Source organism: Canis aureus, chromosome 22 (genome assembly GCF_053574225.1).
Source record: "Canis aureus isolate CA01 chromosome 22, VMU_Caureus_v.1.0, whole genome shotgun sequence".
Classification (NCBI taxonomy): domain Eukaryota; kingdom Metazoa; phylum Chordata; class Mammalia; order Carnivora; family Canidae; genus Canis; species Canis aureus.
The window spans coordinates 27842483-27903430 of record NC_135632.1 but is presented as its reverse complement, the minus strand read 5'-3'; the positions used below and the strand labels follow the sequence as shown (position 1 = coordinate 27903430).

The following is a 60948-nucleotide window of genomic DNA, read 5'->3' as shown; positions in this document are numbered from 1 at the left end:
GTTTTCATTTTTCAAAGAACTGGGAACATTACAGGCAGGGAAATGTTGACTGTGGAAATAGACAAGCTATATAAAAAGATTTCAGTATTTCTCCCTTCAAAAAGTTCCACCCAAAAGAGAAGATTGAATCATCTTACAGCAAGACCTCATGAAGACAATCTGTGGGGTGCTTGAGGAGGAGAGGCACATAAAGAAGCTGTGCTTGTTTTGTTTTTAGAAATCTATATAGTATAGGTGCCTCCACTCCAAAGCACTTAAAAAAACAGATTTTACTTACTTATTTTTAAAGAGAGATAGAGAAGGCGAGTGGGGTGGTGGTGGTGGTGGTAGTGGTGGTGGTGGTGGTGGTTGTGTGCAGAGAGAGAGTGAGAGAATCCCAAGCAGACTCTGCACAGAGCATGGAGACCCATGGGAGGATGGATCCCAGGACTCTGACATCATAACCTGAGCTGAAAGAGTCCAACGGTCAACCAACTAAGCCACCCAGGTACCCCTACTCCAAAGCACTTTGAATTATTAACTGTATTTAATTATTCTCCCCAACAGCTTTGTAAGGCAACGCCATTTTTCAGACAAGGAAATGAAGGTAAGGTAGACTTAAGAAATAATAATCATAATACCTCTATCATTTACCAAGTATTAACAACACCTGAGACATTGAATTACTGAATTGGAAAACATTGTCTCACTAAATACAAGCAACAGTCACAGGGATAGGCCCCAATGTTACAAATTAGACATGGAAGTAGAGAAGCATAATAATTTCACCCAAGAGCAAGTTGCAAGGAAATAACTGAGTCGGCATTTGAACCCAAGCCTGTTGGATTCCAAAGTCTCATTCTCTTTTACAAAATTCTCTCATCTCTAAGTCTCTCCCCAAGCACTATATTGCTCAGATATTTAGGAAACGCCAAGAGTAACAACAAGGGCGCAATAGTCAATAACAGTCCTATTTGCTCCACATCAACAGTGGAGTTATTATTATTCAGGTGCCCTCTCCTGAGGCTGGAGGACTACAGTGCTCCTGGAAAATGGGAGCTCTGTAATGAGCTACCATCACTGTCAATGGCCTGATGTTACAGTAAACCCAGGCAGCCCCAGTAGATTCTAGCTCTGTGGCTCCTACCACAGGTGCTGGAATCCATAGTGTGGCCCATTGTAATGAGCTTCAGCCTCCTGCTTCAGTTGTTACAACTGCCCTTGGAGTAAATTGCTACTCAAGCCTCTATCTTGTTTTCGAGATGTCAGGGAAGACAATGCTCAGCTGTTGTAATATTTGCCAGGGACTCTGGTGCTTGTTGTCATCAGTCATGTTGCTCTTTCCTCAAGCCTGCCCATTCATCTTGAATCACTGAACTCAGCCCTGGCTCTTTGTACCCTTCTTGTGATTTATCTCAGAGATGTTGCCTAACTCTGAGCTGTGAGGATATTTGTTTCTCTAACCAACAATTTTCTGAAAATTCAGTATCTTATGGCAGTGACATTTTTTTTTTCCTGCTATAGACTCATCATGGAAGAAATGAAGCATCTCCCTCTTTCAGACGAGAGATGCCAGCACCATGTTTCTAAAGGATTAACATCTTGCTGAGGTGGGTGGTGATGCAAGGAGTTGATAACAGTGTTTTATATTTCAGAGCAAGTAGAGAATTTGAATCCTGGCTCCACTGCCCTTTGACATTGGGCAAGTTACTGAATCTCCCTGTGCTTCAGGATTCATTCGTTTTTTCATTTGTCAGATGGAGATAATAATAGTATTTACTTCATAGGGTTGTTGTGAGGATTAAATGAGTTAAAACATGGAGAGTGCTAAGAACAGATTTGACTATAATAAGTGCTATGTACTATTTGCTCAATAACCTAAAGAGAAGCCCTATGAAGTATGTCCACCATAAGGAAGGGTGGGATGAGGCTGTGTACTTCAGGGACTAATAAGGTTAGCTTGACTGCATATGATTCTGAAGAATAGAAAGGGGAGAGAGAAAATTATGAGTACTACAGGGGACAGAGACCAGATTGCCATGTGTGATATAATAAGATATGTTTGCTCTTTGTCCCAAGTTCCTGGCATAAAACTCTTAAAACCCTTGGGATATCTGGTGTGATAAGAGTCTTTTAAATGCTAACGAGATGATTGCTAGTTGAAAATGAAGTTGGTCACCAGGAAAATCAAGCATGATTAGGAGATTAGAGCTTTAAACTCCAGCCCTGAGCACCAAGGAGGGGAGAGGGTCTGGAGTTGAGTTAATTACCAGTGGCCAAAGGATTTAAATCTATCATTCCTGCAGAGTGAAGCCTCCATAAAACTCCCTAAATGACAGGAGTTAGAAAGCTTCTGGGTTGGTGAACACATTGAGGTCCTGGAAGGGCGGTTCACCCAGAGAGAGAATGTAAGCTGCCCAACACACCCCTATCTCATGCCTTGCCCTATGCATCTCTTCCATTTGGCTATTCCTGAGTTGTGTCCTTTAAAATAAACCAATAAGGATAAATACAGTGTTTTCCTGGGTTCTATGAACTGTTCTAGCAAATTGTAGAACCCGAAGATGAGGTCACAGGAACTTTCCATTTATAGCCTATTCTTTAGAAGTACAACCTGGGACTTGCAACTGAAAGTTGCAGTCTTGTGGGACTAAGCCCTTAACTCATACAGGCTTGCTGTTATTTCAGGTAATTAGTGTCAGAATTGAACTGATTTGTGTTGAAAACAGTGCAGACTATGTGAATTCCCACAGGAAGCTGGGCTGTATGGTGCTGGTATAGACCAGACTCTCAGGCATCGTGGCCTGAAAGGCTCCAGAGGTTGAGCTTGGTTTGGAGAGAGTGCAATGACACCAGAGCTGGAATTTCAAACAATCCATGGAGACTTGAGCAAAAAAACTACTACACAAGGGCCCGAGAATCTAAGTTCTCCTTCTTTACTCTGGATGATGTAAATCCCTAAGATTTTATGTCATTGAAGGTAGGAGAAAAGAGCCTTTGAAGTTGAAAATTGAGCAATGTTGGATTTTTCATCAATTTTGTTGAGTAGGGGGCAGATCTGGATTTAATTTGATTTATTTAAAACAAACCGAAGGGATATGACCTTTTTTGTTCTCAAATCTTTCAGTTATATTGACCGTTCCTTTTCTTTAATCCCACTACTTTGTAAGTACTAGGGACACCTGTAATGCTTGGACAATTTTGCCAAGCACTGTGGAATTTTGTCATGAGTTGTGGGAAACAGGAAGCAGCCAAGCAGCACCAGAGTATGCCACTGGAAGAGAGCTACTACTTTACACCAAAATTTGCCTTTCTAGTGATATAAAACTTGTGGCAGTGGGATATCTATTGCCTTCCTATCCCCTTTTGATGCAATGAGAGAGAATTCTCATAAAGGGTAAGGACCCTTTAGGAGGAGGGTTTTCCCTTTTGAGAGGGTATTTCTACCATTTGAAAGCATTGAACTTGGCTTCTGGCACACACATCCAATATGGTGGCTTCTGGGTGTTAAAACCCAGCAACTGCAACAACTCATTAGGAGACCACGCTGAGAGTCTATTCAAAGACTGCTCTACCCTGAGGAATTTACTGAAGGTCTTGGAAGAGGTGGGGAATCTCCATTTTCAGAATTGATGGACTTAGATCTAACTGCTTATTAGCTAAAATCATAGATGTTTGTTTCTCTTCAGAATAGCATAATGGTTAAAAGGACAGGATCCGGTACTGAACTACTGGGTTTAAATCCAGGTTTAGTCATTTACTGTCTGTGAGACCTTGAGCAAGTTTTTTTACTTCTTTTATTAAAACATTTAATTGTGGTGAGGATTAAACATACCATGCACTTGTAATTCATAAATACAATGCATTTGTACTAATTCTGGCATATGCTAAGGACTCCAATGTTGGCTATCGTTCTTTTCCTAGTACTATTATCCTCTACCCTGGAGAATTCTTTGTGGTCATGCAGCGATGCATATCTGTAGCCTGGGCCATTGGATTTTGTGGTGTCTACATTGGATATCCACTGGAACATCCCAGCTGGCATTTAAGTTCTGTTCACTGCTAGGGATCAGAAAAGACTAGACATTCTGAGTGACATGTGGTATGGACTCTAGGGTCTATTTTATTAGAAGGTAGACAAGATTTCTGGAAGATTGGTGAAGAACCACCTGAGACACAAGCTCACTATGGGGAAGAGTCATCACATACAGAGCATGGCTGATCAACAGTAGCCAAGTTGTTGGAAATGAGGGGAAGGGTGATTCCAAATACATTGGGGAACCTATTCTGTTCTTCCCATTCCTCTCTTTTTAAATCCCACAAAAATTTAGGGTCTTTGAGGAAAAGCACTGTTTTCATGGACATCTCTGCTAGATTGTTTGGAATTCTCGAGAAACTCCCCATTGTAATGATTCTCCTTTCTCCCAGGAATAGAGGGTGCTAATGAACTGTGACCAATTTTGCTAAGCAAAGGAGACCTGGGGAATACAGTTGTCCTTAGAGGAATCTGAATGTTTTCACTGTGGGCAGGAAACCTCCATTCCTTTTTTTTTTTTTTTTTTTTTTTGTAATGAGGAGGGCAATCTGGCAGGTTGTGAGGACTGAAGAAAATACAATGGATTGTGCTCATCCTGGGTGGGCTAATTCAATTAAACAAGTCCCTTGCTCCAAAGCTTGCAGGCCTAATGACTTTTCAGGGAGACTGGCCTGGCTGACCTACATTCATATTTCATGATTCTAGTCAAAACTACCAACTTTCAGTTATGCAAGAGAAATAAGTTCTGCAGATCTATGGTACAGCATAGCGCCCACAGCTAATAATACAATAATATATATGTAAAATCTGCTAAGAGGGTAGATCTTATGTTAAGTGTTCTTACCACATGTACAAAAAAATTTACAGAAATAATCATCATCAAAATGGAGGTGGAAGTTTGGGAGGGAATGAGTGTGTTTAATGGTGGTAATGGTTCCACAGGTGTATACATATCTCCAAACTCTTCAGCTTGTAGATATTAAACATATACAGCTTTCTACATGTCAAACAATCTTAACAATGTGGTTTTAAAAATAAAGTAAAACAAAAAAATCTTTGGTGGAATGTTTTCCTCTGTTCTGGTCTGTTTTTTCTTTTTGTTGTTGTTGCTGTTGTTTTGGTGTTTTGTTTTGTTTTTAATGTGGGCATCTTTGCCTCTGGCCCAAGTCCATAATGATACCAGAATCCTCTGAAGACAGCTCTGCATGCCATTTGTTTCTGGCCTGTGTTTCAAATAGAGTTTTACCTCCAGGGATGCAGTGATATGCCCTCCTCCTCCTCCACTCAAACTTCTATTCTGCTCCACCCTGTCCTTTTTCACTCTTTCTTCAAACGAGGTGAGGTTTTGTTCGCCAAGTCTTAAGATAGAGACATTTATCTTAAGGCTAATACACTCCACCCTTCCAAAAAGAATGAGGCCAAGGAACAGTTACTCTTAGAAGAAGAATAGGAAGCTGATGGTATGCACCATATCTGCTCCAGGCGTGGGATCTGCCTTCCATTGAACTCTGGCCTGTTTTCACATTGTGACTGGCCACGGGAACCAGAAACCAAAAGCTGAGTGCAGCATAGATCATTTACAGAAGATTAGCTCACAATACCCCTGGAAATAAAGAGCTCTAATAGGGCTTGGGGTCAGAAAGCATTCACCTTGGTTACCCTCTAGGACTTTGGGTTTTGTCCCAGGCATATTCCTTGATTGTTAATTTTCTAAAATCCAGTAAAATCTCTTGTTCTGGTGACTGATGAATTTCTCTACAGGCCTCCTCCCTAGGAGCTTTTGAGAACTTCCACATATCAAAGCTGTTGAATTATACATTCCTTAAATAAGAATGTTTCAATTTATTGTTGAGTGCCTTGACAGTTGCCCTATTTATCTGATATTGCTAATCTGACTTAATCTAGCTGAACCAAAAGAGGAAAAAAGGCTGCTTGGCGCCACAAAATACAAGGGAACACTCTTCTCTTTCTAACTACAAAGCTTGCTGCTTAATTGTACAAATATTTGTGGGTTTGGCGAAGGTGAGTGCTAATTTGTTGTTTTAGTATAAAACTGGAAAGGTTAGCGGAGTGCTAAGAAAATAGGACCTAAGTGCACATGATGTGCTAAATTCTTAGGAGAAGCTGGGCCCTTGCAGTTAGGCAAGTAGAAGCTTGCAGAAAATCTGAAAGGAAACATTTCTGGTGGTTATCAGGTATACAGCACAGGCAACAAGAAAAACATGCAAGAACCTGTTCTGAGGGTAAAAAGGCATTTTTTTTTTTCTGTATATAGATATGCCTTCATCTGCTTGTTCACTGCATTTATTTTTACTTTAGAGACTGGTTAAGGGGTTATAAGGGAGGGAATGATTTAAGGAGTCATAATGTCTCAACCTGGAAATTAGAATACTCAACAATGAGAAATAATCAAATAATTAAAAATTGCAAATATGCCTTTCTTTATGCATCTCTAAAATAGGTCTAGTGTCCCATTAGGAAGATGAATTAGTTAATGACCAGGAAGCACTTAGAGACCTCAGGTGGAAGCTTTATTGCTCTCTTGGATTTATTTGTCTAAATGTTCTGTGTGCTAAGGCAGTGCTTCTCAAACTTTAATGTGCATGCAGATCCCAGGGGGTTCTCATTAAAATGGGGGTTCTGATTCAGCAGGTTTGGGGTGTGGTTTAAGAGTCTGCATTTCTGACAAGTTCCCAATGAGTTCAATGCTGCTGGACCACACTTTGAAGAGCAAGGGTCTAAAGTCTCTGTTTTTCAAAATTGGCTGCACATTAGAATGAGCTGGAGAGTTTTTTAAAAACTTGCCAAAGGTAGGGCACCAAGTTGGCTTGGTCAGTGGAGTATGCAGCTCTTGATCTCAGAGTTGTGAGTTCGAGCCCCATGTTGGGTGTAGATTACTTTAAAAAAGTTTTTTTTTTTTTTTTTTCTTTAAAGCAACACTCCCTGAAGGTTCTGATTTAATTAGCCTGGGGCCTCATCCAGATATTGGGATCTTTTAAGCATGTGCCCTGGCCCACCTTTTTCTCCTCACTGAGTCTAATATGTGGCTGTTTTGAGAACCACACTGGTCCCAGGGGCTAGTATGTTGGCCCATTCCAGAAGGCTATTGTAGGGGTTAAATGAGATAATGCAGCAAAGTACATAGCCTAGCCCTGCCATGTGGTGGTCATTCAATAAACCTTGACTGTTATAGGCAGATTTCTTTAGCTTTCTTTAGACTTCACTGAGGCACAGACAGCATCAGTGCACAGAGTATCAATTGTGGCAGATGTCAAGGTAAGCAGCAGGACACGGGAAACTTTGGCCACTCTTAGAGGCAAGTCAAGGCTGCTAGGCAGGTAAAATAAGACAGGAAGAAATGGGGCAGCTGGAAGGTCATGTGTTACAGCCTCTGAGGATTCTTGGAACTCAAGAGGGAACCGTAAAAGGGTGGTTCACACTGTGGAAAACAGTATGGCAGTGCCTCAAAAAAAATTAAAAATAATGAAATTACCCTATGATCCAGCAATTATACTTTGGGATATATACTCAAAGGAATTGGAAGCAGGATCTGGAAGAGATATTTGTACACCTGTGTTCACAGCACCATTATACATAGTAGCTAAAAAGTGGAAGACACTCAAGTGTCTGTCAGCTGATGAATGAATAAATAAAATATAGATAAATAAAATACACGCAATGGAATATTATTCAGCCATAAAAAGGAAAGAAGTTCAGACACATGCTACAAGATAGATGAACCCTGAAGACATTATGCTGGATGAAAGCCAGATACAAAAATTCAAATACTGTATGTTCCACTTAGATGAGGTACTTAGAATGGTTAAATTCATAGGAATAGAAAATAGAAGAGCAATTGTCAGGGGTTAGGGGGAGCGAGAATGGGGAAAGATTGATTAAGTAGAAAGTTCTGTTTTGCAAAATGAAAAGACTTCTGGAGAATGGTTGCACAACAATGTGAATGTACTTAATACCACTGAGCTAAACACTTAAAAAAAGTTAAGATGCTAAAGTTTATGTTATGTGTATTTTACTAAGATTTGAAAAAAATAGTGATCGGAAAAGAACAGGGCTTCAGAATGAGTGGAAGAGGAATCAGGGAAATGCTGGCAGCTGTTGTGAATGGTCCTTTTCTCTAGACTTCTGGGATCTAAGAAGTCCTAGGTCCATGAGGAGGATGTATGTGAAAGCACCTACCACAGGCAAACCTTGAGATACTGTGGGTTCAGTTCCAGACTATTACATAAAGTAAATCTTTCACTAAGGTGAGTCTAATGAATTTTTTGGTTTCTCAGTGCCTGTAAAAGTTATGTTTATATTATACTGTAGTTCATAGAGTTGCAATGGCATATGTCTAAAACAACAATGTAGATACCTTAATTAAAAAATACTTTAATGCTATAAGATTCTAACCATTGTCTGAGTTTTCAATGAGTCCTAATCACAGATCACAGACCACCATTAGAAATCTAAGGATAGTGACAAAGTTTGAGATATTATGAGAATTTTTTAAAAAGATTTTTTTAATTTATTTGACAGAGAGAGAGCACGCACAAGTAGGCAGAGCAGCAAGCAGAGGTAGAGGGAGAAGCAGACTCCCCCTGCTTAGTAGAGAGACCTACGCTGGGCTCCATTCCAGAACCCTGGGACCATGACCTGAGCCGAAGGCAGACACTTAACAGGTGCCCCAAAATATTATAAGAATTACCAAAATGCAACACAAAAACATGAAGTGCTCAAATGCTCTTGGAAAAATGGCACCAAGAGATTTATTACACATGGTGGAGTACAGTGTCTGTGAAGTTTAATAAGGGAAGTGTAATGAAACAAAGTATAATATTTGACTAGTGAAATGATAATTTTATAAGTAGAGTAATAACTGAGAGCTTCCTACGTGCCAAACATTGTACAAATCCTCTCTATTCATTATTTCCATTTATCCTCATTTCAACTGTATGGATTAGGTTGTAGTTCTGGTCCATTTTCCTGATGAGGAAGCTGAGGCTGAGGAAGGGTCAAGCCTTCTGAGAGGGTAAGAACTGGGATTTAAGCCAAAACTAAAACTATGCTCTTTGTTACCAACCACTCTCCAAAGATATTTACTCTTAGTAAATATTCATTTGTTTTTTAATCCCAAAGGCTCACGTTATATATTAGAAAATGAAACCTATTTAGAATCTGCCACAGAGATACTCATAATGAAGTTATCCAGGTATTTGAAAACATTGAATACTTTCCCTGAAAAGAAAAGAAAAAAAAAAGTATTTAGATTGAAATAAGAATGCATTTAGAAGCACTCTGATCTCATAAAAAATCTGGTATGTTGATATATTATATTACTAGAGATATCCTGGATTGAAAAAACAAAACAAAACAAAACAAAAGCCAGGCAATAGCAAGCACTTCTTGGGTGGACAAAATGACTTCTTGAATTTTGCTTTCATATGTAGATTTATGTAAATTTACAACTGAAAGTGAACTTGAGGTTATTTCTTTTTTGGGGGGAGGGACTGGGAGAAGGAGGGAGAATCTCAAGCAGGCTCCACACCCACTGGGAGCCCAAAGCAGGGCTTGCTCTCACAACCCTGAGATCATGACCTGAGCTGAAATCAAGAGCCCACCACTTAACCAATTGAGCCACCCAGGCGCCCCAGTTATTTTTTTTTAAATGCTTCATTTTAGAAAAAGAAAAGCTACTTGGAAAACCTTATAGGATGATATAAGGATAAATAAATATATATAAACACACATAAATAGGAGAAGCATTGTAATTCTGAAAATAAAAAGAAAAATAAGACAAAGTATATTTGAAAACAGTCTGAGGATATGCCACATGAATTCATGGAATTATTCAAGAGCAAGGTTTCATAAGGGACTATATTACTTCTGTATTCACCTTGTACTATACTTATCGTTGCTAAGCATTTTGCGTATCTTATCACACCTGACCCTCACAGCCACTCCATAAGATAAATATTGTAGTCCCTAATATACAGATGAGAAAACCAAGGCCCAGGGAGGTTGCATGACTTGCCCAAGGTCACACAGCTACTCAGTAGCAGAGTGAGACTTTGGATCCAGGTCTTTTTGACTCTTAAACTCTGTTCCCCAGGAACACTATGCCAGGAAAGAGATGGGACACATATCACCATGGGGAAAGGCAGTGTTTTGACAAGCAGAGCAAATGGAGTGACATCAAGGACATTGGGATGATGTTCCTGTGCTCTTGTCTCACCTTCTCCCATGTTCCCTTCTACTTGCATGACATGCTTGCTGTATTTCTAGTGATTGTTCGGCTACTGGATCATGTCACAGACTATCCCTTTTGAAAATGAGATATTTATGACAGGGTTCAAAAGTGTATCAATATTTATTCTATTATATGAACTGTTTATCAGGCCATTTAAGCTCCAAAAAGCTTCTGAAGTCTGAACATCAAGGAAATGGAACTGTAGATGGACAGGTCAAGAGAGGAAATAACTTTGCAACCTATTTAGGGTTCCTTTTGCTGAGCAAGCCTCAGCAAGAAACTCAGAATTATGAGGTACTGGGTGTCTAAGAAAATGACCAGATCAAGGAGCATATGAGGCCCAAGAGCCACCCTTCTGCTTCACCATTTACAAAGTGAGTCTTGAGATGATTCTTGATGGAAATAGGAATAAAAAGAAAGCCTTCCTGACATAAGCCATAATGGACAAGACTGGGTGGACAGGAAGGGGCTGGTTTGATTGAAGAAGGGGATCCACATTGGGAGCAGTGAGATTGGGACCTGTAGGATGAGATGAGACTCCTGGCCTAGCTAATGAATCAACAGATAGGAAGACTGGAGGTGGTAATGAGCCACTGCATATTTTAGACCAGAAAAGTGATGGAATCAGGACAGCCATGTGAATGGCTTAAAGGGGAGAAGCAAAACAAAAGGCTTCTGGCACAAGCTCAGGAGCTGATGATCTTCATTGGAGTAGTGATCACTGAAATGGAGCAAAGGAGAGAAACCAGGGGAATATGCCAAAAGACAAATAAGCAAAATTTGGGGATGAATTTAAGCTTGGAGGACTTAAGTCCTTAAACCAATGGACAAGTTAAAAGTTTGGGAGACGAGGTGAGTTCAAATCAAGATTATTGTAAATATGGCTTCCTATTGATAATAATTCAAAGTAGACTCCCTGATTTTAAGTTAAACCATCATCTAAAAAATTCTTTTAAACACTAATCAAATTATTGAATTAAAATAACACTGGCCGGTATGCATAGAGCACTTTATAAATTCCTGAGCGCTGTTATGTATTACTTCATTGAGCTGTAGAAGTTGGGACTTGAATCTATGACTTCTAATTCCATCTCAATTCCATACCGACCTCTTCAATGTGCTTGTTGGGCCTCAATAAAAGTGATTGGAGGATATAAAATGGCCACATTAATCTAAAAGAAGAGTTTCAGCCATGGGTGAGAAGGGGGTATTTGTCTACAAAAATGCCAGCAGCTCTTATCGAGAACTCTTTAAGTAACTATAGGTTGGCAGCTGTTTTTCCTGCAAGTTGAATTTTCTCGGAATTGTAACCACTGTGTGATAGAGTAGGCAGCTTTGTTATCTGCTCTGCCCTTTACGATTTTGGTACTCTTTCTTTAAAATGATACAGAGTACTGGTCAATCCCTAATGTGAGTAATGAATTTCTCTGGGGACAAAAGGTCCTGGTTAATGTGGCTGGCAAATAACTAAGCTAGTATTGGAGTGATAGATCAAATGACCCTGTCCAGGTCAGGCACATGGGGATATGCTATTAAGTTGTCTTCTTTTTAAATAGCTTTATTGAAGTGTAATTTACATACCATAAAACCCACCAGTTGTAAGAATACAACTCATTGATTTTTCATAAATTTATAGTTTCACAACCATCACCATATGCTAGGTATTTTTTTGTTCTTAATTTTTTTTAAGTAATTCTATCCCAACATGAGGCTCAAGCTCATGGCCCCAAGATCAAGAGTCACATGCTCTACGTACTGAGCCAGCCAGGTGTCCCCATATTCTAAGTTGTTAATACTTCTATCGTTCCAAAACATTTTCTCATGACTAGTTCCAATTAGTACCTGGGCCCACCCCCAGCCCTAGGCAACCATTGGTCTGCTTTCTATCTGTATCAATTGGCCTCTTCTAGATATTTCATATACATGGTATTATACAGTGTGTAGTCTTTTAACATTTGACTTCTTCCACCTAGCATGGTTTTTGAGGCCCTTCCATGTTGCAGCAAGAATCAATACTTCATTTCTTTTTATTGCTAAGTAACATTCCAATGTATGTATGTATACCATATTTGGCTATCCATCCATCAGTTGTTGGACATGTAGGTTATTTCCAGTTTTTGGTGATTATGAATAATGCTGCAATGAGCATCTGCACACATATCTTTGTGTGGACATATGTTTTCATTTCTCTTGCGTAGATTCCTAGAAGTAGAATTCCTATGAGGTATGGAAAGATTGTTTTTAAGAAACTGCCAAGCTGCTTCTAGAATAGCTGTAACCATTTTAGGTTTCCACTAGCAATGCAGGAAGTTTCCAGTTGCTCCACACACATCCTTCTCAACAGTTGACCCTTTTTAATAATGAGGTCTTTCTAAGGGGTATATAGTGCTATCTCATTATGTTTTTAATTTGTGTTTCTCTAATGAGTAATGATTATAAGCATATACTTATATGCCTATTTGCCATTCAAATTCTTCTTTGGTGGAATGTCTATCAAACCTTTTACCTGTTTTATAATTGAGTTGTATCTCTTATTATTAAATTATCATAATTCTTAAAATGTTCTGAATAAAGTTCTTTAGTAGATATATGGTTTACAAATATTTTCTCCCAGCCGATAGCTTGTCTTTTCATCATCTTAATGATATCTTCTTTAAAAAAAATTTTTTTTAATATTTTCTGAAGCACAAAAGTTTTCATGTTTGATAATGTCCAACTTATCAGTTTTTCCTTTTAAGGATCATGCTTTTCTTACAGTAGATAAGAATTCTTTGGTCAACCCAAGGTCACAGAGATTTTCTATATTTTACTCTAGAATTTCTATTGTTTCACTTTCATACTTAAGCCTACAATCCACTTTTGTAGGAGAACGTTTTAAATTCACCTTTTTGCATGTGTATATTTAAAAAAAAAATTTATGACAGTTGCCTAAGGGATAAAGAAGCAAACCTGTGTGTATTGGAGTTCAGCAGAATCTGACATCTTGTCAATGTAGTCTGGTGGTCAGGGATAAAAGAATCCCTAAAATTTGAGTCCTAGAAGGTGAGCATGTCTTTGGTGGGGGAAGTGGTTTCTTTACGTGACTTGGGTATAAGTGCAGAGGAGAAGAGGATGGGACTGGAATACACTGCAAGTGTATCATTTTTCAGACCAACCACTCAGAATGTGCTAGATGCAGTGACAAGTAGAACTGGCCATCTGGTTTCAGCCTAAAAATGAAGAGTAACTATTTAAATTTACCATCTATACTCACTAGGCATCACCTAGTATATCTACTTGGTCAATAAATAATAACCACTATAAATGCCATTTCTTCTCACAAGGCTGTGTTCATTTGATTACAGGGGTGGTGGGGTGGGGAGGAATGAGAGGACCAGGAGATAAACTGGGTTAAAGTATATGTAAGAGACAAAGTCATTTTGATTAATTTGGAAAATCGAGGATTTTGTGTGAGTTAGTGGAAGAGAGATAATTCCGAGAGGACAGAGACGTTCCAAAATACTTCCCCTTCCTCAGGTATCAGCCACTTTAAGCCATGCAGCAGCCACTAGATTCCCAGCCTCTCTCAAACTAGAGTTTTCATATCTTTCCCAATTACAACAGGAACATTCATAAACAACCACCACAGGGCTAATAAATAACACTTTAACGGAAGATAAACAAATAGTGATGATGATGGGAACAGAGGAAAGGTAATATGCTAGAAGGCTGGCTGCATGCAGATGAAGCAGGAGTAGAAGGATCTGCCCCCCCCAGGTACATGGGGCGAGGTCTCTGTGCTTCTCAGAGGGCAGAGCCAAATCAGTGCAGAACTAAGAAATGATACTGCAATTAATGTTTTAAAATTAATTTCAGGGGGATCCCTGGGTGGCTCAGCGGTTTAGCACCTGCCTTTGGCCCAGGGCATGATCCTGGAGTCCCGGGATCGAGTCCCACGTCCGACTCCCGGCATGGAGCCTGCTTCTCCCTCCTCCTGTGTCTCTGCCTCTCTCTCTCTCTCTCTCTCTCTCTCTCTCTCCCTCTCTCTGTCTATAATAGATGAATAAATAAATCTTTAAAAAAATTAATTTCAGGGGGACCTGGTGATTCAGTTGGCTAAGCCTCTGCTTTTGGTTCAGGTCATGATCCCAGGGTCCTGGGATCCAGCCCTACATCTGGCTCTTTGCTCAGCAGGGAGCCTGCTTCTCCCTGTGCTTCTGCCCCTCCCCCTTGCTTGTGCGCTCCCTCTTTTCTCTTTCTCTCTCTCTCTCTCTTGCTTTTGCTCTCTTTCAAATAAATAAATAAAATCTTTTTAAAAAATAAATTAATTTCAGTTACAAAATAATTCTGTAATATATAAACCTTCAAAAAGACATTATTGCCAATAAAAGTAAAAATGTCCTTTATACCACCTCCATAACTTCCAGAGCCACCCCTTCCCTCTTCAGAAATAACCGATTATTATGGTACCTTTCAGAATTTTTCAATACATTTACACGCATACATGAGTTCCCATGTGGTGTATAAGCGCATTTGGAGCTTTTTAAACATAGGCCATATGACTCACTCTGCACCTTGCTTTTCATTCATTAATATTTATATTATTTATGTATTTGCATTTATATTATATAATATTTTTTTCTTAGAGATCTTTCCACATTAGGACATAGAGAACACCCCATTCTCCTGCTCTAGGCATGGCACCTTGAAATGGTTAAGAATGCGTCCCCTGAGGCCAGACTACGTGGACCCAAATTTCACCTCTGCCCCTGCTCAATCACCTTGTAAGAGTTATTCGGTCCTTCTATGCTTCAGCTTCTGCATCACTAAAATGGGGCTGAGATAGGTCCTATGTCATATTCAAAAGTTAATACATGAAAGCACTTAGAACAGTCTGGTACCTTGTACATTAGCCAAGAAATGTTATTTGTTGTCTTCATTTTATTGGCTACATGCTATATCTATACTACAGTTGTTTCCTTACTGATGTACATTAAGATTGTCAACAAGTTTTGCTATTATCAATAATGAATAAATACTTCATGACTGTCCCTCAATATACTTCCTTATGTATCCATGTGTTTCTGTAGGGTAGATACAAAAAGCACAGTTCCACAGATGGAATTACACATGTAAGATGTAGCAGTAATGCCAAATTGACTTCCAATTTATACTTCTGTCCATGAAGTACCCATTTCTCTACACTCCTGCTGTCAATTAGTGTTTTAAATATTCATCCCCTTAAAGAACAAAAAATAATTTTGCTTTAATGTTTTTATTTAATTTTATTAAGTTTTTGGGGTGCCTACATGGCTCAGTCAGTTGTGCATCTGCCTTCAGCTCAGGTCATGATCCCAGGCTCCTGGGATCAAGCCTTGCATTGGGCTCTCGATTTGGAGGGGAGCCTGCTTCTCCCTTTCAGCCCCTCCTCCCTGCTCGTGTTCTCTCTCTCTCTCTCTCTCAAATAAATAAATAAATAAATAAATAATCTTTTTTAAAAAATTAAAAAAAATTTTAAGTTTTAATTTTAATTCCAGTATGTTTTCATTTGAATTTCTGAAATTATTAGTGGAGATAAAAGATTTTCACATATTTATTGGTCAGTGAGAAATCCTCCTAGGTGAATTCCCTCCATCGTAATCTTTGGCCATTTTATAATGAGTCGTTTGATTTGTAGAGCTTCTATATAAGTTCTGCATGCTAATACTTGGTTTGTATGGCAAATATGCTTCCCCCAGTTGGAGTATTAATTTATTAAAGTACTCCAAGGAAACCTTAACCCATCATCAGCTACTCCTAATGGGATCCCAGGAGAATTAAACCACACAGAAGCCTCGCTGGTCATGTTCAGACCACAGCTCTATGAAAGATGACATGGATGAACCAGGTGCTGTGGACACGGTTCAGAAAAGAATTTGTAGAGCAGACAACGTTCATCCTCCACTGGTTCAGACCTAAGTGGTGCTAAGAGTCTCTGAATTTTGTTAATCAGATTACTTGTATGCCCTGAACTATCATGGGGTTCCAGGTGAGGAGGTGGTGACCTGCAAGCCCTTGGGATGAAGCATGATGAGCTCTGGCATAATGATGTGAGAGATGGCAAATGAGAATAAACTGCCATAAAACTCTTCTGGGACCTTGTTACTCCAAGTAGCATCATCATCATCATCACCAGGAGCTGCTAGAAAAGCAGAATCTTGGCCCCTGCCTCAGATCTATGGAATCAGAGTCTACATTTTAGTAAGATTCCCAGGTGATTTGTGATATTATGGTTGAAGAAACACTGCTCTAAGCCTGCTCAAAGGGCCAAAATTGTCAATTGGGTGGATGGAGTTTCATATACCATCTGTAATGAGTTGAATGGTGGCCCCTCAGAATTCGTATGTTGAAGTCTTAACCTCCACTACACAGGAATGTGGCCTTATATGGAAATAGGATTGTTTCAGATAGAATTTGTTAAGATGGAGTCATACTGGAGTAAGACAGGCCCCTTAGCCAATGTGACTGGAGCCCTTTTAAAAGGGGGCATTTGGACACAGACTCTTACACAGGAGGACACCATGTGAAGGTGAAGGCAGAAATCAGGGTGATGCAGCAGAAGCCAAGGGACACCGAAGATTGCCAGCAACACACCAGAATCTAGGAGAGGGGCCCGGAACAGATCCTCCCTCATGGACCCATCAACAGTTCCATCTCAGACTTCTAGCCTCCAGAACCACCAAACAATAAAATCCTGTTGGTTAAGCCACCTGGTCTGCACTTGTTAGAGGAGCCCTAGCAAACAAAGATACTATCCCTGAGGATGGAGGGCCTGGGCATGTGGTGCCCTAGAAAAGACACCCTCACATCTGTCTTCTGGATAACACAAAAACTTAGGGGGAATAGATAGGCCACAAGATGCCACCTCCCTCTCAGGCCCTCATAGTCCCTCCATCAGCACCTCCTGCAGGCTCTTCACTTTTCTTTGCAGGGTCAGGTGATGCCTCCAAGGCTTTTAGCTGTCCAGCACTTGCTCGCACTAAAGAGTGCATTTAGATTTCCATGCCTTTAAATAGAAGTGGGAAGAGGTTGGGTACAGAGAAAGGCTGGCTGATGAACAAACCCCATTATCTTTGCTTAGGTGTTTTTACTCAAGTCTTTTAATGAGTGGGCTATGTAGAGGCAGTTTGCCCTGGTGAAATTAAAAAGAAAAAAATACCTTTGAAAAGTATCCATTTGGAAGCAGTGAGGTCCACAACTCACAGCCCGTTTAAGCAGAGTCTGTGGTCTTTGTTGAGATCACAGGGTAGAAAGATCATCGTCTTTGGATGAGTTAGTTATTTCTGGAAATGGACAGTACCTGGGAAACAAGATACTTTTGACACTGACTGCCTTTCCCTGAGGTTTGTCTCTATGCATCTGAATATAAACTTTCATTTGCCCTATATATTCTTTTAGGGTAATGCCTGATTCTTTTCAGATGCAATTTTTTTCTAATAATAACAGCTAATGTTTATTGAGTAGTTAAAGATGGTAAGCTCAGAGCTCATACTTGACACATGCATGGTTACACTTAATCTTCATTACACCCATTTGAAATAGGTGATGTGGTGATCTCCATTGCCCAGCTCAAGACATGGGGGCACAGAGAAGTTAACTCAGTTACCCACACAGAGCTGATAAGGTGTGAGGTGTAATCTTGCCAGTCACCTCCAATGGCAAATATACAGTAACAGGTCTATGACATACATTATTACATATGATTCCAAAAGATCTTTTGTCACTGGCACTGCATGGCAATGGATGGCATGAGGAGGAGAGTAATGGAAGGTAGAAGGGATGGGATGATGAGCTCTTGCTCTGGAGATAGTCAGTTGCAAAGGCTAAACCAAACCAAAAGATCAAATCCATTCACCAACAGTGCCTTCAGCAAGAAGTACATTCACCAAGCCTGCATCTGAGGACCATACTTCGAGAATTACTGGGCTAATACTTAAAAGTGCAGTTCCTAAAGTTGCAAGGAGATAAATTCAGTCCCAGCCTTGCTGTAGACCAGCTGTGGGACCTTGAGCAAGGTTTTAGCCCTCATCCTTCTGTTTTCTTCAGTATAAGATGGGCTAAACATGGTACCTGATCTCTTGTTATTTTTGTGAGGCATGAACAAGGTAAGGCATATTTTAAAAATTAGCAGAAGACCTGGTACTTTTTCAGTGTTCAACAGATGTTAGCTGCCACTACTATCACCACCACCATCAACCCACTTTTTATTCCTATACAGATGGTTTAGTCTCATACCTCTGTTCTTTGACCTTTTTATATTACTGTGTGGAAAAAAAAAAAAAAAGATCTTCACAATACGTTCTATGTTGTAGGTTTGTTGTCAGGATTAAATGACTTGCTCTGTACAAAGAATTGAGCACCATGCCTCATACATAGTCAGAATTCCCTATTTTTAATTCCTCTTCTTGCTATCAAATATGCATAGTACTAATGGTTCAATATGCATTTCGTCATTTCATCCTCATGGTAAATGCTGCAAGGTGGAAGGTGTTAGAATAACCTTATAAAGGATGAAACTAAAGCATTAAAGGCTAAGTTACTTGCTCAAGACCATTTGGTAATTGAGCTGAAGTTTAAACACAGATCTATGTGACCCTACAAATACTGCCCCTTTATACTATGTCACACTCTTGCCCAACTTCATAATTCACTCCAGAATGGAGTGAGCCCACCTGGATAGGGGAAAGTGCTAAGAAAGAGCAAAAATTTTTGATTCAGAAATGAAGGTTTAGAAACATAGTTTCACTCAATGGTCCGGGAAATAAATCAAAGCTTGTTGCTATGATAAATCCCTTCACTTTTGAGACAATCAAAGTGACTTGCAGCTTGTAAAAATTCACTCAGAAAGAAAACAGAACAGCCACGAGCGAGGCTCATACATATTTTCCGCATCACCAGCTGAAAAACGTTCATCTGACTCCGGGCTCTACACCTCGTTCCCTTGCTGGGTCATCGTCTATCCACACAGCCAGACATGGGAATGTTGAAATAATAGTTATAATAATTTGAAACTGTCATATGCGATGTCACAATGTTTGACTCAGATTTCCCTGAAGGAAGAGGTACGTAAGGATAATCTAGGCCCCCGCTTCGAATCCACCTGAGTTAAGTCTAAGATGAAAATTATTTTTCTTTCTGTAATTACTGAGACAGTCCCCAAAGATGCTTATTATGTTAAACCGGTACCAAGTGTCAAGGAGTCTTCATCGGTAGCTTTCAAGGTTATCGAGGAGGGAACCACAGGCTTGACCTGGGAGTGGAATCCCTTCCAACTGATGCATGTGGTTAATGTTTGTAGGGAGGAGAAGCCTCCAGCAGTAGAAGATCAAATTTCTATTTACCTGGAGGCAAAAAGCAATCATAAACAGGTGCTCTTGAACGTTCAGCCACTCGGTCTGACTTCTCAACCAAATACCTCTTCAACTACCTCAGGTTCCAGTGAGGAGAAGGCAATTTTAATTCTCTGCTCTGTGATCTCTGGCTCCTTTTAAAAATATAAAATAAAATCTTTTAGGATGACAGAACATGTGTACAGAATGTGGTTGTAGCCAGAAGTTATCCCATAGCTCTGGCCTGTGACCAGTTTGCCTGGGAGGATTTATTTTAAGCTATTCTTATCTGAATTCGTCTGGCTGCGCCAGCATGGGAGCTAATTCTCTGACAATAAGCCTGCTGGGGTGTGTTTGGGTCTCTGTTTGTTTGTTTTGATGTGTACAAAGACTGCAAAATGGATAGCAGCATCGCACTCGGCTCTAAATGAGAGGCACAGGCTGGCACGACGGGGGGAGCTTGACGATATGGGGAATCTGGGTAGCGAACAAACAGGCACTTCAGGGAGAATGTAGGTAGGCACACTCTCTCCCTGCAGGGAGACCCAGAAGTGCAGGGTCTCTTGAGATGAATAGGATGACTGGAATTCAAAATACCAGCCTGTCAAGATTCCTGGGAGGAGACATCCCAAAGTCTCTGACTGAGCGGGCGGGAGAGGAAGCAGAAACGCCAGGCTCTGAGCTGAGGTTGCTGTAAGGAGGCCCCCAACGCAGGGCATGTCGCAGCATTCCCACATCCAGCAGTGGGGGTGGCCCCCTAGCTCACAGTCTTCTCTGTCCCCAGTCTCCAAGGTCAACGTTGATGGAACATCTGCATTCAGTTTCTTCACCTCTGCTCCAGACACTCCCATCTCAGCCACAAACCTTGTCTCCTCAAAACTGCTCCAGTGCCCAGACTTCACTCACTCAAGTTCTCTTCAGCTCCTGTCCACTGAGCACAAAGCTTTTCCTTTTATTTTTCCACTCTTATCACCCCAGTTCTGATCTACCCTCTCTCAGCCTGGACTTTCCTGCTCCCTTGTTATTTCCAAAAACCCTCTTGTTTTTGGAAGCGCTGTGGTCTGTGCAAGCTTAGGAGGTCAAGATATTGATACTGGGCTGACACAGTCTACCATCCCATCATGCTGTTGGACCACAGGTGGGCTGTTAACCTATACCAACATATTTGTATTGCTCTTGAATCGACTCTGCCAATTCCCCACAGTGCTTTGTTCCAAACTTTGTGTGTCTCTCATACTCCCACATCAGCCCCTGGCTCTTCATTAGAGAGAAATAACCTGAGTACTTAGTCGGCCTTGCCAAAGACTAGGAGCATACAATATAAGAATCTCGGTCTCTCTCCTCCTGACCTCAAAATCACTCTACTCTCAGCTTCCTTTTGCCCTTATTTCAGAGGAAGAGATATTTCCCTTTTTTTTTTTTTTTTTTTTGCCAAACTCACTCAACCATATCCTATGACTGGATCCTATCCCTTACAATTTTAGCTATTATTTATCTCGTCTCCCATTACTCTGTTGGGTCAAACTCTTCTTGCTAATTCCTGCACATGCTTGGATCTGCCATACATTTTAAAAAGCAAAATCTTTCCTTGACCCTATCACCACCTTAAATAACCCACTTTTTTTGGCACCTTTGAGATCTTTCAACACATACATACTCCCTCTCAATCTCTCTTCTTTTCGCATCCGAATTCTATTTTTCTCCCAACCACAACGATTTGCTCAAAGATGACCAATGAAAATGACAAACCCGGGATCCCTGGGTGGCGCAGCGGTTTGGCGCCTGCCTTTGGCCCAGGGCGCGATCCTGGAGACCCGGGGTCGAGTCCCACGTCGGGCTCCTGGTGCATGGAGCCTGCTTCTCCCTCTGCCTGTGTCTCTGCCTCTCTCTCTCTCTCTCTCTCTCTCTGTGTGACTATCATAAATAAATAAAAAATTAAAAAAAAAAAAAAAAAGAAAATGACAAACCCAAGGGCTGCTGCTTATGTGGTCTGTGGGATGTCCACCATCTTGTTTCTTCTGTCTTTTTAATTGGTTAAACTTTCAGTGTGGCTTTACTCAAGGTTCTACCTTCAATTCTTCTCCCTTCTCTCTCTATGCTGTCAATGATCATATCCACTTTTCTGGTTCACCATTCAGAGAACTCCTCAGATGGGCTCTAACCTTTCTTCCAAGCTCCACCTTACAAATACAACTTTCAGGAGGGTCTTAGATGAATAATACTGGCAAAAATAACAGCCACGATGTATTCAGTACCTACATGTTTCAGAGTACTAGGTTGTTCATTCAAATTGTCTTATTTTGTTTCTACAACTTATTTCCACAACTTTACACATAGATAGTATTGTTCACTCCTTACATATGAGAGGCTCAGGGAGGTTAAATAACTTGCTCAAGATCATATATTTTATGGTTCCAAGTCTTGGTACTTGGACCCTGATTCTGGAAAAAAGATTGTGCTAAGGATTAGAGGAGTAGAAATCTCTTCCATGTTTTGGCATTAACTGGATCTGTGTTTTGAATGCATCGCTTAGCCTTACTGGGCCATTATTCTCTTATCTGTAAAATGAGAGTAAAAGATCCCACCAGTGTTATCCAACATTAAGTTTCCAAATTTTTATAATTCTAAGATCATGCTGTGTATCTTTGGCACCTCAAATTCAGTAAGACTAAAACAGTTACTTGATTACATTTGTTTAAATCTATTGTACTCCATTTGGACTTAGTTCACAATTATGGACAAGTTCCTCTACAAAGGTTTCCTTTGCTAGATGTAGGATTTGCTATGCCAAAGACTATTGTTGCAATAGAAATAGAAAAAAAAAAAAAGGGGGATCCCTGGGAGGTTCAGCAGTTTAGCGCCTACCTTTGACCCAGGGTGTGATCCTGGAGTCCCAGGACGGAGTCCCACAACAGGCTCCCTGCATGGAGCCTGCTTCTCCCTCTGCCTGTGTCTCTGCCTCTCTCTCTCTCTCTGTGTCTCTCATTAATAAATAAATAAATAATAATAATAATAATAATAAATAAATAAAATCTTAAAAAAAAGAAATAGAAAAAAATTCAGTTGTCATTTTTTAACAGGATGATCACTTCTCTAACCATCTGCAAATAGTGAATTTGGAATATTTTAAATAAGGTGTTTGAAAGTAGTTCATTAGTGCTTTATAAAATGTTATTTATGATGATGGATGCTACATAGACCTTTTGTGGTAATCATTTCATAATATATATAAATATTGAATTGTTATATTGTATACCTGAAACTAATAGAATATTATGTGTCAATTATATCTAAATAAAATGAAATGGCATTTAAAAACAATATAATGGTTTCAAAAACTTTTACCTTTAAGTCAGTCTGTGTGATATCGTAGAAGATAAAATGATCATTGAAAAGCACATAAAATCACGCAGAATAAATCACTTCATAACCAATCAGGACCTACTAAATCAAGTGTTTGAGATTTTTAATAATGTCTACCTTTTTTTTCTCTTCATAAAGTTAATACAAACTTTTTTAAAAAAAACCTAGAAACTATAGGTAAGAAAAAATAATTCATAAACCTACATCCCAAGGACATCAATTATTAATATTTTTGTGTGTAATTGTCCAGTTTATTTTTCCTAAACATTTTTTTTCAAAAAAGTGAAATCCTATTCCAAAAACTGTTTCTAATTGGATTTTTAATTTTAAAATATGTCTTAAACATCTTTCTATAATGTCACATACTTTTATTCAACCTCCTTCTTGAATTGATGACAATAATTTGGAGTCAGAATGTATTATAATGTATTTAACCAATCTCCTGACATTGGCTATCTAATCTATTCCAAATTTACCCTTCAAAGTAATGTTCATTGAAAGCCATGGATATATATCTTTGCACAAATCCTTGAATATTTTGGATGCATTCCTAAATATAGAATTGGAATGTCAAAGAGTTTGCAAGTTTTAAAAATCTTTGGCATCATTGCTACCAGACTGTTTCCAAAAAGATTGCCCTCATGCATTGCCCACCATCAGGACAGGAAATTTCCTGGTTTCTTACACTTTCACCAGTGCCTCATATTATTAAATGTTTCAATTTTTGCCAAATCCAAAGTTGTTTTAATTTGTGTAAAAAATATTTTGTCCAAATTTATACCATATTCTTCTTCTTTCTTCTTCTTTCTTGTCCTTCTTCTTCTCCTTCTCCTTCTCCTCCTCCTCCTCCTCCTCCTCCTCCTCCTCCTCCTTCTTCTTCTTCTTCTTCTTTTTAGTGTATTCTTTGTAGCTAGAGGAATAGGTCAGAAAAAGATAAAAGCAACCCCAAAGAGTCTGCAAAACTGTTACTGACATGGAGTAAAATTTATTTCTTGAAGCAGTGGAATGGACCAAAACAAATAAAGCAAAACACACACATACATGCACACACACATGCACACTCCAAAATCCAAACCAGAAACCAGAAAAGAATATGTTGATCACTGGAGAAATTATGTCTCTTGGGGAAAAATATTTCCTAATGATTCTATGTGAAACAGAAAGATAGTCACACTATATATGAAAATGCTGATGGAGAGAGGCCTTCAACACAGGAGGCCAGAACTGGACAGCATATTCTGCTAAGAATAAAGCATGTCCTAAATTGTTACAAGGCTTCAACAAAGAAACTCTTGTGTCTCAACAAAACTCTTGGATTCATCATTGGAAAAAAAAAATTCAACACACCAGTTATTAGAATGAGCATCTTATCAATAATTTAGTTCTAAAGAGCCAAAAGGTTCATACCTTGATAATCTCAGCCTTCCCTAAAAAGAAGACAAAAGAGTGGACTTTAAAAGGTTCCTAAGACTTTGGTTTGAATCCTAATGCTGTCACTACCTAGCTGTGTGACCTCTGTTGGGTCACATAAATGTCCAGAGCCTCAATTTCTACTCCAGTGACATAAGGATGATAATATTACCTTGCTTTCCTTGTAGAGTTGTCACAAGATGAGAAATGTGGAAAAGATCTTTGCAAACATTGGGGCTTGAAGACTATAGGGTTAAATATGGTGAGCTTTGAAATCCATAAATTTCACATGACAAAGTTAAAAGGATACCCACAGGATTTTTCAGGTCCAAAATATATCAGTCGGATTTTACAATTCCAAAGTCTGGAAGGGCCACAGGGTCCATTTTTGCAAAATATTTTAATAACTACCAAGATCAAGTAAGCTTAAGTCTTCCTGCTCTCTGGAAAGCTTGACTTTCTTAATCTTGCCTTGGCAAACACATCACAACTTGAAAAACTTGTTGGCTCAAAACCACCTGACTCCATCCCCAGAGCATACAATGTCCTATTTTATTACTGGTGCTTGGCCTAAAATTCCTGAGTCCCTTGATGTTTGTCACTTTTATCTCCTCCCACTCTATCAAATTAACTAAGAAAAATACCCTTTAATGAAGATATACATAAAGTTCTTAAAAAATCTCATAGAGAGGGTCCTGGGTGGCTCAGTCAGTTAAGGGTCTTCCTTTGTCTCAGGTCATGATCCTGGGGTCCTGGGATTGAGCCCTGAGTCTGGCTCCCTGCTCAGCAGGGAGTCGGCTTCTCCCTCTTCCTCTGTCCCTCTCTGCCCCAGCTCATGTGTGCGCTCTCTTACTTTCTCCCTCTCTCTGTCTCTGGCTTTTGCTCTCACTCTCAAACAAATAAAATCTTTAAAAAAAAATCTTATCAAAACTATACAATTAGCCATGTAGTCCCCCAAAACTCAAAGTCAGAATAAAGTTATAACTTAAACAGCTGAGTATCTTGAGGTGCTAATTTTTATTCTGAAAAATAATTTAAAATAGGACTTGTTTACTATTTCACAAAACACAAAGTGAATGTCCATTAATAGTTTTCTTCTCTCATATTCAAATGAAATAATTGATGTTGGAATTACAAACTTGTGGGCAGCCTGGGCGGCTCAGCGGTTTAGTGCCGCCTTCAGCTCAGGGTGTGATCCTGGAGACCTGGGATTGAGTTCCATATCAGGCTCCCTGCATGGAGCCTGCTTCTCCCTCTGCAGCTCTCTCTCTCTCTCTGTATGTGTGTGTCTCTCATGAATAAATACATAGAATCTTAAAAAAAACAAACAAAAAAAAAACAAAACAAAACCTGAGCAAGTATTAACAGCACACCAGAAGACCTATTTTCAATAACTTCTGAGTAGTTGACACCACTTTGGTGATCGCTTTGCTGTCAAAATACTGTCTCTGACTTTTTGGTTTCATGCAAGATAAGAAAACAGATCAATTAATTTATTTATCCAGTGTTTATTGTGTAGCAAGTTACTCTTATAGCCACAGGACTATGATGTTAATACAAATAGACAGGATCTTCTCTGCCATGGCCCTTGCATTCTAGTGAAGAAGATTTATTATAAACAAGTAAGACCAGTGTCTGTATGATGCCACAAAATGATGGGTGCTGTGATAGTCAAATCTTATGTGTGCCCAGTTGTTCAGTCAAATGTTAGCCTAGATGTTGATATGATGGTTGATATTGTATTTTGTATTTTAAATTATAACACTTAGAGTCTGTTTTTTGTTTGTTTGTTTGTTTGTTTGTTTGTTTTGTTTTTTTATTCAGAGGCGGAGAGAGAGAGAGAGGCAGGCAGAGAAGCAGAGACACAGGCAGAGGGAGAAGCAGGCTCCCGACGTGGGACTCGATCCTGGGTCTCCAGGATCACACCCCGGGGTAAAGGCGGCGCTGAACCGCTGTGCCACCCGGGCTGCCCGAGTCTGTTGGTTTTAAATAAAGGAGATTAAATATGATAATGTAGTTGGGATTCATTCAATCTATTGAAGGCCTTTAAGAGCAAAAACTGAGGTTACCTGGACAAGAAGAAATTCCTCCACACTCTGACAGAAATCCTGCCTAACTTTCCAGCCTGCTGATCTGCTATACAGATTTCAAACTTGCCAACCCTTACCACTGCATGAACAAATTCCTCAAAATAAATCTATTCATGTTCATATGCAGAAGGATCCTATTGATTCTGTTTCTCTGGAGAGCCCTTAGTGGGGGCAGGGGGGGGACATGTACTATGAAGAGAATGAAGCAGGGGGAATGGAGAGATGCTGTGGAAATGGGAGGGGGATATAGTTAGGTGAGGTTGTCAAGACAGGCTCCCTTGGGGAAATGACATATCAACAGAAGCCCGAATCAAGTGAGGGGGTGAGCCAGGCACAGATACAGAGATAGGACCTTCCAGGTTCAAGGAGTGGTAAGTGCAATGATGTTGAGGTGGAACAAACCTCAGCTGTGTTTGAAGAAGAGCAAGAACGTGAGTCCAGTTAGGATACAGTATAAGGGGAGAAGAGTGATGCACAATGAATTGAAGGAATGGGGCAGAAGAAAATCAGGTAGGATCCTATAGATCATTAGTGTGATCAGAAACTATTGGAGAGGGGCACCTGAGTAGCTAAGTGGTTGAACGTCTGCCTTTGGTTCAGGTCATGATCCCAGGGTCCTGGGATTGAGTCCCACATGCAGCTCCCTGTAGAGAGCCTGCTTCTCCCTCTACCTATGTCTCTGCCTCTCTCTGTGTGTCTCTCATGAATGAATAAATAAAATCTTAAAAAAAAAAAAGAAACCATTGGAGAGTTTTGAGCAGGGAGGCAATGTAATCCTAAAACATTGTGAAATAATCACCACTGTAGCTACTGGGTGGAGAAGAGACTAACAGTGAGCAATGGGATAGCACGAAGAGTTAGAAGTCCTTTCAGGCCAGCTTGATAGTGGTGTGGATGAGAGTGGAGGAATGAAGATGTTGAGAAATGTTCAGATTTGAGATAGATTTTGAAGGGAGAGCCAATATCGCCTTATGCTTTTCTCTTTTATAGGGTATGTGATAAAAAGAGAATTGAGGATGATACCCATGTTTTTAACCTAAGTATCTCAGCCAAAATGATGCCATTAAAAAGACACTGAAGCCTAAGACTGGATAGGTTTTGGAGTGCGAGGGAAATCAAGAATTTTGTGTGGACATGACTTGTTTGAGAGACCTATATTAGACATCCAAGTGGAGACATCATGTAGGTGATTGCCTATCCTGGAGAATTGTCCAACTCAAAGTATTTTTGGGGGGTTTAAATCATGAAGCTTCATTTTGCTTTCTGGGCATTGGCTGTCCATCAGTGGTCAGCAAGTTGGTATACTGACTATAAATTGCTCTCAATAGGCTCAATCTAACAGTATGTTTATGTAAAGATGGCTGTTCTCCTAGTTAGCTATTCAAATACTGAAACAAGTAGTTTAGGACAGTGATAAATTATAATTATAATTACTTTTTTGCCCAGGCCAATGGTTGTGGGGTTTTCACGTAGCCTTTGAATATGATAAAAACTTTTGATAAGTGCAATGATTAAAGAACCAGTACAAGGTAAAAATGAAAGAAGCAATCTATTACTTTGTTAATCACTGGTAGATATAAGTAATATATACATATCTACCTCTAAGCAGGTGGTTCAGAAATCTCCATGAAGAGATCCTAGGTCGAGATTCTAGGGGAATGTGGTCATAACTAATTTGAAAGGAAGGAAATTGCTAAGGTGCTATCCAAATGTTAGTTTCAGGCATAAGCTGGAACCAGCTTCACTTGAGCAATAACTTCCTCCACAAATTGTAATTGTAAGAAAATTCCCAGTAAAGCAAGCTGCCTACCTAATTGAGAGAGCTTTAAGATCTAAACAAAGTTGAGCTTTAATCTAAAACAACACCACAAATGGCCCTTTATTTTCTTAGGAAGCAGGCCCCGTCAAGCCTTTCTGTTTCGTTCATGCCTGCTCTGGACAAAGGACCATAATCTGAGCTTGTCGCATGAAATCCAGCCAATTCTATCAGACTTTGCAGGAGTCCAGATCTACTCTCACTGCCGATGCCTTTGGAGCCACAGAGTGATAGTCAGCCCGGCTGTTATGGATGCCCAACACATGGCGGACCTGAAAATAAATGTTATGAAAAAGGCCACAGGGCCATAATAGAGTTGTTATTAGAGCCGAGCTGAGTGCTGCAAAATGACTGAACATCCACTATCCAGAGAGGAACAGAAATTTCAGAGACTGTTTGGGGGTGGACAACGGATGGAGCCGGCTGGTTCCAATTTCCATTTCTGTGCCAGACACACAGAAGCTGAAAAAGCAGAATGTATATTCACATGCCTTTAAAAACAATCCAAACTATGGGTGAGTCTGGTTTCCAATCAGCAAAGGGTGAAGAGCAAATGATTTGGAATGCTTTTCTATTGTATCCTATGTTTCCTATAAGGAATGAGGGCTTATGCTTGGAAATCTGAGCTCTCAGTAAGGGAGGGATCTTGCTCTGACAGAAAGAGAGGCAGGATTCATGTATGCCCAAAACTTTAGAACTCAGATCCTGCAACATATTATCACCATTCTTCTATTCTCTTCCCTTTTTAGAAGTGTTCGTTTTGGTTTTTTTAAATTTTAAAATTTTTTTTTGTTTGTTTATTAGAAGTGTTAATTTTGAAAGGAATACATGGGTTAAGGTTTTTCCTTCAAGATTGATGAGGCTCTATCAAGTGGTACAAAATGTCTTCAGCCAAAATGTCTAGGGTACTCTTCAGAATGGCTTTTGGAACTCACTGCAACTCGTCCTCAGAGTATAGACAGGTTCTTCTGCTCCTATGAGTAATTCAGGATCCAGTTTTGAAAATAAAAACTAAAGTCACATTCATGATCACCACACATTTTGTTGAATGTCTATCCAAATGTCTAATTGACCCAAAAGTTTTGAAAAAGTTAATTTGCTGACCCTTCCTCTGGTGTCAGTCTTAATTTTGCCACCTTGACATCATGTTGACTCTTTCAGGAAGCAGTGTTAGGAAGAGCGAAAATGTGTCAACAGGCAGTGTTGTGGGTGAACGTACTAGTCGGCAGGCATTAAACTTTTATGGATGTGTTTATGTATTATACATGTACAAGTCAGCAAGTCTGTATTAGAAATAATCTGCAGAAGCAATAAATTAATGCTGTATTATTAATATTTGTTTACATGTTCTACAAATGGCTCCACGTTCGTGGCCAAAATCCCCCTCATCATGAGCTACCAAACACCACGATGCCCCGGTGTCCAACCCTCACCAGGCTGAAGCTGTGATGTGCCCTTTCCAGCTCTGAAAAATCTCAATTTGCATAAAGATTCTCAGCCTTCTAAATTATCTTTGTTTCTGTGTGGAATTGTAAAGGTTGAGTAGTGAGGGCTTAAAGAATCCTCTTAAATAATTAACTGGAGTAAACAAAGTAACATCTTGAAGAGTGAGTTTTTGTCCCTCCCCTTGGGGGAAAAATAGCAAATTTCTTAAGATAATAAATTAGATAGAAAGGGGCCAGCGTTCTTAAAGAGTAGAAGAAGAGGTTTGAAGGGGCAGTACAGGTTTTTGGTTAGCTGCTTCTGGTGCCAGAAAGGATTTCATGTCTTCTTTATCAACCTGGCAATAACAGCTACAAAGTGGAGATTTTAAAAAATACATGGCAGGCTTGCTGTAGAAGATAAAGATACACCACTAATGACATAAGGGTGTGTGTGCGCGCACGCGTGTGTGTGTGTGTGTGTGTGTGTGTGTGTGAGAGAGAGAGAGAGAGAGCGCATGCGCATGCTTGTATACTTAGGAGAAAATGGAGTAATCCTTCTCAAAAGTGCTTAATGAGAGAACAAAGAATCTAAGGCATAAGGGATTTTCTGAGGTATCAAGCTGTGCTGCCTACCAGCTGATGAAGAAACTACACATGATTTTCATGAAAGATGAAATTTAATCATAAAAAGTGGAAATGGGAACATTTTCTGATGCCATTAATAATTTAGTGAAAATACATATGTGCAACTGAGTTTTACTTTCCAGGGGTTGAAGGGGGGCATGTGGACTTCCACAAGAGGTTCGTTTTGCTGAATGAGGCAGCCCCAGACAAAACCTAGAGCCCAGCGTTTTCTCCTTTCCTTTCCAGGGTGCCTATAACACTCTTGGGAATTTTGACTTTGCAAGACAACCTCGCATGCACTTGAACATTCAAGACGCACAGCATATCCAGATTCACTGTGGCATCAATAGGTCCTTGTCATGGCTAAATTCCTCTGCATAGTGGCTTCAAACTAACTTCTACCAATTGCCTTCCCTTCTTTCCTGTGAATCTGAAGTTCAGACCTTAAGCTAAACAAAGTGATACACTTCCCTCTACAGGTATATTGCTTACTTCTTCGTTTCCCTATAGAAACATATCTTCCTACCCCAAACATTGTCTTCTTTAAAATTCTGTGCAAAAGTCCTTTCTGCTATAACCTTTATCCGGTTTCTTTTCCTTTATTGCACTATCCCTCCAGGGCTCATTCACTCACACACATTCACAAAACATTTTTGGGTGCTCTCTGTACCAAAAAAAAAAAAAAAAAATTGGGGCAGAGAGAAGAGCAGGTTGCATTCTCTACTCTCAAGGAGCATGCGGTCTGATTGGACAGAAGGACCATATATTGTGGTTAGTGTGATGATCAGAGGAGTCCATCTAAAGGGGTGCCGGTGGGAAAGCTAACAGGGAAGTTTCCCGAAAGCTATAGTCTCTGTAATGCATCTTAGAAGATGAGTAGAAGTTAGCCAGACTGGGCATCCAGGGCATGGAGATTAGTGCCAAGACTAGAAACAGGATGACAAGAACAACATTTATCATTGTAGCTTCTTTTATCCAAGTGTTCATGAGTCTGTCTTTTCTCCCCCTTCAGACTGACTTGCCCTTGGGACCATAGGCAGATCATGGACATGTGAAGGAGGAATTAAATGAGATAATGTAAATATCACAAACTAGTAGGAGATGGTTTCTAGAATTCTTATCGTTATAGTAGTTCCCCTTTATCCATGAGTCCACTCTCTGCAGTTTCAGTTACCCACAGTCAAGTGTAGGTTGGAAACAGATGACCTGCCTTCTGACGTCACAGTGCATACATCATTGCCTCATGTCATCTGATCACATAGGCATTTTATCATCTCATGGCATCACCAGAAGGGTGAGTGCAGTACAGTAAGATATTTTGAGAGAGAGAGAGAGAGACCACATTCGCCTAACTTGTTACAATATATTGTTGAATTATTTTTAGTAGTTATTGTTAATTTTTTATTGTGTTTGATTTATAAATCAAACTTTAGCTTGAATAGGTACATAAAGGAAAAAAACATAGCATATCTAGGGTTTGGTACTATCCATGGTTTCAGGCATCCAATGGGGGTCTTAGAGCACAACCCCCAACCTCGCAAGGGGTGCTACTATATTTAAACCTGGTTTACCATTTATCTTCCTGAAGTACCATTAAAGTGCTCTTTTTAAACAAATATTCACATCTTGCTGCTTGCCACTTTACTCCTCTCATCCCTCTGGTAGCTGGCAGGGCAAGAGGTGGCCCTGAAGCTAGACAGAAGACTCAGTGAAGAAAGAGAGAGAGCCAGGTTCCCAAACTTCCAGCTAGAAGCAGCACTCTGTTAGTGTCACCGGGGTGCTGACAATAACGTCCAGGGGAGAAATGGGCTGTAGAGAAGCGTAGCAGCTGGCTTCATTGCTCCCTCCCCAGCAGAGCACCTCTAATAAATCAGCCAGGAGGGAAGTATATGTTGGGCAGGAGGAGGGAAGTTGGGGGTGTTCTTCGGTAACTGGTTTGGAACTCAATAGGGCTTTGCAATCTCCTGATAGATCCTGATCTACTGATTTAGGAACGCTGCATAAAATCTTTTACTTCTCTTCTAAGCGTTACCACCAGTAAATATAGGTTTTGTAATCTGGTTTAAATGTGAGGCCAAAAGACACATGATATGATTTTTTTTCTAAGTAATGTGTTCTTGAAGTCTTTATTTCCTTTTAAGCAAATGGATCATCACCAAAATCGCAACATTAAAACGGGTGGTAAAATATATGCATATCATTTTTAATATAAATCTCTGCTTCTTGATCAGTTTCCACATCGCCTGCACATTTATATCAGATCTCAGAAGCCCACTGAAAATTAGCAAGAGAAAAAGTGTGAAAAGACAGAAATAGTATCCAATCCTTGCAGAATCTCTCATTTAGTAGAGTGGGGAAGCTGAGGAGACGAAGTGATAGTACTACTTTTTTTTGTTTTTTTCTGTGTGGCCCCATGACTTTTTCAAATTATTTTCCACCTTTCATTTAGCTGTGACCTCCCAGCTGTTTCTGACAGATGGAAAAACAGAGGCAGGTAGCAGCCAATCAAGTGACACCCAAGCCGCACTTCCTGGAGCAGCTGCATCCAGGCTCAATCCTTGCTGTTCTCTGCCAAATCCCCTGCTTTCTTCACAATGAACGCAAGTTTCCGATCGCACCTCAAAATAGCCAGCACGTTCCTCACACTGGTTTTCTGACCAACGTCAGGAGCCCAGAAAAGCTCTAGGCAGAAGTCATGGGATCCAGCACCCATTGGGACCAAGGGGGTGGGACAAGGGAAAGGGAGTCAGGTGAAGGCGCCGTGCAGAGCTGGAAAACCAAGAGAGGGCGTGCCCTGCTCAGAGGTGGTGCTGGAGCTGGTGTGCAGGGCACCCGAGTTGATGGTACACATACATCTCTTCCTGAATCCCCTTGCAGCATCCTCACCTTGGTAGCTTGAAATCAACCATTTATACCGCAGAATTGGCAAACAATACCCATCGGGGCTTCCATCCTGCCCCCACCCCCAGGGAGCTGCTTATTAAACATGTACCTGCACACTACCTCCTGAGCTCATTCAAACTCCATTTTTATCAATGGTTATTGTCAAACAGAGCTCATGTGCTCCCGTAGCCAGCTCTGAGTTTAGACCCTGGCTCTAGGTGTTAGACTCTCGGGTTTGTCATGTCCCTCCTTCCTTGTCTCTCTTCTTTCCCCTCTTTGTACTCTCTGTCTTCCGAAGGAAAGACAATAAGGCAGCCCTTCAAAATTATTCCAAAGGAAAGGAGGTAGAGGAAAGAGGACAACTTGCCAACAGGTGTTTGAATAACTCCAGGCTCAGAGTTACCTTCTTCGGTTGCAACTCTTTAGCCCACCTCTATTGTTAACACCTGTGAAATTGCTCAATAAAACAATCCCACAAGCCCTGTTCTGTCTCTCGAATGTGTAGTCTGTTACATTTCTTGTCAATGAGGCAGCACATAATTCATTTAGAAGGCCATGTGAAGTGTTCAAGAATAACAAATTAAGATTTAGTTCAAACATTCCTGATGGGGTCTTGGTGTGCTTACCAGGTTTATGGATCTGTTTCATGGGAATGCACTTTACAAAGTTGCATTTGTGAGTTGTTTATTCAGTGAATATAGGTATCCATTATATTTTTGTCACTGCTGTAGACATGAATGAAAGGGAGGAAAATTATCACTAGAAAAAGCTATTTCAGATTTCTGCAAGTTGAAGTGCTGTGTTAAAAAAGAAAGCGAAATAATACATCCAGCACCAGACACTTTGTTGGATAAAATGAAATAATCTGAAGTATCACTGTTTTTTTTTCTCTTCACACACCAATTTTTAGCCAACATTGGAAAAGCTCAATAAGTAAAAACTATCTAAAAACAAGTTCTTAAACTGGGGTTCACGGACCCTAACAGGTTTATGAATAGAATTCAGGATGCACTGTGAACTTGAATGTGAAGACAATTATATTATCTTCACTCACCTCCATTTGGAATTGAGTACATCTCCCAATTATGTATATAGGGCAATAACCGATAGTAATATTAGCAGTACCTGTCTCTTCATACCCCCCAAATCACAGATATTTTCCTATCAAATTACAGTTCTTGCAGATATCTGAAAACATTGTTTATATTCATCACTTCACGATTATAGTAATCATTAGATCTGCTAAATTTTTGTCTTTTAAAAGCACGTATTATTACATTACACATATGACTTTTATATATTTTGATAACTATAATTCCATATAATTGGTTTCCTTTGTAATCTCTATGTATTCTATTTTATGCATTTAAAACTATTAACCTGAGAAGGGGTCCGTCGTCTTTACCAGATTGCTGAAGGGATAGGAAACCAGGCCCCCAAAAGCCTTAAGAGCCCCTGTTCTCAAATTAGCCCCAATTCTCTTTTATTTCCTTTCATTTGACACAACCAACCTTTGAGTACCTTCAACAGGCCCTATAATGTTCTAAGCATTAGGGATATAGGAACAAACAAGACAGAGGATCCCTGGGTGGCTCAGCGGTTTAGCGCCTGCCTTCGGCCCAGGGCGTGATGCTGGAGACCAGAGATCGGGTCCCACGTCGGGCTCCCTGCATGGAACCTGCTTCTCCCTCTGCCTCTGTCTCTGCCTCTCTCTCTCTCTGTGTGTGTCTCTCTTGAATAAATAAGATCTTAAAAAAAAGGCAGAATTCCTACTTTCAAGAACCTTATATTCTAGAGTAGCAACTTAATTTATATTTCTAAGTACAGTAATTTCTTAATCGTTCAGTCCCAAAAGAAACAATAGAAATTCACAATTAGCATAGATCCTTACTACTCAAAGTCTGGTGCATGAAACAGCAACCCTGACGTCACCTGGGAACTTGTCAGAAATGCAGAATTTCAGAGCCCATCCCAGAATCTGCATTTTTAACAACATCCGGGGAACTGGAGAACTTGAGAAGTGCTGGCTTAGCTTTTAGATCCCAAACTACCACACTTACTAGTCACTTTTTCCCATTTGCCCTTAATATCTAGAACAGTGATGAAAGTCCGAGGCATTAGGAGGCCACTGATAAAGTCTAGAGCAAACTGGTTTTTCTAAAGCTCATGAAAGAGAGGATGGCTCTCCAGAATTCTATTTCTAGCGGCACAGAAGAGTAAAAATTCAAGCTGGAAAAAAAAAAAGTCACGATTGAAAATCTTCTCACATTTTCTCATGCTTAATTTGGTCATTCCTTTGTATGAAATAAAACAAGCTCGTCTTGTTTAGCGTTACCTCAATGGAGTGAAATTGGCTACACCGTTCTTTCACTCAAAGCACTATTCATAGATTTCTATTCTCAACCATGTTATTTATACTCTGCCTAAAAGTAGGTTTCACAGTTATTTAGAATCATGCAGCACCAACAGAGAACTTCTTTAATTTTGATCTGAAGAGTGAAATACATTTGAATTTCCTAATATAATATTTGGGGAGAACCCCAAAGTGCGAGGATGGAGAGGAGAACAACAGTACGTAAGAGAAGATATTAGAGCCCAGTGATTGCTTAGGAGCTTAAAATTGATTGAGCTCTGTGTATGGCGGAAGCTTCTGAAATTAATGCAGATCACAGTAATGTGGCGATAGTGATCTCCCATAATGGTCTGGGAGCAGTGTTCTCTCCTCTCTGATCCTGCCTTTATCTAAAACTCTTGACTTTTTCATCACACATTTTTGGCATTAATTTTTATTTTTTTAAATATTATATTAAAATATTTTTTTATCTTGATTACTGAGTTTTGGGGCATCCCTTAAATTGTGCACCCAAGATCATAGTCCCAACCTTCCTGGGCGTAAAAGGTGAGGAAATAATTACAATCGGGATAAATTTTACAAATAACAAAAATGTTCATTCTTCACGAGTAGTCATCTTACTCTTCAATGTTATAGATGATATTAGAATACTTTTTAAAGCAATCATAATATTTGTGTCACAGCACATTCATACACCACTCATAAGTATTGAGATCTGTTGTTTTCAGCACATTTTACAGTCAAAAAACTTCCTTTTAACTAATAGGTAAACTGATATTTGGATCATTAACTCGTAAATTCATGGTTGTTCTAAGCTGCTCCTGAGTAAAATGTTTACCAAAAGATAACCCCATAGTAATATAAGAAACAGAATTTTATGTTTGAACATTGTGTGAAATGCTATTGTCATCAAAGTTAATCACCAAGAAAGGTAGGGCTAATAAATAGCTTAGATGAATTGGAAAATTTGATCTTGGATTTCAGTTAATGAAATTATACAGTATCAAAGACAGCACCTCACTAGGGCGATTTAATGTTAACAACTTTTGTAATAGTCTCAAAGGGCATTGTTAAGAGGAACTCTCCAAATTGCCTGATGAAAAATTGCATTGTGCCAGGATTTTTGCAAACAAAATATAACACCGAACAGAAAGGGGTACATGATAGGAAAAATAAAAAACAAAGTTAAGCCCTATCATCCCACAGAGCCACAAATAATCCCAAACATCTCCATTGGCACATAGCTGAATAAAAGGAGTCTGGTGCTATACCATTAATTCTTTAAAAGGCCAGAGATATGTAAATAAGACACCATGACCAAATCCCCCATTTGCTATTGTGTTCAGCTTTGGTTTGAAGAAGCAGAGCCTAACTCAAAGTGGTTCAAGAGAGGAGAGGATAATTTTAAGGATGAATAAGAAGCAAGGTAGAGGACAGGGATATAACGAAAATGTGGCTGGTTCTAACTGGGATGTGCTATACATGCAAAACACACACTGGATTTCATAAAGTCAGTGGTAAAAAAAGAATGTAACATATTTCAGTTTTATATTGATGAAATGTTGATATGATAATATTTTGGATATATCAGCTTAAATAAAATAAATTATTCAAAAAGAATTACACCTATTTCTTCTAACTTTTCATAATGTGGCTAAGAGAAAATGTAAAATTATAGAGGTGACTCACATTTGAGGTTCCTGTCCTATTTCTACCGGACAGCACAGCTCTAGAGATGTCTCTGTTGGGGTTTAGGTTAGGAGGGATTCTCATTGTACAAAACAGAAAAGCAGCAGTGACTAAGAGTGGGGCAGTTTCTATTTGCATGTATGTATGTATGTATTTGAGAGGGAGATAAAGAGAGTGAGCACAAGGCAGGGGGAGGGAGGGAGGGAGAGGGACAAGCAGACTCCCCTCTGAGCACAGAGCCCTGTAACAAGGCTGATCTCCATACCCTGAGAACACGACCTGAGCAGAAATCAAGTCAAGAGTCCCAGACTCTACCACTGAGCCACCCAGGAGCCCTGGGGCAGTTCCCTCTTGAAAGGAACATGGCATCATGGATAAAGCTTTCTGTGGACCCAACGAAGAGCAAGGGAAACCAACAAGGAAAGAGACCCTCTAGCTACCTACCACTGTCGGGTGGAGAACACATCTGCTCCCTTGTTCCATTTCCTTTCCTTCCTTTCCTTTCTCTGATTTCCTCTCTCCCTTCTTATTCCACCTTCCCCTTCTCTCCCTCTTCCTTCCTTCTTTCTTCCCTGTCTTTTTTTTTTTTTTTTTTTTAAGAAAAGAGAAAAAGTCTTGATTATCTTGAATGGGTCCAACAGAAAAGCAAGTGATGATTAATCACTTACTATATAATAACTTCCCAGAAAATCTGCAAGTAAAACAGATAACATTTTAAATTCAGCCTTTGGTAAGATAAAAGCCAAAGAGGAATTCCGAATTGTCTCCTCGGGATGGCAATATCTTGCTTGTTCTGGAGAGCCTGTCGCCCACGCTTTTCCTGAATTGTTTCTGCTCCCAGGCTCCACAATGTTGGAGGTGATTCTTACAGGTTCGTGGAGACCATCGTTTATGTATATGTCAAACAGATTGCATTTGTAACATTTAATGCCCACAATAACAATAATAAAACATGCTGGCGTGTGTTCTCTGTGTAAACACTTTCTTCTGAAGATAGAGCCAGTGAAATGTTTTAGGAACTTTGACATTTATGGCTGTATTTATAATCTTTTTTGGATCATTTCCTCACAGAGTCACATGTTTGTATATTTTAAATTCTCTGGAGAAATAAAAATGTTTAAACATAATATAATGATATGATATGCATTTTATGAGCCCTTGTTCACCATCTAGGCAGAAGAAGAGAATTGAACGGTGAATCCTGAGAAGGGTTTCTATAGGAGTCTTAAGTTTTCTAGAAATGGGCTATAATGCCAAGGTGATTAGAAAGAGAAAGAGGAAGTATATATTCAAATCTGACAGAAGCTTTCATTTGCTTGAAGCTAGACTACCCTAAAAGTGGGAAACTAGACATTTACTCAGTGCATTTTTTGTAATCCCTGAGTTGAACTTTATTACCATATTTTATATTCATATAAAATTCATACAAATTTACCTACTGTTTATTTTTTGAAATTTTCTGGCCTATAGCATAGCAGCCCTAGATTTATTCTTTGTCAAAAGAAACAGATAATAACTATGATTATTCAAATAAATCCTTTATTCATAAATCAATATTTTTTAGCTAAAGTAATAAAGCTAACTATCACACTTAATTTGGTATATACCAAGTATCTCACATGTGTTAATTTATTAAACAGTCAGAACAAGTCTAAATAGTAAGTGACTAGGATGGTATTCAAACCAGGGGATCTGACACCTAAAGCTGTTTCTACTCCAATATGCCATCCTGAGTGAGAGAGTAGAGACTTTAGAACATATCTTCACATTTTTCTGTGATTTTCCCTATGGAGAGGTGATCTATAAATATTCCTGAACAGGTAACCTGTAAGTGTTGTCCTTGAATCTGAACTAAGCTCAGGGAGTGGTGGACCAATACGGTATGGTAGAAAAGACTGTTGTCTTCAGAGGTTATGCTGTAGGAAAAGGCTTTTCAGCATCCATTCTGTTCATTTGAGACACTCATCTTTGCAGCCACGAATGGTTGTGTAAGATGCACCAGGTGGCCATGTTGTGAGGAAGCTCAGACTAGTTTTACAGTGATCTCTTATGTGTCTAGAACAGAAGATTTTTAACTCAGCTGAGGGTTAAGGGTTCAATCAATATGAAGCCTTATCTCTTATTATTTTTAAAATACCAATTCTTATGCATGCTCCATTCTTTTTCATTTTCCTTTTAATACACAAGCAAGAGTTATAACTAGTACTTACATGTCAGACTTCGTTCTATAGACTTTTCAATGTATTGACCCATGAAATTGTCAGCAGAGTCCTGTGAGGTAGGTGTTATCATTACCTCTAATTTTACATATCACATAACCTAGGCCCAGAGAGGCTGTTTGCTCAAGATCCGTCAGCTATTAAATGGAAGAGCCAGGCTTTGAACCGGAAGTTCAAAGCCTGGCTCTGAAACACAAAGTCTGTGTTTTTAACTACTTCTTTTATTGCCATGAATAAATCCTCAAATCGCAAAGATTACATTTTTTAAAAGAGTAATAAGAAATAAGCACTTCCCTTATCTGGTAGTTTGAAAGTGCAGCCAGTTTCTTTACCATTCTCTTCACTGAGAGGTGGGGTCTAGATCTCCTCCCCTTGAATTTTTGTGTGGGCTTGTGAAGTCTTAAACCAATACAGTACAGTGGAAGTGATGCTGTGTGCCTGTCAAGGTTAGGTCATAATAGGTCACACACCTTCTACTATTTGCATTGGAATATTTGCTCTTGGAGCTCTAAGCTGCCATAACACCTCCAAATACCCTGAAGCTACCATGCTACAAGGATACCCTAGCCACATGGAGAAGTCACAAGTGGCTGCTCCAGGTGACGGTCCCAGCTGAACAGGTTTTGAGCCTTCCTAACCTAGGCACCAACATCTAAGAAGTCTCCAGATGATCCAATGCCAGTCTTTTGAAATATCCTCAGCCCTCTGAGTCTGCCCAACTGAGGCTTCAGCTATTTTAGAGCAGACACAAGCTATCTCTGTTGTTCTGTCTAAATTCATGGTCCACAGAATCAGAGAAAATAATAAAATGATGGTGGTCTTCTGCCCCTGAATTAGAGTAGTATGTTACACAGAAGAGGATAAGTAAGATCCCCTTCTTCACCAGTAACTTCTGTACTTTATTCCTATGAATCCACACTGGAAATAATTTGCTGCTTCATTTCAGGTCCCTTTTCTATACTTTTAAACATATGTACCTATTCAATTTTAAACATTAACAAGACTATTATATTTACATTGTTCACGCATTTGCTTTTTTTTTTTTAACAGTCATTGACTCAAGAAATTTTTAACTGAGAACCTTCTACATGCCAAGCATTGTTGAAGGTGATAAGGATACAGGATGAACAAAACAAAGTCCTCAAGTTCATGGACTAAAGTAATGTCTTGCTTTATTTTTTTTTATTATTATTTTTTTAATGTCTTGCTTTAAATGTCCATATATACAGGTCAATATAGTTCCTTTTTTTGTGTCCACATAATGTTTCTTTCTTCTGTCCACATACGTTATAGAGTACTAGAGATGATTCATATTGTCAGATATGTATGATGTTTCCAATGTTTGGGTATAATGAACAATGTTTGGCTATGATGAACAATGTATTTTCCTTCAATGGAAAGCCCATAAAGCATAATTGGGGAGAATTGCATGTTTACTGCAAAACTGTCTTCACCAATTTTTATCCCCACCAGCAACACATGAGAGTGCCTATTCCCTAATCCTCACCAATACTTGAGTCAGTGTTCTGGGAACAAAACTCTCTCATTTTAATTCACATGTCCCCAATTAATAATGACATTAAACATCTTTAGGGGCTAATTATAATTCTTTTTCAGTAAATTTTTATTCTTATCCTTTGCCCATTTTAAAAATTGGTTGTTTCCCTTCCTTTACTATTTAAAGGTGATCCTATTTTTCTCAGATTATGAATCCTCTATTAAATATGGTACAAAAACAGTTTAAGCCTAAACCTGCTTTAAAGCTTCATATTGTTTTTTGTCATACAGACAATTTTGATTTTGATGTGGGCAAATCTATCCATCTGTTACTTCGTGTCTTTTGGATTTTATATCCTACTTATGAAGGCCTCCATGCCAAAGTTATAAAAATATTATCTTTGTCCTCTATATTTTTAAATGTTTAAAAAATGTCACAGTTTTTAATGCATATGGAGTTTTCTCTTCGTGAATAGGGTGGGATAGGCATCTAGATTTCCATTTAGATCTATTGATTGATTGGGCTCCTGACTAATATCGTACTTTTTTAGTTACTAGAGATTATAGTTTATTTTCACATACTGCAAGGCAAGTTGCTCCTTGGGCAAGTTGTCCCTTTAAAAAAAAAAAAAAAGACGACTTTTATTTTTAATTCCCAAGTGTGGAAAGTGATTTATTGAGTTCCTTTCCAAAAAATTCATATGTGATTTTTTATTAAGATTTAATTGAATTTATAGATGTTATAGGCAAGTAATATCTATAATCCAGGAACATGGTTTCCTCTTAATTTATTCAAGTTTTCCATAAAGTTTTCTAATATTTTTCACCTAAGTCTCAGCATATTTCTCTCAGGTTTACTGCTAAGACTTTAATTGTTTTATTGCAATCATGATTGGGACAATTATTAAAGTTTTATTTGATTATTGCTGGAATAGGAAAAAGCCACTGATGACTGTATGTTGATCTTGGAATCAATCTTTTATCAGTTGTCACTTGACCCTCTTCTAGTTCCTGAGCATAGGATGGTGTCCTCTGTGGATAATGACTGTTTTGTCTTTTTGCTCCCCCAGGTTCATAGCTTTTTTTTTTTTTTTTTTAATTCTCTTTATTGTTTCATTAAGACTTCCAGTGAGGTTTGAAACGTCAAGGTAAACATACTTTTCTTGTTCCTTCATTACCAAGTATAATGCTTGCTGTGTGTTTCTGGTGGAAAACTTTAGCAAGATAAAAGGGCTCATTCTATCTCAGAGTTGGATGAAAACCGGATTTGAAATTTATCAAACTTTGGGGGGCATCTATTGAGATTTTATGTGATTTCCTCCTTTAATCTGTTAATATAGCAAAATAAAAAATTACTTAATGTTCATTCATTCAATCAAAGTGTACTTACTGAGCACCTATTATATGCCAAGAACTATGATAAATACCAGGAATATAAACGAGAACAAGACAGACAAGTTTTCTGCCCCCAAATTGATCAATCTTTGCATTCTTTGAATAAATCTTATTTGTTCTAGATGTGTTACTCTTTTAATATGCTGCTAGACTTGATTTGATATTGTTCTGCTTAAGATTTTTGCATCTACATTCATGAGTGGAACTAGATTATGTTGCTCTGAGCCCCATTCAAAACTGACAGCTTTACAAGTTCTCAGTAAACAAACTGGAGCAAAGTACAGTGTTTCTCTCCATTTATTCAAGTCTTCTTTTAAATCTGTAATACATTTTGTAGTTTTCTTCCTGTGAGTCTTAAACATTTCGTATTAAATATATTCCTAGGTAATTTATTCATTTCATTATGAGTGAGATGTTTAAATGAAATCTTCAAGTTAATTATTGCTTGTATACATAAAACCAATTGATTTTTGTATATTTAGTTTGTGACTGGTCGCTTAGACAAAATCTCTTATTAAGGATATAAATGTTTCAACTTCTTTCTTGTTTTCAATACTTCTGGATAGACTATCATAACATCAGTAAATAATAGTATTTTTCCTCTTTCTGTACAATTACTAAACTTTTTTTTCCCTCTGATCTTATCTTGTGGATTAGATATTGCAGAGCAGAGTTGAATAATATTTATTTTTTTTTAAATTTTTATTTATTTATGATAGTCACACAGAGAGAGAGAGAGGCAGAGACACAGGCAGAGGGAGAAGCAGGCTCCATGCACCGGGAGCCCGAAGTGGGATTCGATCCTGGATCTCCAGGATCGGGCCCTGGGCCAAAGGCAGGCGCTAAACCGCTGCGCCACCCAGGGATCCCTGAATAATATTTATAATAAAAAAACATCTTTGTATTTTTTTTCTTCTCTTAAAGTGAATATTCCTGGAGGTTATTATTAGGTATCATCTACTAAGATGAATAATCTGTACCAACTTGAAAAAGAAGACTTCATTCCTATTCTTGTCCTACTTATCAGGTGCTTTTACTAAAAATGGACATTGCATTTTTTTTCAAATTACTTTTTGGTCATACTTGGAGATAATCACTTCATTTTTCTTCTATGACATATCAATGTGAAAAATTGTATTATATTAATGAATTTATAATATTGAATTATCTTTTCATTCTTGAAACAAAACCTACTGGGGTTTCTTTTCATTATTTCATATAGCTGGATAAATTTAGTATTGCACTTTAGATTTTGGCATTAAAATCTAAATATGTATGAGGCTGTTGTGCTTTCTCCTTTGTGTTAGTTTGAAAAGTTTTTAGCATTAGAGTTTTGTATTTGAATTGGGATTTTCTGTCCATATATTTTAATAGACTTGAAGAGTTAACAAAGTGAGAAAATTATATGCTCTTTAAATTTGGAAATAATTTTCTTTAATCCTCTAAAGGGTAAATATTTACATTTGTTTTTCAATTCATTCTTAAGAATGTTTCCTGCCTCTTCTGCAGTTAATATTCATATTTAATATGAATGGAAATGATTCATTATATCAAGATTTTCAAATGTTTTTGTATCTAAGATGACACTTCCTTTCTTATCCTTAATTTTTCCTCATCTCTTGTTCTTTCCTTGATTAAAATAAATAGAGGTTTGTATATTTTATGCTTTTTGTTCTATTTATTGCTTGCTTTTTTTTTTTAAAGAACTACTCTAAGATTTATTTATCTATTCTATTCCCTTTTGTTCACTAAATTTTAATTTCTGGCTTCATCTATAATAATTTCTTCTCCTTTTTTCTTTAGGCTTGCTTTATTTTCAAGCAAGCTTCTCAAGTTAATGGCTTAATTCATTTGTTTCTTTTATTATTTAAGAGTAATAAAAGTATGTTTTGTGAATTTGCCCAATTATGGCTTTTCAAAAAGATTTATTTACTTATTTTAAAGAGGGAAAGAGCATGTGTGAGTAGGGGGAGGGGCACACGGAGAGGGAGAGAGAGAATCTCAAGCAGGCTCCCCACTGAGTGTAGAGACCAATGCAGGGCTGGATCTCACAACCCTGAGAGCATGATCTGAGCAGAAACCAATAGTTGAAAGCTCAAACAACTGAGCCACCCAGGCACCCCAGTGAATTTGCCCAATTAGGGCTTTGACTAAATACCATAGGTTTGAATGTGTAGTATTTTTATAATTGTGATTTTCTAAGTATTTTGTAACTATATATTTTTAAAAAGTATGTTTTAGGGTTTTTTTTTTTTTTCAAAATTTTATTTAAATTCTAGTTAGTTAATTTGTAGTGTAATCCTGGTTTTAAGAGTGGAATTTAGTGACTCATTGCTTATGTATAACACCCAGTGCTCAACATAACAAGTTCCCTCCTTAATTCCCATCACCCATGTAGCCAATCCCCTGCCCACTTCCCCCTCTATCAACCCTCAGTTTGTTCTCTACAGTTACGAATCTTTTATGGTACACCCCAATGTTTATAGCAACAATGTCCATAATAGCCAAATTACAGAACGAGCCCAGATGTCCATCAACAGATAAATGGATAAAGAAGATGTGTATATACACAATGAAATATTACTCAGCCATCAAAAAACCAAAATCTTACCATTTGCAATGATGTGGTTGGAACTAGGGAATATTATGCTAAGCAAAGTAAGTCAATCAGAGAAAGACAGTTATCATATGATTTCACTCATATGTGGAATTTAAGAAGCAAAACAAAGGATCATAGAAGAAGGGAGGGAAAAATAAGATGAAACCAGGGCGGGAGACAAACCATAAGATATTCTTAACTGTAGGAAACAAACTGAGGGTTGCTGGAGGGGAGGGGCATCAGGGGATGGGGTAACTCAGTGATGACACTAAGGAGGGCACATGATGTAATGAGCACTGGGTGTTATACAAGACTGATGAGGGATCCCTGGGTGGCGCAGCGGTTTGGCGCCTGCCTTTGGCCCAGGGCGCGATCCTGGAGACCCGGGATCGAATCCCACGTCGGGCTCCCGGTGCATGGAGCCTGCTTCTCCCTCTGCCTGTGTCTCTGCCTCTCTCTCTCTCACTGTGTGCCTATCATAAATAAATTTAAAAAATTAAAAAAAAAAAAAAGACCGATGAATCACTAAACTCTACCTCTGAAACTAATAATACATTTTATGTTAATTAATTGAATTTAAATAAAATAAACATTTAAAAAACATTTAAAAAGAATCTCTTATGGTTTTCTTCCCCCTCTCTTTTTCCCTTCCCCTAGGTTTATCTGTTTTGTTTCTTAAATTCCACATATGAATGAAAATTTTTTTTTTAAAGATTTTATTTATTTACTCATGATAGTCACAGAGAGAGAGAGAGGCAGAGACATAGGCAGAGGGAGAAGCAGGCTCCATGCAGGGAGCCCGGCGTGGGATTCCATCCCGAGTCTCCAGGATCGCGCCCTGGGCCAAAGGCAGGCACCAAACCCCTGCGCCACCCAGGGATCCCTGAATGAAAATGTATGGTATTTGTCTTTCTCTGATAGACTCATTTCACTTAGTGTAATATACTCTAGCTCCATGCACATCATTGGGAATGGCAAGATTTCATTCTTTTTGATGGCTGATGTAATTACAACTTAAATCTCCTATTTGATCCAGAGTTACATAGAAGAATTTTGTTTTGTTTTGTCATCATCTAAAGCTTGAGAAATCTTTTTAAAAATTATTGTTGTTCAACCATTAATTTTGTTGCATTTTGATCAAAGAATATGGTTGTATAGCTCTACTTTGTAGAAAATTCTGATGCTTTCTTTTTATGATCCAGTATATATGAAATTTTAAGTGTTTCTAAGATATTTAACAAAGAGAATATATCATCAGTATGAGGGTTTTAATTTTCCTTGTGTATTTTCAAATCAACTCAAGTGACTATATTATCAAATCCTTTATTTCCTTGTTTATTGCCTGCTTTAAGTCTGGAGAGCAGAACAAAGCTTCATTTTCTTACTATGCATCTATTTTAGTCAATTTCTCTTTCTAGTTCTTGTGTTTGCTTTATGGTTGTTACATACTCTGTCATTTAGCACATGAAAGTTGAAGCCTGTTACATTTTCATTTGGGATCTTCTTACTAACAACAACAAAAAGAGTACATATGAAACATTTACATTTTTTCCTTGAAAATCTATTTCATCTTATATGATTGTAATTCCAACCATTTGGTGGGGAGAGTAGTTATTATTTTAACATAATCATATACTTTGAGTTTTCCTGAGTTACTCTTTCTGAGGTATCTTTGGTAGGCAAATATTGATGATTATGATCTAATGCTAAAGTTTTATTTGCCATAAATTACATGTCTGTGCTTACTCAAACCAGCACATTTTATTTTACTTCAACTTCTTTGCTATTTCTTTTGATATTTATCTTTGACTCTCTCATATCTGTTTTCACTTTTCTCTCTTCTAATATAATAGCATACATCCTCCTTTTAAGTTTGCTAATTATTGTCTTTTAAAAATAAACAGTTCTACTTTTCGGTCCATGTCAAGGAGAATAAATCAGTGTCTACCACTTTTCTTTTATGCACAATAGAGATACTAGCATACTATTTTTTTTTTCTACATCTCCTTCTCTGCCTGCAAATTTAGACTCAACTTCTAATTTGCTAAATGGTATTACAGTAGTCCTCCCTCATGCAGTTTCACTTTTTGTGGTTTCAGTTACCTGTGGTCAACCATGGTCTGGTAGGAGAGGATCTTCCTTCTGATGAATTGTCAGAAGGTCAGTAAGAGCCTAATGCTATGTCACAATGCCCACATCATTCCCCTCACTTCCTCTCATCATGTAGGCATTTTATCATCTCATATCATCACAAGAAGAAGAAGGTAAATATAATACAGAGGTATTTTGAGTGAAAGAGACCACATTCACATAACTTTCATTATAGTATATTGTTATAATTGTTCTATTTTATTATTGTTGTTGATCTCCTACAATACCCAATTTGTAAATTAAACTTTTCACAAATGTGTGTGTTTATAGGGTTTGGTACTGTCTGTGGTTTCAGACATTCGGGTGTCTTGGAATACATCTTCTGCAGATAAGAAGGGACTACTGTATGTACATGCTATACCTTCTTTTTCAAGGATTATTGATGAAGTTTGCAACTTCTGTTTTAGCTAAAGTGTATCTGCTCCAATTTGTACTTAATTCCTCACTAAAATATATCAGAACTTACTGCCAGTCTTTTGTATAAGGTCATCTTCCTTTTTTAAGAGATTTATTTATTTTATTTTAGATTGTGAGAGACAGAGAGGGAGTGTGTGAGCCAGGGGAAGGACAGAAGGAGAGAAAGGATTCAAAGTAGACTCCCTGCTGGGCATGGAGCCCAATAAAGGGCTTAATCCCAGGACCCTGAGATCATGACCTGAGCCAAAACTGAGTCAGACACTCAACCAACTGAGCTACCCAGGCTCCCCAAAGTACATCTTCCTTGTACATAAATTTTTTTAAAAATTGAGCTCATTTCATGGTTGTCTAGAAAGCTTTGATTTTTTTCTCCCATGAAGAGAACCTGAATGATTTAGTTTTTGACATTTGGTATCAGAGAATGACCTTTTTCCTTCAAATGTGAATGATAACATGTCTAGATTTAACATTCTTAGATCTTAGTCTTCTTCTTGAATTGGGCCTCCAAAGATGTTGCTCCATTAACTTCTGGTCCTGATTTTTTTCTTCCTTGTGGTTAATTTGTTTATTGTATTTGTTTTTTGTTTTGTTTTGTTCTCCTATCTTCCAGGATTTTATTTTGAAAAATTAAAATTCCAAATCTCCATAGGAACTGGTCTCTTCATATAAATTGTGTCTAATACTCATCAAGCCCATTTGATCTGAACATCTACGTATTAAATTCAGGAATTTATTTTTAAAAACTCTGGAATCATCGCAATTTTTTCTATTTGTTTGGGTGCCTTCCTCGCAGATATTAGTTTTCTTCATGTTGCATTTCAGTAGAATTTATCATCTCCTTTCTCAATATTTTTATCTCATATTCACTTTCTTTTAATTCTGGAAGAGTGCTTCAAATTTGTTCTCTATATTACCGATTAATTATAAGCATTGTCAATTAAGTACTTTAGTGCTTCTAATATATTTTCAATTTTCATATTTCATATTCAGCTTTACAGCATTTTCTCTTCTTTCATCTTGCTCTCCCTATATTCTAGTTTCTCAGCCAGTTTTCTACATACCTCAATATATTTTTTGCTCTCATTTTTCATCTCCTGCTTCATGGGGTCCTTGAATGTTATTTAGATCACAAAGCATATGCTGTTTAAAATTTATTCCCATTTCCTGTAGTAAATCTTTTTCAAAAGTATGTTCTTCCTCTGCCTCTTGAGTGCTATATTTTCATTTCTTAAAGTTACAGAATTTTTCATATGCCTCATAATGAGGTTTTATTTTGCCTGTTTATTCATCCTTGAATGATGACTATTTTATCTGGTCTGTTATTTCTCTGCAAAACAGAGTGAATAGATTTTTCTAGGATCCCATTATACTTTACTTGGTTTTTGTTCTAATCTTCTCTTAGGCCTTACAGTATACAGCACTTACTCATCCAATGGTTAAACATCCTGACAAAGAATTTATCCTGATTTTACATGAGGTGAGGTCATAGCTTTCTCTGTATATGGCAAAGCCATTGTGCCAGGGACCTGATCTGGAATGGTCTGGCCTTATTCTTTTTGATATCAAAAAACAGAAAACAGACTGAAAAAGACCCTTTTGATGTTATGGAGAATCCCCTACTCCCTAATGCAACTGCTAGCTACATGGCACAGCCACAGGTACCTGGTCTTAAGCTGCGACTGCCCTTAGGTTCTGTAGAACCTGCAAGCGAGAAATTCACAGCTAGCTCCACCACCCATTGGGTCCTCCCACCACAGACCTATGTTCCAGGGTTTTATTAAAATGTCTTCAAGATCTCCTTCACTTTTTTCTTCGAGAGGCCATCTCACTTTCTCAAGAAATATATAGTGTTTCTAAGAAATAGGATTCCATTTGCAAAAAGTTCCCTGACATTTCTGCATGCAAAAGGTGTTCTACTCTAGCCTCTAACACTGATGCAAGGTTCCCCAATTCTTCTGTTCCCTTTGACACTTTCATTGGCATTTGGAAGACTCCTGGGCCTAAGATGCTATCTTTGCCTAGAAGTGAACAGGAAAATCTTAATGTGCAGAGTGTGTCTCAGAGGCTGCAGCAATCACTCTGTTAGGGCTTAGATTTGGGGTGCCAATGCAGATCTATTATTTACTGGGTCAGCCATAACTGATGGACTCCCACGTGGCTCCCAGAAATCATTTGCTACCAATCCCAGCTGGTCTCTTGAGTTACTGTTAAATTCCAGTGATTCTTTTTCCTGTTTCCAAGTTGGCCTAGTCCATACATCTATCTGAATTTCTACCTTGGCTCTTACTTTTTTTTTTAGCCCAATTATATGTGCATACTTATGAGGTACCAGACTCTTTACATGCATTTTTTTTCATTTAATCTTCACAAAATTGTATAACATTGATATTATTATAACCCCCAATTTACACATGAAGGAATTAAATCCTAGAAAGGATTTAAATAATTTGGGGTCACTCAGCTAGCACATATCAGAATCAGTACTCACTAGTCTGTCACCCTCCAAAGCCCATGTTTTTAACCAGTATTTCAAAAGCCTACCATGGCTAGAAATTTTTTTTTTTTCAAGAAAAAAATTTTGCAGAGTTCCCACTTTACTCATGAATGTTGACAGCCATATGGATTCCCTGCCACCATGTCATACTTTCTCCCCTTGAATCAATCATCTACTAGATGAATATATATTTATATCAAATTTATTCTTCCCTTCTACCTCAGAATAAAAGACACCTCTCTTAAGAATAAAAGACCTACCTCCCTGTGTGCTTGAGATTCCATTCCCTTCCTTCTCTTCCATTATTCTCCCTCTTGTCTTGCTGTCATCTCAGCATATAAGCATGTTCAAGTCTGGTTCATCTCTTCTCAATATCACATTGACCTCTAACCAACACTCTATTTTTCTTTCTCTTTACTCTTACATGGTGTCTTCCACTGTCATGGGAACCAGTTTGCACTAGCTTTTTCTATTTTCTTTTTGTTCCTTGATTTACCCAATTTTCATTAAACAACTCCACTAAAAATACTCATGCTGAGATGACCCATGGGTCATCATCATCATCATCCCACTTGGGAGATCCCATAAACACTTTGTTCTTCCATTCTCATTTTCTGCTATATGTGGCAACTTTGCTTCCTTTATGAAACTTTCTTCTCTCATGTTTCCATGACTCTATTATCTTCTGTCCTTCCCCTGCCTCCTTGACCTTTATTTTTCAACTACTTTCCATTTTTCTCTTTTTCCTTCCATACAAATGATAGGACAAAATGTTCAGCATTCTGTTCACAGGGGTCTCTTTTTCCTTTTCTTCTTCTTTTTAAAATTTTATTTATCGAGAGAGAGAGAGAGAGAGAGAGAGAGACTGTATGTGCACAAGTGGTGGGAGGGGGAGAGAGAGAATCTCAAGCAAACTGCATGCTGATCAAAGAGCTCGAGGCAGGGCTCAATCCCATGACCCTGAGATTATGACCTGAGCCGAAACCAAGAGTCGAATACTTAACCAACTGAGCCACCAAGGTGCCCCTTCCTGTTTTTGTTTTCTTTTTTAAATCATAGAATGATTTCATTCGTGCCCAAAGCTTCAGCTAACACCTGAATGCTGATTGTTTCCAAATCTATGCCCAAAGCCTGGCCCTTCTCTTATGCTCTAAGGCCATACTTCTAGCTGAGAGAGGCACCTCAATGATTTTATTTCTCCTCCATCCTCTTGCATTTCTATTGGAGGTACTAGTAATGCCATCCACAAAATCACCCTCTTCTCACCTAAGCTTTAGCCTTGCTAAATAGCCAGTCACCAAGTTCTCCATTTTCTATTATTTTGTCTTTTTTTTTTTTTTTTTACTTAATAGCTTTTTTCCATCCTTGTTTAGTTTAGGCCCTCTTCTTTCTTGCTTAGATTAGTTGCATGACCACCTACTGATGTTTCTACCTTGTTCATAATTTTAAAAGAGTGGTTACACTAAATTGTAAGTATGATCACATCACTCCCTTCTTCAAACTATCATTTTCAGAATAAAATTTCTATTCCTTAAGATTCTTATTGAATTTCCTGAAATGTCCAGACTGCTCACACATGATCTTTTACTCTGACTTTGCACATGCTATTCATTATTTTTGGAATTTAACCTCTCTTCTTTTCAAACTTGTCTTTTTGGGAAATCACAAGCCATCCATCAAGACTCAACCCAAACATTACATCCATTTCAAATTTTGTCCATGCTTTCCAGAAACATTTAATATATCATTTTTCTATGTTCCCCTAGAACCTGGTGCCCCCTAGAACACATTCATATGCCATGATTCAGCATATGGCTTAAAGTGGATTTGTTCATTTCTCAGTCTCCCATCCAAGACAGTAAGCTCTTTGAAGACCAGGACACAGTTTTTAATGACCCACTTGACTCTCCAGGGTCCATCGTTACAGCTGGGCCACATATCCTAGCTATCCTGCATTGTCATACAGATCTTGAACCATATCCTAACTTCTTCCTTTGCCCAATGCTACCATGATAACTCATGTTGCTCTATGTTATGTCTAAGTAGTAATCAATCACAGCCAAGTATTGGAGGAAGGGAAGAGAAATTCTGCTATCATATAAGATTCTATTACTAATCCATAAAAGGGATGACTTATTTCTCAAAACTATAGACATTCATATTAAGTATTAGATAGACTACAAGGAAAATATATGGTATTATTAGAAACCAAAGCACTCTAATAGAAGCACTTTCTAGGACAGAAATCATTGATTTTCCAATTTGCTTCTATCTATAAGTAGGAGTGTGGGTCATACACAACCTGTAAAGGAATGGTGTCTAAAGATGCTTTAAACATAAGTTGACCTCATGCCAATGAGGTATTGGCATTCAATTGAATCTGGAGACTTCCATGAGGAACTTGCTGTGTACTAAGCTTTCATCAAATTCTAATTCTGCGATGGAGAGCTGTTTCCATTTTCAAGGCATTTGTCCTTGTTGTTGTGTATTTGTCTTTCTGTTTATATCCACTCTATTTGTATTAGCCTCCTTGGTTACCATTTATCTCTCTGGCTTCTGGATTTCAATATTTAATCATTTTCATGACAAACATTTGTTCACATTTTTAACATCTCTGAAATTGGAATGTGTCAGACAATTACCAACATCTGATGGTCATTGGTTGGCTAGAACCCTTCATGACTTTGTTGTCCTTGTCTGTGCAAACTTGGTTGTTACTCCTTGTGGCCTGACTAACTTCAGCCCCTTGACCCAGAGGGTAATATTTGTAGTAGCTCCCACCACAAATACAGGGCAGGGTTATCTCCATTGTATACCTTCCCAGAATAACTGAGTTCTCTATTTCTTTTATCTCTTGTCAAGAAGCTTCTTTGCCAGGGGCTAGAATGGCTACCAGTCCAGAGTAGATGTGAGCTGAAGAAAATGAGAACTGTCCTGCTCACCATTATCCCAGGGTAAAGATAAATATCATTCCATGCAAGAGGGACAGCTAACTCCAGAGTTCTTTCTCTGTACCACAGAGACTGGGAGCAAATGTTTCTGTATTTCACTAATACAATGTCAGCATTAGCCTCCCCAGATTCCAGTGTTACTAGATGTGTGTTTGAAGGAAAAAGAATGTTACCTCATGGTGGCCTCCAAAGCAGTCGGTGACTTCTATTCTACTCTGTCAGCATCTGCCCATTACTCTCACCTACCATAGGTATATCTGTCAGTGTTCATTCAGGAAGGTAGATGCCATGCAGCATATTCAAACAGAAGGAATTTAATACAAGCAATTGGTTACACAGGTGTTGAAGATTAAAAGAACAAAAAGAAGGCCTAAAAATAATTGTAACTATTGGAAGCAGGTACTACTCTCAGGGTTGAGGAAAGCAAAGGGTAGATTGTTCTCACAGAACTTAGGCGTTGAGAGGAAGGGCTGGCCCTATGTTGCTAGCTCTCAGGTAAGAAGATGCCACATGACTGGTATAATCAGGTCTCTGAGGAAGATGAGGTAGAGCTGGTATACTTATTATCACAAAGGAGTGCAGCCATAGGGCTAGTGATGGTATCTATAAAGCAGTGCCACAGGTTGGGCCTAGAAGGGTTTTAAAAAACTGGAGACCAGAGAATGAGTTGCTCTCTGCTGCTGGAGCAATGTGCCAGGAGCTGGAAACAGGAAGCCCTTCTCCCATCCTCTGAATCTCCTGTTAGTGCCACCCATTAACAGAACGAACCTAGTAGAAATCTAAGTAGCAAGGGAATATGGGAAATGTAGTTTACAGACTCCTAGTAGAATAGAGAGGAAAGGTGAGCCTCGGGCTCAGAGACAACAAGGAAATAGAGAATACATAGGCTGCTGTGTTCTCTGCAGGTGATGACTTTTCAGAACTGGGGCCTTTTTTCCCTCCTAGATGTGATGCTTCTACCAGTGCATAGACCTCAAAGAGGGTGATATGAAGAAGACCACATTTCCCTATGCTACCCCTTCCTGATCATCTTCCATAGCACTATAAACACAAGACAATATGTGCAGAACACACTCTACAGATGGGCTGAGAATTAAACCATAAGGAAAAGAACTTAAATTAGGATGCATAATGTAGTGATTGTTAATCTAAGATAGGACTTTTCATCCTTAGCACTATTAACATTTGGAGCTGGATAATCCTTCGTTGTAAGGGACTATCCTGAGCATTGTATGTATGCTTAGCAGCATCCCTGTTCTCTACCCACCATGCTCCATGCTGTGACAATAAAAAATGTCTCCAAACATTGCTAAGTGGTCCTTAAAGGGCAAAATCACCCCTGGCTAAGAACCACTGGTCTAAGGGTATATAACAAAAGATTAAACTCCTCCTGGGGTTTTCTGAAGGTAGTCCTTAATTCCTAGATTTGCTTCCCCTGAAAGATATCTATATCTATAATCTATATCTATCATCTATATCTATATCTATAGAGAAGAAAGAAGAAGAAGAAAAAGATGAAGAAGATGAAGAAGATAGGAGAAGAAGAAGAAGAAGAAAGAAGAAGAAGAAGAAGAAGAAGAAGAAGAAGAAGAAGAAGCAGCCCTTCTAATGTCTTCCTATTCCAACTATTTACCTCCTTTCTGGAACTCTTGATATCTTTTCCACAGGACTTGGTTCTATCATAGGCAGATGATATACACTCTTTTCCTCATAAGAAAGAGGGGCAGATATGATAACCCACAAATTATACTTCCCAAAGTCTGAATTATTTTGTCTAAGATAATCCCCTTTCAAGATCTCCTCGCCCAAGTGTGGTGACAATGTTTTTTCATCTTCTATAATATTCAGGAGGGTATCTCCCTCACCTAACACACACTACCAAAATAAAACTATAATTCTCAGAAACAATGCAGTGCACACCTAAACTACAAAAGAGGAAAAATTATCCTGTATGTAATGTAATCTTCTTCTTGTCTAAGCAGAAATAATGCTTCACTTCGTGGTGCAGTACATCACTGGTTCCCTTCTATTTGTTCTCTGACTTCCAGACCACGACTATAGGCTTGCTGGTGTATAAGGGTCTTTACAAGTAACAAAGCTATTTAGCCCTCTTTAGTTAGGTACAAACACTGAAATGACATCTTTTTTGCACAGTGTTAAAATCAGATTTTTAAGTAGGATAGCCGCTATAACCCTAAGTGGAAAGTGGTAAGAATAAATATATATTTTCATTTTATCCAGAATTGGAAACTAGGGTGGGAGGATGAAAGATTGTTCTTTTTTTTTTTTTTTTTTTTAAGATTGTTCTTTCAGTTATACTGCTGCTAGATTAATGAACTCTCTTGTAGGGTTGTATCCTAGATGTTTATACAGACATTCTAGAGCACGATTTTGTGGTGATACTCATGGATAACTAAAAATGACAAAGGCTTGTTTATAAGCATCAGTGGTTTGGTTCATCACTACCATGATCTGGGTAAGATTACAAATATTTGGAAAAGAATTCTCTGTCAAATATCAAATAAAAACTGAAAGCTGACCTCCTTTCCATTTTGGAAATACAAAGCCCTGTATTTCACTTATAACTTGAACTCTCCACTGTATTTTAACCAGCATGTGTCTATTTCAGAGAGTAATGTTGTAATGCCTTTCTAGGCTTGGCAAAAGAACTAATTAGTATTATAAAGGTGCAGTGGAAAGGTTGATAGATTTGGAATTAGAGGAGTTGAGTTCTAGATGGTCTTTTACCATTAGCCCACTGCCTCTCATTTAATCTTTCTGGCCTCAGTTTTCTTCATTCATAATAAGAAGAGAATAAATGAGATGATCTCTAAGTTGGTTTCCTCACTTCCCTAATTCTGTGAACCAAAGATCATCTTCGTAAAACATGGATAAGATAAAAACTGCTTCCCCTACATCATTATTCAAAGGGAAGCCTACTCATTGTGATGAAACCTTATAAATCTTTGTCAGAAGATTTGATACAAGAGTTACCCAAATCTACTTTCATTTCAGACAATACATTAACATGAATAGCCAGATAGTAAACAGAACCTGGACAATTCTCTCCTCTTTAGGCTCATTCATTCATGAAGAGATTTACACAGTACAATATTTTCCTCACATAAGCTGTTTTTGTTGCGGTAGTAAAAATAAGAGATGATGAGATGAAGCCGTAATCTAACACTTTAGTGGAATACACTTTCCTCCAAATCACTGAGAAATCTTTATTACAAAGTATTCTCTTCTGGTATGAATAAAAGCTGATCAATATGTAAACATTGAGATTTCTTTCCATAAATTGTGGATTTTGCAGAAATAATTGGTATATGCCTAAGTAGTATTTGTTACTCAAGCTCATAATTACTCCATTTATTTCCCCATTCTCTCTTCATCAGTTTGATCATTTTTTTTCTCTTTTGAGGCCCCAAAATACAGAAAGAGTTACAGCGAGTTTGTGAAAACAGCTTTACATGAGGGAATGATTATATTTTTAATCATCAACAAAGAACTAAACAAAGACTTGAGTTGTAGGAAAGCCACCACACATCACTAATTTGGTATCTATTTGCCAATCAATTATTTCCTAAAATGGAGAGGGGTCTTTAAGTTTTGTCATCTCCTTGACACTTCCTTCAACATGGGGAACTGTCTATCTTTATACTTATTCAAAATATACCACAAAGTTAATCATAGTCAAAGAATTCTGTGCCCAGCAATCAGATTTTGGAGACCCAGAGCACTCATAAAGTTTCTGTCCTTTGGATATGTAATAATATTAAGTTGGAACTACTTTTAGCTAAGGTCCCAAAACAATAGAAATAGCATTCTAAGCCAAAGTGTGAGACCTCCATGTAAGAGCCATACAAAGGAAGTGTTTGATGCCCAATTTTGCAATTCTTAGCTGACCACCCACCTTTATCCCATGAGAATGGTGGAGAAGATAAGGAAAAAAAGAATCGATGAAAAAACAATATTTTGGAAAGAGTTTTTGGTGTGCTATGAATCCCACTCCGTGCTCAAGATGAAAACCATGAGGGTCAGGGGATGGATTTTGGGGGAAACCACTTGAAGAACTCAAGATGTGTCTTTTGAGCCTGGATGTCACAGTGGCTTCATGTCTTCCTCACTCCTAAAATATCTAATATATGAAAGGCTGGTTAGTGGTAGAACGAAAAAACTTGGATATGGTGAAATCAGCCTGCATATACAGGTTTTGTGACTTACAACTGGCAAGTTTTCTATGAAAAGACAGAGAGCTGAAGTAGGGGTCATGTTAGATACCAACCAAGACGATTCTGCCAAAGGGACAAAAAAGATTTTAGCAGAAAGAGTTTGAAAGTGTACCATGGGAAGCCAAGAAGCCTAAGAGGTAGTCAGGGATCAGCTGGGAGGATGCATTTACTTGTGCCAAGGGGAACTGTGGCAGGGAGCTCCCTAGCGATGGGCTGTTTTTGTACGGGTTACCCCAAGTCACAGAGCCAGAGGCTGACTGGTAGCTTAGTTAAGAAAGCAAATGAAAACAGTGGGGAATGAGTGAGAAAGAACAACAAAGAGGGAAAGCCTATACAAGTATATTCTTGAGCTTAGCTGTGAGCAACTGGGATGCAAGCCTGCCATGACCTCCTTGGGTACAATGCACATCAGAATTGTCTACAGGAAAAAGAGTATTTATCCATGGGACATAAATTCCTTCAGACTTACATGTGAGTTTCAGGTGGGTTCCCAGAAGTATCCTACATAGCAGCAGCAAAAAATCTTCAGCACAGAAAGAAAGAAATGCATGGTCTACCAGAGGTGAGATGGTACCAGGTCACCCCTTCACTTCGTGCTTGCCATAGCAATGACTGAAACACAAGGCACTTGAGTTAAGGTGCGAGGTAAGGAATGAGAAATGTCTGATACATAGGGTGTCTCCAAAGATTCTGAAAAAACATTAGTTGAAGAAGAGTTCAGTTTTAAATTTGACAAACTCAAAGACTATGGAAACTATTTTATCACAACAGTATTTATCAAGGTAGAAACTATCTGCTGCTTACCTCCCTACAATTCTGGTTTTTAATATTAGTCTTATTATTATACTAGACTGGAGATATTAATTACAAACCTGAGTCTGTATTTTGTAACTTGGAGAGACTGGGGGACATTTGATTATCTAAGATGACTAGAAGAATCCTAGGGCTTGCCCTAGATTTCACGTAAGGGCAAGGCAAGAGCTTGGCCCTACAGAACACATTTAAAGGAACAGTAGATAAAGAGTAAAGTACCTTTAATGATTGAATATGCCTCTGTGGAATCTTTGCCCTTTTTGTGGAGGGTAAATGAGAGGAGGAACAAGAACCTTTCTTGTATTTCATGCAGTTGTTTCAGCATAGTGAACGTGGGATTTTCAACTGTATGGCTTCATATGTCTATGGACACCACCATTCCACTGCATAAAACCTTCCCATACAGCCTCCTGTAGCTCCAAGAAGTACAATTCCAGAGGCTCCTGTTCAACAGAGCAAAATATGAGGGGTGAAAATGTGAGGAACATTTGCCAGCAAGCCTCGAAGCTTTATCCCAACTGTGTCTTATATCACAGTTACTGCATTGACCATCAAATTCTGAGCCTTCATGGCCATCCATTTTCATACAGCTTCTCCTCCTTGTGTGGGGGAAAGAAAGTCTTAATCTGGCCCCATCTCACATACTTTTATCTTCCTTTCGAGTTCTTCCCATTGGTGCCATCTGAAACTCCAGAGGGGTCTAGGTAATGTTAAGCATTCTCCTTTCCTGACCATTCTTGAATTCCCCCTTTCTTTCACATCAAATTCACTGCTTTCTGTTATCTGTCAGCCACTTCCCTTAATTCATGGAGCACAGACAAGCCTCAACATACCCCATAACATCCATCATTTTTGGTGATTTCAATATGTAGGTAAATGAGCCTAGCTTCTCAGTTCCTTGACCTGAAGGAGGGAGGGAGAAGCCAATTCAGCAGAATGGCACTTAATGTTCAAGTAAGCAGGGAGATAAAAAAAAAATATTCTTTGGATTTGGCAATGTAGAGCTTGTTGGTGATGTCTCAATATCAGTTTTTGGTGGAACTGAGGTGAAACGAAGCCACTTTGGAATGGATTCAAGAGCATCTAGGACAGAAAGAAGTATGGACAGTGTATTTAGAAAGCTTTTTGAGAACTTTTTCTATGAAGGAGTCTGAGAATTGGGATTGTGAAGGGGAATGTGGGGTCAAGAAAAAGTTTATTAAAGATGAGAGGTACTAGAGCTGATTGAAGTGATCCAGTAGAAACGAAAAGGTAGGTGATGCAGGAGGAATCAAAAGAGAGGAGAAGAGAGAGGATGGAGTCTGGAGAGATCAGTCTGTGGGGAAATAGAAGTCACTCTTCTACTATGGATCATGGGTGCAGTAATAGATGAGAACATTTTCCTCTCTGCTGACTTCTGTTTTGCAATGAAATATGAAGAATGCTCATCAATAATGGCAGCAGTTGAGCATCTGCCTTCGGCTCAGGGTGTGAACCCAGAGTCCCGGGATTGAGTCCCACATTGGGCTTCCCGCATGGAGCCTGCTTCTCCCTCTGCCTGTGTCTCTGCCTCTCTCTCTCTCTCTCTCTCTCTCTCTCTCTGTGTGTGTGTGTGTCTCATGAACAAATAAATAAAATCTTTTAAAGAATAATAATAATGACAGAGGGATATGGGAAGTGAAGGAGAGAATATTTTTATCAGTTAAAGTTCAATTAAAGAAGCAGAACTATATGGGTTTACAAAATAAGGGATTCATTACCATGATTAGACTGTACACAATTGTGGGAGCTGGTGAAGTCCATGGAAGGCTGTAGTTCTGTATGTAGCATCAGACCTGGTATCATATTTTCTACTTGGGAAAGAAATTTAGAAACTAGACATGAAGTGGAAGACAGCAAGGACAAACTAGAATGCATGAACACAGGCCAGAACCCATAAGGACAAACTGGAATCCATGAAGAGAAATTGAAAAATTCATTTGTCCTCACCACCTCCAACCATCATGCTAAAGTGAGTTTAATAAGGAAACATAGCAGTATTGTTGTAAATGTCTATTTGATTTTGAGATCATTGATTTAAGTGAAATCAGTCAGTTTCCTAGACTTTTCTAGGAATATCTGTGAGTACAATGAAGATTAATTTTAATGCTGGACCATGGATTCTGAACAAAAAGGTAAGTGAAGATAAGGAAGAGAGGATTAACCAGAACTGGTGGGGTCAATCCATTGGAAGACTTAATGTGGCTAAAGAATTGCAGGAGATCACTTAGCCTAGGAACTAGCCTAGGTGAGTAGGAAAGATACAAGCCTAAGAACAGAGTAGTTCAGGTTCAGAGTTGGAGAAATTTTTAGTGATAAGAAGATACTATATGTGATGATGGCTGTGGTGGTGGAGAAAGTGTTGGATGAGGAGGAAGTTAAGGAACTGAGAAGCTAGGCTCATTTACCTACATATTGAAATCACCAAAAATGATGGATGTTATAGGGTATGTTGAGGCTTGTGTGTACTCCATGAATTAAGGGAAGTGGCTGAGACAGATAACAGAAAGCAGTGAATTTGATGTGAAAGAAAGGGGGAATTCAAGAATGGTCAGGAAAGGAGAATGCTTAACATTACCTAGACCCCTCTGGAGTTTCAGATGACACCAGTGGGAGGAACTTGAAAGGAAGAAAAAAGTATGTGAGATGGGGCCAGATTAAGACTTGCTTGCCCCCACACAGAAAATTTTTCTGTGACATCACACATGTTCTTGATTTTTCTCCCACCTCATGGACTGTTCCTTCTCTGTTTCATTTCTGGCTTCACACCTCTATTTTATCATCAACTGTTGGAATTCTATCGAGTTCACTCCTGGGCTCTCCTGTTGATTTGCACTCCATCCCTAGATGTCTCAACCACTGTCATGTTAATATGCTATCAACTCCCTGTTTTCC

General features: G+C 38.6%; 2 long non-coding RNA genes across 4 annotated transcripts; one reads left to right on the top strand and one right to left on the bottom strand.

The window, feature by feature from the left end:
• Positions 1-544: 544 nt before the first annotated feature.
• Positions 545-26378, top strand: LOC144293953 (uncharacterized). The gene is made up of 3 exons (XR_013361306.1): positions 545-586; positions 1504-1589; positions 26210-26378. It is a non-coding gene; the product is annotated as an uncharacterized LOC144293953 (long non-coding RNA).
• LOC144293952 (uncharacterized) lies at positions 13052-47139 on the bottom strand. 3 transcript variants are annotated; one of them, XR_013361304.1, is made up of 4 exons: positions 47078-47139; positions 19625-19767; positions 17443-17583; positions 13052-13474 (listed from the first exon to the last, which is right to left on the bottom strand). It is a non-coding gene; the product is annotated as an uncharacterized LOC144293952 (long non-coding RNA). The 3 variants fall into 3 exon arrangements; XR_013361303.1 differs by lacking the exon at positions 13052-13474 and adding an exon at positions 17092-17289; XR_013361305.1 differs by lacking the exons at positions 13052-13474; positions 47078-47139 and adding exons at positions 17092-17289; positions 23757-23853.
• Between the last annotated feature and the right edge of the window lie 13809 nt (positions 47140-60948).